At 39.2% G+C, this 72,089-nt stretch overlaps 2 protein-coding genes across 3 annotated transcripts in view; both read left to right on the plus strand.

Annotated features, from left to right (window-relative positions):
- Positions 1 to 8,884: 8,884 nt before the first annotated feature.
- On the plus strand, positions 8,885 to 49,126 carry LOC139720050 (uncharacterized). Of its 2 annotated transcripts, none has more exons than XM_071631424.1 (6): positions 8,885 to 8,978; positions 39,784 to 39,984; positions 40,581 to 40,810; positions 47,351 to 47,472; positions 48,005 to 48,179; positions 48,725 to 49,126. In XM_071631424.1, exons 1-6 carry the CDS (start codon positions 8,935 to 8,937, stop codon positions 49,009 to 49,011), a joined length of 1,059 nt encoding a protein of 352 aa, XP_071487525.1. In that variant the 5' UTR covers positions 8,885 to 8,934; the 3' UTR covers positions 49,012 to 49,126. The 2 variants fall into 2 exon arrangements, with proteins under 2 accessions (XP_071487525.1, XP_071487526.1); XM_071631425.1 differs by lacking the exon at positions 8,885 to 8,978 and adding an exon at positions 31,114 to 31,244.
- Positions 49,127 to 69,644: 20,518 nt separating this feature from the next.
- Positions 69,645 to 72,089, plus strand: part of LOC139720084 (uncharacterized) — a 10,530-nt gene continuing 8,085 nt past the window's right edge. Inside the window, exon 1 of the mRNA XM_071631454.1 lies at positions 69,645 to 69,659. Coding sequence (XP_071487555.1) covers positions 69,645 to 69,659 — 15 coding nt within the window. The remainder of the gene's footprint in view (positions 69,660 to 72,089) is intronic.

The following is a 72,089-nucleotide window of genomic DNA, read 5'->3' on the forward strand; positions in this document are numbered from 1 at the left end:
GATAATAGGCCTGCCTGACCAAACTTCACAGGTATAATATCTACGATTTTTAATCGATTGAGAGCCATCCCAAACAAAGAATCGAAGATAGACCAGCATAGTGTCGGATTTTTAGCCCAAACACTAATATACACTGTAACAAAATTTAATGAAATGGTACGTCAACATTTTAAATATTGTCACTCCTCCAAGCTTACATATGTTTAATGTTAGAATTAACATAGAAAACATAGAAAATGTTAAACTTATCTCTCAAAATATTGAGCTAAATAATCAGAAATTGTAAATATACCATTTTGAGTGTTAAGTTTAACATTTACAGAAAGGTTGGAGGAGTAATATTTAAAGTGTTGATTTACCACTTCATTTTTCAAAGAGTATTTTCAAGTGATCATTGCACAAACAGATGCAAGAATGTATTATTGTTTTCATTCCATAGTTTTTTTTTTCTTTAAAAAATGAAAATTCCGGCAGCTAATGAAAACCGCGGCAACTTTGTAGGATAAGATGGTCATCACATGGTAGCAAACTTTGCTTTATGCCACAAAATAACTTTTTTTATGTAAAGTGAGCCTATATATTCCTTGAAATTAGCCATTACTTATTAACCAATTGCCGGCATAGATTATTTCAACTGCCTTTTAGAGAAAAATGAGTCAAATTGCATTTTCATAATGCTAAATAGAGACATTACAATCTGTGGAATTCCTTTATCACAAACTATTGAAACTTTCTTATCCAGGAATGGCAATACATGCATGGGATTAACCAGAGCTCAAGAAATTCTGAACTTCACTGACGTGTGATATATCTGCAGCTTCTATAAACCCACCACTTACTTGGGGTGAATTCCCCTTGAAAAGTGTAACTGCTCGAATTTATGTCCTAATTTTACATCTCCTCTCCTTTTTTTTTTCTTTTAAAGACACACACACACACACACACACAAGTATTAAATTCACTGTCCCGTGGTAGTAAGTTTTGACACAGTGTGTATTAGATGGTTCACTCAGGTGTATTAAGCGACGTCGGAGTCAGCTAGTGTAGAGAGTCTTTTGTTGAAAAAATCCGCACAATTTTGCAATTAAGCTTTTGTGTTTAATAAGCGTGGGTGTGTCGGATTGCTAGGGACACTCTCTCCAGTGTACTGGACAATAACATTAGGCTGTCGACCACCCGCAAAAATGATCAAGAGTTCTCGATGACTAGAAGAGGAGTTCGCTTCCCGTCGTTACAATTTCGACAAAAGAATGTTTCTTTTCCTTTTCATGTCATTTTGTTTTGTATAGCAGAGGGCAGTAAAATGCACAGATGCAGCAAATCGGTGAAGGATGCGTCACAATTCACTCCGAGGTTACACCCCTATAATGACAAAGTTTCTCTCGAATCGCAGAACTGTCCAAGGAATGCCTCGAACTGGGTTGTGTACTGGTTTCGCTGCACGGATGGTGCGTGCGAATCGGCTTGGAAACCCCCGAATTGTTATTACCGCTGCTCCGGACTACCACTAGTATAATATGATCGCTAAGTGAGTATTGTGTGCGAGGTTGATTGAACAAAAATGGCGTAAATTCCGCTCTCTCACTTAGCCATGACTATTGATTACCCTCCCCCCACTTATTGCATCATAATTAAGGGATGGAATTTATGTCAATGAGGGGAAATGACCATTTGACCTCCCTCTTAGATAAATGGTAGAAAATTTGTTCTCAGTAAACAAGGGTATATGTATCTCCCGGGCGGACTCCCATTAAGAGCTCACAGAAAACAACTCTTTCAAAGGAACAGCATCCGCTTGTTACAATGGTTCCATTGATAAGACAGGCTCTGCGTTGCCATCTTTTCCTCAACAGATATTAGTCCTGGTAAATCGAAGCTTCCGTAAAATCACCAAAAAGGGGGAAGGAATCAAAAAAGGGAGATCCTCTTCAACAGTGATTTTCTGTGACCATCATCAATTCACAATCTTTCTTTACATACCTATTTGTAAAACCCCTCATCTTTAGCGAACCCTTACCTTTGCCTGTTTACTGATAGAGTGATAGGGCTTCCATTCAATGGTGCATTTGTTAGCTGCTGTTAGCAGTTTTGGGCTGTTGTTGCTTTGATGATATAAAGTCATTGTCCAACCCAGCCATTTTCAAACGAAATGCTGTAATCATTCTGAATCTTTCTTCCTAATTCTACAGTTCAACGAAAATTTAAAGTAGGCCGTCGTTTGTGTGATTATATCCAGATATGCCAGAATAAAATAGGTAGTTCTTGTGGTTGATTCATTATTTCTTTGTGTCAACTATTAAATTCAGATATTTCTTTCCCTAATTTTCTTGGCTATACTGATTTTCTCTTATTTGCTCAGTCTTGAATCCGGTCCTTGCAAATCTGTATTTATTAAATAATTTCATTAAATAAAATGACACGGACCCCGTAAATTGCCATGTAGAGCTTTTTCAATATGAACCTTCCGTCTATTTCACCACCAACATGTTTATATCAGTCAAAGTTTAGAAGTTCTGTTTAATGTCACAAGAGATGAATTGTACGCATAGGCTGGTGATGTCCTTTAACCTTGTTACAATTTCTAGGTTTAACATTGATGCCACTGAAATCATTGGTTCTTCTCTATAGTTTTATTGTTTTGGTATTACAGAATTGACGTATTTATGTCTTGTTACATGTGTTTTTGAGTGATATCGTAATGATTTTTTTGTTGGTTATCTCTTAGTTAAATGTTGACCGGGTGCTAAGTTAACTATAAGCATTATACGTATTTTGTGAATCTTAGACTCTTTACCCGCTGCAGAACGTTTTCCTAATTATGTTTTTTTTTTTCGAAATAGTCAGGATAAGACTAAAAGTCGAAACTGTTGTAAACGTGTTTGTGTGGGACTGTGTGTCTGAAGTTATATGTGGTATTTCGTATGTAGTAAGGTGTGAGAAGATTACTCGAATATGAATTGATATCAATTAGTGGTTTGAATATCATATAAAACATTCCATGAGGATATCAATAAGGATGGTGCAAGAGATAACGTATAGGTAGGACGATGACACCAAGTAAAGTGAAGAAAATAAAAAGAAAAGGTTCGCTAAGGTTCATAGACATGGCTTAGGTTATGTTGGAGCATTGGACAAAGGGAAAAAGAAGAGAGATATTCGAGAGGTAGCATGTTATACTTGGTAGAATAAAGAAATAGAAAAGAAAGGAGGGCGCTAGGAATTCGTGTTTGAGGAAGATGAGCGGTGTTTAACGAAAATATTTTTGTTGCAGGATTGAATTTATGACTTATAGTTAATGGGGAAAGTAAAATCGCTTGTATTACAATTAGGTCTTACTTCATAAACATGAAAGAGGTAAAGGGAGCATCATGATTATGTGTGCGGGAATAGGTGAGCTAGGCAGGTGCGAGGGCTGGATGTGGATAGTGAAGAGAGCAGAATTGAATACTACAGCGTGGTATAGACATTGGACGAAAGGGGATAGAGAAATTGAGGTGTATTGCATGTACCAACGCGAATTGGTGGCAACCGCTGTCCCCATCTACTTGGAGTACCCACATAATTATCATATAAAATCATACATATCCGTATACTACTATACCAATTATATTCATGTCTACTTAACAGTAATTTTCTTTCATTGATTTATATTTTGTATTGCTAGATATGCTGCCATATATGTCCTGGAGCTGTTATGTCGAAATAATGTTCAACTTATTATGTCCATTTATTTCATATGGCTTATTTCATTTTATGCTCAAACCTTCTATTCCACCCATGTTTGTGTACACACAATAAAGCTGAAGAAGACCGTCGATAGCTCCCATATCCAGCTGGAATCCTGTGACATCCCTTGTCTTCATTTGCCACTATTATGTATAACTATATATATAATCATATATATATATATATATTCAAACATACATATTATGTCAGATATGAAGAAAGAGAGTATGGTGCATATAGCTTGGAATTATTATTCCTCTTACTGTTACTCTTCTTTTTTTCTTTTGAAATAAGAGCACGAGTTGAAAAATTGGTCTCCGTTGGGAATCGAATATATACGTATATAATTATATCAGTGTGTTACAGGGCAAGTGGGTGTTCCCGTAGAGTGTTCTAAGCAGTGAGGTGATGTACCAGAAGACCTGTCTGATGGTGAACAAAATAGATCAAGGGTTACATAGTCTCAGGAATTATACCAGGCGCTCCTAACGGAAGTATTTCAACGATTGATATTATCGGCGACTGAAAAGACACGCGACCCGCAAATATAGGGACACCGTGGGTCGCCGGGTTTACATTTCAAGCGAAGCGATAACCATCAGGAATTCTACGGCGAACTAGTCTTACCCCCTACTGAGTATATTTGACGTAGGCATTACATTCTTACACCAGCCGCATTCTTCTGCTTAGCACATTTCTGTTTTTAATCCTGCCATTTCTGAGATGTGATTCGATTAAGGAGGTACTATATTAGCTCGCCTATAATGGTAAACTTCCTTGATTTGATTACACCTCTGGCATGTGATAGACATGCGTAGGTTTCTTTTCTTATCTTTAACATTCAGTTACATTATTGTCGCAAAATTGTTACCGATGAGTCAACAGCTTTGTAGGTTTACTTCGAATGTATCATAGCAGGTATATAAATGAACACATGAAAATGCATAATAGGTAATCACCTGAATAAGTGTTTTTATCATAATATGGGATACATATTCTGTTATGTTCCTTGATCAATTCTAATATTAAGTTTATTAAAACGAATATTGCGGTTTTTAAAGTCTGTCAACATGCATATACGTTTACAATTTATACGTTAAAAGGGAAAAAGAAATAGGAGATATTATCATGATTATTATGTACTATTTCTTGAGTGTGTGTACTTCATTGTGTGTGTGTGTGTGTGTGTGTGTGTGTGTGTGTGTGTGTGTGTACGTAGGCCTACATATGTGCCTAGCTTGGGTTGTATAGTTTTTCCCTGGAATTTGAAAAAAAAAAGAAGTTTTAAGAATAATGTTATGTCATTAATACTGATAACATTGTCATGGTAAACTTGTACAATGAATAGGCGTCGTAAGTCTTATTTGAAACTATTTTGACAAATGCCACAAACAAATAAAAGAAAGGTACATGAATTGAATTGAATTGAATTGAATTGAATTGAACGGAATTGAATTGAACTGATAGGAATTGATCATTGTGAGAGGATCTATCTCTTTGTTATTGCGACTTACGTTGTCATTTACAAACTGTCATTCTGCAATGCAATTAAATGCATGATGATTTTCTCGGATGCTTTTGGTCGATAATGTCGATTTGATTATCAGGATAATCGTAAGGCGCTAGGAAAGAATCGAACGTTATCTACATGGTTGCATTGCTTACTGGTATAGGTACTGTAGTCACCGGTAGTGTATCAATCGGGATAACAACAATTCCTTTTTATTGTATGGGTTTTCCCTTCTACATGTATTTGATATCAAAAATTGCACTACTGCTACATTATAGCAAAGATTGATATAAACTTGGACAGAGCTAATCACGGTTGACCCAAATTCTTGAAGCTGCTTTAAGTGCGCCAGTCAAGTCCTTTAGCTCGTAGGTCAGAGTGTAAATCTTAATCTCAGTTTTGTTCACTTGATATTGGCTCATGAGCACTCCCGACGATATGGTATAGTCAAAACATAGATCTATACGTACTTGAGAAGCAATCTTAGAGCAGAGAGGTGTAATTGACTGACTTATGATGAAAAGAAAATCCAGCCGATATGATAACAAAAAAACAACCAAATAACGCTGCAGATATACACCAGGATGTCTGATATGACCAAACCACAACCTCATCTTCATTCGATTGTTCCGAAGACAGTGATTTTCTGTTCGATGTATATCAATACCTCCACTTAGTAATACGCGTGATATGCTGTGTATGTGAAGAACGTTCAGAACTAAAGGGAGAGAGCATCGAGCACTTTCTTCAAGATATGGTTTTTAAAAACGTCTTTGCTGCTTTTTTACGCTGCCAGTAAAGACACAGTTGACGTTTTTACTCGGCCCAACCCACGATGAATCATCTCTGACGGTGTGAATTTCTGAACTGAAGCAAAGGCTTAAAAAATAACTTTGAAGAGGCATTTCTGGCTTATGACATACACCAATCACGTTAACACAGCGAAACCTATATATTAGAAGCTGTAGGACCCCCCTTTTTTTTTCATTGCGAAGGATAAAGACAAAATGTGCTTGGAAAGATGACCCATGAAGTCGAACCGGTATTACATAACTTAGCATAGATGTAATGTGTTTCGATTACATCAACTCGTAGCATACTGATCTCTCGTTAAAATCTAATTGGATTGAACTGAATTTTGGAGAAATCTCTCTGAGTTTGAACAAATTGAAATGAGAAATCGGGAGAGAGAGCAAGACCCGAAACTGGAAATGACTCTACTAGAGTTGAATTATATATGTAATCATATCAATTTTTCATAATACTCTTGTTAATATAAACTTCATGTGAAATTGGTGATTTTGTCGTAATGATTTCATTTGTACAAGTGGAGAAATAAAACAAACTGAACCTAAACTGAAATTGAAACCTGTGCTTATCTGACGTCTTTTGACTATCCATGTAATGTGGACGCTAGCAGGACGCTAGAAAGAAATAATTCTCGCTGCCTGTATCTCATGTTTAATGAATTCCAGTTCTGCTGGAACAACACACTCTACATTCCAGGGTTTCGGGTTTGCTTTGGTTTGTTTGTTCATTTCAAATACCGTTATTTTCTAAAAACATCTTCATTTTCTGTTTACATCATTTCAAATCAAATCTGCTCAGGTAGCGGGTGTACTTGAGGTCATTGACATCAGCACTCGTGATTTAGACTTGCCCTACTGTATCATGGCTGAGAGGACTAAGTTGTCTTCCTGTCAGCTCCTTAAGGTGCCAACTTTTCCAGGGAAGAGAGAATAAGGGAGAGAGAGAGAGAGGGGGGGGGGGGAGAAAAAAAATCTTTCACAATATTTTTCAGGCACGCTTTTTTCTTTCGGGCTCATTTCACGCGCTCTTGCGCGCACGGTTCCGCCTGGCCCTCGTTATTCTCGCTTCATGACCATGATGACTAAAAAACTACGGGCTGTTTTGGAGTAGAGAAAAAAAAAAAACATCATTGTTACTTCCCCACTGGAGACTTCGTGAGTGAAGCAGGTTAACCCATTGAAGACGAGTTCTGAGTATACTTGGGGAGGTGTCTATGGGAAATGCATGTTATAGTAAAATCAGCTCGTCCTCGATGGGTTAAAAGAAGACAGGGCTTCGTGTGACTCACTACCATAGTACTCTATCCCCCTCAATATAGTTATGAGGTGTCACTCCGATTGTGCTGCATAGAAGGACTGCATGTACATGTAAGGTTGTCTCGATGAATGCAAGTTGATATCAAACAGCCAAGATCCACTAGTATTTAACAGTTAAACAGGACTGTTGCTATGATGCTTGTGAATGAAACGATCAGACTGCTAAGTCTTAAAGGACCTTAAGGGACGGACCTTAGATGCTCTCAAGAGGGATGTGTCGTGGAAACGTATTGATTCACTGAGCGCGGCTGATAGGAGTGGCGAGAGAGAGGGAGAGAGAGAGAGCGGCGGACGCTACCGCTCTGCTTGCCGGGAGAAGTCCGCCAGTTTCCGAAGGAGAACACGCGTGGGGATGCCAGTTCTTCTCCACCGAGTGGGGGAGCGGACAAACTTTATCAGTTTACGGAAGCGCCGATCTGCGTTTTGATTGGTCCGTGACTTCGCACACAGTAGACCAGTAAGAAGGCCTTGTTTTTCTCTCTTCACCCTACCGGCACGGTGTAATTGTTAACTATTGTGCGCCGCTTACCAAGGTGGAAATAAGCGGCCGCCACGCATTATTGGTTCCCCAACAGGCCGTAAATACAGCCGTTTCCGGTAAACGGGTATACCCATCTGGTTTCCCCCCTTTTCGCTGAATACTTTTCAGTTCAGGTGTGCGACTGGAAAGAGCTCATTCTGCTGCGAAATCGTCGTCAGTTCAGTCGTCCCCAAATCATCGCTCCTACACTTAGTGTGCTGATTCTATAAGGCGATCTCGAGAGAGGAGGTGGCTTGTATTATCATACTCCGATTTGACGCCAAGTTTAGCAATTCCGACTCCTGTCGGTCTTATCACTCTGCCTTCACCCCTCTGCATAAACCCGACTGACACCGACACTTCAATGACAGAGCTTTTTGATGACACCATATTTGCCTCTGAACGCATGTTTTGATCGGGATAGAGAAGGCATCATCCTCGAGTCAACTCCACTTCGTCAAGAAATGCTGCTACATCTCCGCTAGATGCTACACGTGCCTCTTGCCCTATTTATACCTGCAAGTGTGAATCGTGTTTTATTCTGGCGGGAACACAGGCGCTGAATGAGATTCAACAGGCGAACTGTCATAATATACAGCAGCAGCTGCATTGTTACACATAACTGGATAAGTGGAGCTTTCTTCAGCTGTCTCTGCTGAGAGATACCAAACGTGTTGAGTTAAACATCGCGGCCAACGTGATAGGCAGACACATAGTTGAATGCGATACCACTTGAGCAATCTCCAGTCTTCAATCGACAATTAAAAGTCAGTAAACCTCGATCCAGTGGTAAAAACGGTTGATTGTGATCATTTCGACGGTGCAGCCCCACTTCACAAAAATTTTTTGCTCAAAACTTTTGGAACATTCTTCAGAGAGAAAAGAAGAACATCAAATCCTTCTTATCCGCAAAAGGAGCGAGATATAGTTCCCCACGAGACACCGCTCACTGAAGATCCTAAAACAATATTCATCCCAGACCGGTGCGTCTTTCTACTTTGGACAAGTTCTACCGACCTGAGGAATTAGTGCATAGCGGCTGGCCCGTTGATATGAGGCTTTTTTTCACAAGTGGATTCCAAATCATCTTAAACAGGTAAAGAAACATTATTTTTTTTTTTTTTGCTCATCACCTTCCTAATAGAAAGATGTTAGGAAGCATGGTGTTGATTTATCAAATTTTGGGGTGGTTTAGCCCGCACCGTTGTAGCTCCTATCTTGTAAACAAAAAAACAGATGAATAGATTAAAAAAAAAGGGGAATTCCCTTCCCACTACACAAGCGGAACGAATTTTCTCAGACAATAATGCGTCAGAATCAGCGATAATAATGTAGCTAAGAAGGTATCTACAATGACTGCAAAGTTTTTAGTGTCCCCCCCCCACACACACACACACTCATTGTTGTGTATATAGTCTGAGACAAAATAAACGGAGTAATAGTACGACGAGAGAATCTGGTGTGTAGAGACGTTAACCGATGAAGTAATGGTGTTTAGTAGATTTAATCGTGCCCCCATGGATTAACTAAGACCATGGAGCTACTTCATGCTAAGACTACACGTGGTACGTCCGTAACTTAGATTTGATCCTTAATCTGTGTTATATCATTTGCTATGTCATTATTTACGGATATATGGAATGTTCCAGCTCAGACAGGTCTTTCAAGTCTGTTTTTCCTTAAAAAAAAAATGATAGAATAAATATTGAGGTGGGGGTAGGTGGCATAATCATAATGATTCTACCACGTGGAGTTATCGCAAAGTTCACTTCGAGATTGGGTCAACTCAATGCTTGTAACAACCAATTGGCTTGCGTTACAAATTTCCATTACTCTCTTCAACTCTGAACTTCCATGCTTTGCCGAAGTATTAGTTTTCTGTATTTTTTTTTGTCCAGGCCGGTACAGTTTTATTGATTCGATTGGTCACAGGTTACTTGAAATTAAGTGCCCCTTAACTGGAGCATATCAGCATTGTCTTATGGGATGCGTGGTATAGTTATTTCGCCCTTTCATCTCTAGCCGCTCGCCCTGCAATGACTTCTAGGTCACCGGAGGTTGAAAAGACAAGTTTACTGCGCGGCTTAAATTCCTGACTTTCAGTCGTTCTTCTAGTCTCCAGTACTTGTAATCAAGCAGAAGTAAATGGTTCAACACACCTGTTCGACAATTCACTGAAAGGACTTTCGTTGTTGTTATTGAGTTTTTCTTGGATGCCTGCATGAATTCTGCACGACCCTTATTCCGATTGGCCTTGTCGACCACCACTGATATCGGAAAAAGCGTCGAATCCCCCACCCCCCCCCCCCAAAAAAAAAAAAACACCCCGCAACAACAACAACAACAACAACTGAAAACACCATCATGGTAAAATTGAAAATTGTCAATTTCTTCGCTAAGGCTGTACGCTGACATCTCCTCTCTTTGTATGTCAAACGTGAAATGATTAATGGCACCCTCTACTCCTTGTTGGTGCTGGTAGCACCACCGTACACTGTCGATACAGATATTGTGTTGTATAATGCTTCCGACTGTGTAAAGATGTTCCATCTTGTAAGCACGTGAAATTGTGTTATCACATCACAGCCGTAACGAAATGAATTAATGTAACTGCCGAATCCGACCAAAGACAACTTTCCCCAATGCTATAGGACGCTCCCCTTGGCAATAATTAAGGCAAAAGGCTTTACCTCCTACAAGAACAGTTTTCATTTGTGTGGTCGGTATACACCACGGCATCCTTGGTCTCGCCTTATACCGTATACCCCTTTTTTTCTGCCAAAATTTATTTTCACCCCTCCTCCTTCCCAGTTTGCACTTTCTTGCTGTTAACCCTGGGTTTCTTCGCTCCCGCCTGTCTCCCATTTCACAAGCGACTGTAGGCCAAGGATTTTTGGGTCAAGTTAATCCGATTTAGAGTTGAAAATGATTTATGATTACACAGGATTAGAGCAAGCACTTGAAAGAGAATGAGAAGTTGTTTCCGGAAATTTAAGACAGGTCTCTCCTTCTCTCTCTCCCTCCCTCTCCCTCTCACCCCTTCTCTTCCCCCCCCCGACGCCTTCTCCTTCTTACTTTCCTCCCCCTTCTCTCTCTCCACCCCCTCCCCCTCTCTCTGTTCATTTATTATTCTCAAGCCGGTCTTGGGCTCCGCAAGGTATAAGCTGGATGTTTCGCGTTGTTGACGATCTTTTTTTTCGCTTTTTTTAATCGTTACGGAGTTCGCCTTCCCCCACCCCTTTCTCTCTCTCCCCCTCTTTCTCTCGTTCTGTCTCTCTTCTTCCGATCACCTTACATTCAGAGAATGTGTTGCGAGCATGTTTTCCGTTCGGTCGGTCCATTCACCAACACATACTGTAACATGCGTCAAAGCAGTTCAAAAGCCTGTAGGCAGCAGGTTGGCTGTGTGACGAACTTCTACTACAATAGATATTTCGTGGGGCACTGGATGCGTGTTTGTTTATACTCTGAGATTTGCCCGTGCAGAAATCCTTTTAACGATTCGGTACGATCCATACACGTATGAGTGACGAGACCCTTATTTTACCTTGAATGACACTTCATTTTGCGATGCAAACACAAGTACACAACACTGCTGTCGCTCTTCCAACTAGAGCTTGTATTACTGAAGCCTAATGATAATTGGGGGCGCTGTTGAAAGCAAAATCGTTGGACACCGCATCCCAAGTATTGCGTCTTGGAACGCCGCAAGTATAGTTATTGAGTGCCCATAAGATGGATCAGTTCGTATGTTCATCCTGAATAATTTATCAGTCAATCAATAATCAAGTCAACCATACTGTGTTTAAAAGCACTGAAACAAATCGGCACGTCGTGAAGAGCTTAGCTATATCCGATAGATATCAGAAAACTTGCGGTAAATGTGAATGTCACCGCGTTATAAAACATAGTTTCATGTGAGAAACATAAAAGAGATGTCTCGAGTACAAAGATGTGTGGCATTGCTTGACGAGGTGTCTCTGTTTTCCATTTTTACCATATAGGAAGAAAATAGTCACTATTCTCTTCGAGTTGTGTTAGGAATGAGAGCATATAGTCCGTATCTATATATATATATATATATATATATATATATATCAATTAAAATCGATGTAGATCAGAGCTTTAAACAAAATGTCACGATTTTTTTTTTGGAGGGGGGGGGGTGGTATTCTGCTTCAAGGAACTTCAATTTTCCTATGTCATACCTCAAGGGTGACGTTACTTGGAGGAATAGCTACTCGAAAAACATCAAGATGGGAATAACTGATATTGTTTCTTCATAAATTGATTAGAATATTAATAATCAATCATTTTTTCATATGACGATCGAAAAGGTGTTTCAATTCAAATGAAACAAGATAGCTAGCCATGTTTAGTCTATAATCTGGGAAACATGAACCTGTTTTATTATCTTGACTAATCATGAAATGCCTGCAACGATGACGCATGCAATACATTTAGTGTGAAATGCCACGTGGCTCTGAAAGATCTCTTATATTTAATGTCAAATTTCCACAGGATATTCGAGTTGCACATAATATCATTTTTCCCCCATGAATTATCACAATGACAACTATAGGCGTCAGAGTTTGTTTCTATCGGACTCCATTCTGATAACTTGCATCTTTCTGAGCTATTTTTACCCCTAATGTGGACACATTATTTACATAGATCTGCCAGAGGAATAACCATTGTTTTATGTGTCATGCCTACTGAGCGTTAAGACACAGTAACGACGCGTCGTTAGGATTCTGACCGTCGCGACGGTCAGAATCGTCTTGTTGACCACCGGGTTCACACATTCACAATTTGTTGATTTACCTTACACGCAGAGACAGTCAAAACAATAAGGTGTAATACCTTCGTTTCTCGACTTGGGGCTATACCAAAAAGTGGTAGTATATAACCGCCAAACCTTCACAGGAGTATGTATCTAATGCTAATTATAATGGTGACTGATAATTATTTAGCGCTCTTACCATGCATATTCCTGGTAATTGTTATTTTGCTGACGACGATGGCTCCACAATAATCCAACACAACACAGCATTGTGTTTGTACAGATGGTCACGCGCGACTTCGCGTTTTGTGATCGTCCGTCACGCTAGCGCCCCCTTGTTTTCAAGGTGTGTGAGCGCGTGACAATTCAGACTAATAAATTTCATAGTGTTTGGCGCGGTGACGAACTCCTCGCGATTCACTCGCGTGTCAAGTCAAACTTGTTTACGAGTACGCTCTGAGGTTGTTGTTATTGCCAAAAACAGACAACACACTGACGACTGTGTATTCTACAAGTCTCTCCTTTTTTTGCGCGAAGGAAGAAAATTTACGTGCAAGGTAAGTTCGTCAGAGAAAATCTGAATCATACCTTAAGTGTGATATGAGTAACTGTGATATATTGTGACACTAATTGTTTGATGTTTATTGTTGAAGTTCTCGGTTACGAACAGTGACGATCATTTTCTTCCTGATCGGAGATACCATAGCACTCGGAGGCATATATTGTGGCTGGTGACATTGTAGTTTGATGACCTTGGATAATTAGACACAATAATACATTGGTTTCTCCTCAAAGAGGAGTGCGGTTTTCTGGGTCTGTCCGCAAAAAGGTGCATTACGTACGCCCAAGGGAAACGGTCTGTCATTTTACCAACCTGGATGGCGAATATCTATGTAATGGTCACTCTACACTTTGTTTTCACCGGATGTGTGCACGCACCGTCAAATCTAACTCCAGTAAATAGATTGGTAGATTGCGAGGCACTATACTGAAAATGTTGAATGATCAACTTCTGAACCATTGTTTGTGGTTTCATTTTTATTCTTTTTTTTTCCGCATTTTGCTTTCGCACAGCCCGAGTTACTTCAATATCTATCCAAATGGTCATGTAATGCGTGACCTCACATGGATTGTTTGTCTCACAGACATTTAGAGAAAGGTTTGATCATACAATTATGCAGGAACCACCGCTATGCATGCAAAAGTGTAGGTATGAGAAGTGAAGGTTCAATAAGCCAGTTCGAAGTTCCACTTTGCGCATGTGCAGAAAAAGGTCATTTGTTTTAGCAGGCATGTTTGTTTTTAAATTCACAAAGATATTGTGCTTGCCCGTACATCCATCTGACAGCAAGCCTGGTATTTGGCAATATCAATAGAAAAAAGTTTGGTACTACATTCCGATGCAAAATCTTGAAATGGATGCTTCCCTAGGTGAAAATTGACGGAACGATAAACCTGGTCACAAATAGACTACGCAAGTTCATGTTTTCTTAGAACAGGATTACTGAATGTCATAAATATTGTTAGCTGATGTTAGTGCCTAACCAATTCTAAGGGGGGAAAGAGAGAGAATTTGTACCATTGTGCTAACTCCGAACTATGGCTTACGTTGGTCCTAGCAATCTGGATGACTAATTTCAGTTCCCATCCAGTCCATCGTTTGAGTCAGAAACTAATGTAGCAGAGATCATGACGAAATGACACCACAAGAGGTCAAGCGAGGATTCAAATCGTATACATCATTTAGGCCCTATATCTTATATGAACACACAAATGAAATCCTTGCGAGAAAAAAAAAAACCCACTTGTTTCCACGCGTTTAGAAAACATTGACGCCTGATGAAATCATGGAGACGGTGACACAGCCACGAGAAAAAGTCATGGTCTCCAGAAATCGTTAGCACGCATCGAAGTTATATAGGGCACTGCACTATAGCCATTCCAGAAAGGTCATGCCACATGTAATGCAAAGCGCGGGAATAGATGTTAAAAAAGAGAGTGAAATCAAAAATAGTTTGTGAGCAAGGGGACATAAAGAGGATGAGAGAGGGAGGAGAGGAGATAAATAGAGAGAGAGAGAGAGAGAGAGGGGGGGGGGGGTGAGGAGTTGATTTACTGGTTTAACCAGTTGTCCGAGGTGTTAACTTATCACAGTTCTCTGCTTCGCGATGTCCCTCGTATCTTTCAGTTTATTCTTACAATAAGTCAAGAGTTATAAATGAACAAAGGGGCAGAAACGAACCAATGTTATAATTGCTGCACGAAATCACTGGTAGACTGACTGTATAGGCAGGAGGAAAGTTGACCGTAAGAGAGCACAAACGGTTGCTCTACTCACGATATGGACATCAGCTCAATTTTCTTGAATTATAAGAAAGACGCATGCGCACAAATCTGCATAGACGAGAAGACTTTGTCGTGCACACCACTTTGGGTCTATGAATAACACAAACGGTCAAGATCGAGATGCAGTACACTCACACACACACACACACACACAAGTCTAGCCCCTCTTCAGCGAAGTCATCCTTGTATCCGTAAGTCATAAACCATCTTCGTTGCCATGGCTACGCATCCGCATTCTCTACCCTCATCAACCACACTGGGAGAAAGTACAGTGACCTAGCCAATAGCGAACAGCCACAAGAGGAGAGAAAAAATTTCATTTCAGCAAAGCGCACGTATGATCTACGGAAGATAGCCGCATTCTCGTGCATGAGCCAGAATTATGACCACCGCAAGGAGAGCGCTAGCCGATGTCCCCGTTGCCTGTGTACTGCGGTTTTTGTGTGGACTCGCGCGAGGAAAGAAGCCAATGTACTTTTTCGCCAGCAGTTGAAAAGGCGCCGACGTACGTATTTATCATGCGACCACTGTTTGGAGTAGTCAAGCAGAGATGCTGTGCACGATTTCATTATCGAATTTGTTCGGTTTTTGTTTGTTTGTTTGTTTTAAAGGATATGGCTTCGGAACGCTTTCGCTTGTCGGACTTTTAATTTGTCAAGGAGGTTCATATGACCGAAGTTAATCAGTTTACTGCAAGTGAGCTGTGACCTGGGGCGAAGCAAATAGATAGAAAAAGAGAGAGAACAAGAGAAAAAAAACATTGGGCGTTACAAAAACTTTTCATAAGTGCATCTTCATACCAAAATCAATGGAACGTAATTCACGAATCACAACTTCAGGAGCGCCTTTTTTGGTGATGGAAAAGAAAATATCAACATGATGATTTTATCGCGAAGGGAGAAAGGGTTTTATGGAATCTAATGGCTATAAAGAATGAAAAGGCATCCTCCTGACATCACATGCCCGTGATAATATGTTGGTTCTTCTGATCATCACATTCTGTTCTTATCCAATACGCATGGACAATATCCTTGTGAGCACTATTTAGCATATTGAATGTGGGTGTTTGGGCGTGTGTGTGTGTGTGTGTGTGTGTGCGTGTGTGTGAGAGTGTGTGTATGTGTGTTCGTGTGTCACTGCAACGTGAAACTTAATGTGTTGGTGTTAAACGGAAGCTTGAGCTTAAGCAACGTTAAGATTCGGGATCACACTAAAGACTAAAGATTTGATATGAATTTCAAAATCGACAATGATATTTGTAAAGATTATCTTCTAATTGAATTGTGATGTGAACAAACTGAAGAAATTAAAGGAGCACCTGGCGTAGAGTAAGACTTCAAAACTTAGCAGAACAGGAGAATTAATATCTACAGACACGGAAATGTGTATATGTATCTGCATCTGTATCTATCTGTATTATTCCGTCAGCAATATGTCGAATCCTGACACATCTTGCTAACTTAGAGAACGCTTTCAAAAATTGTGTGGAGTAGAACGATGCTATGGTATACTAATCAAGCTTAAACTTTATTTTCGAATAAATCCAAAGATGGAGAATTCGCTACTTCTCCCGGCAGATTATTGCAGTCTACAACGTAGTTACAGATATAGGAGTCCTGGGAAGTTTTTGCCTTGTGGCTGATCTGTCTAAATGTCTTGTAGTTGAATCTGATCGATCTTTAATTGATACTAAACGACAGAAAAAATTGAAATAATCTTTTTTTACCATTCAGTCACGCCTTCTCCCCTCTCTATCGGATATGTCACCTCTATCCTCGAACTCTTTCTGGGGCTGGGTTATTATCATAAAAATTCCGTCATGTGGCGTTAGGATTTTACTCCTAAACTGAGTGGCAAACAATTAATAAGATCAGAACTGGCACTTTAAATCTAAGACTGTTTGGTACTATATGTTATAATACGTCGATAGTTTCGCACCTGGCCAACTCAACCAAATTAAACAGCATCAAAAGGCACCATCCATTCATAAACACCGTCAAACACACATTTATACACAACCACGCACAGACACACAGACACAGACACACACACACACACACACACACACAATGGCGCACACACATACACGCATAACAGGAACGATACACATCAAACCTTGGAACTCCGGCTTTTATTCGTAGGTTTCAAAGGTTAAGCTGTAACTTCCGAATTGTTCTCCTCACCCCCCCCCCTCTCTCTCTCTCTCTTCATTCTCCTGTTTGTACACACACACACACACACACACACACACACACACACACACACACACACACAAAGAAAACATGAAGAAAAAAATCAGGTAGCTAACATGGAGCCCCAAAACAAAATGTATCTTGCTCCCGTAGTAAGTCGCGTGACATGTAGCGATCAGAATGCTTGTACAAGCGGTGACTATTTGCTCTCCCTCTTTCCTTCTCTACCTCCATTTCTGCTCTATCCCTCTCCCTCTCCCTGTCTTTCTGTCCTTCCTTCTGTCTTTCTCTCTCTCTCTCTGTTGTCAATTAAGCTCCATAAAAATCTCTGTGGCGTCTGCTTAACTTCCGCTCACCAATCAAATAAATAAAAAAAAATTCAGCGTAGGGCCTATATATTCAAAATTTACATGTAGCAAGATATATTTCATCATGACAAATTAAGAACAGCTATTAATTATGTTATGGTGCCAACTAACTACTTTATCATACTCATTTCAGTTTATCATTTTTTTTTCAAATCTTACTTTGAGACAAGATCCTTAAATTTGCAGTCTCTAAGTTCAGTTTCAAAATAGGTAGCCAAGAAATGTACATGGGGTAATTAAGATATTCACCTCAATGAAGAACACATCAGTTTTGGGTCAGATAGTTTTCCACAATATCAAAGTATCGGATGATGCTATTTCTTTTTAAAGAATAAAGAAAGATGTAATCACGCGAGAGGATCATTTCTTTGTCTCCCTGGACAAGAGAGTAAGGTTCCCTTTTAAGTAGCATTTGCAGACCATTTTCAAAAGTTCACGTCATGTTTATAGTATACTATATGAATCGATAACGCCATGTATAGATTTGTGGAATTCATTGAGTTCCATGAGATTAACGAATACTCTTTAAAATCCCAAAACCAATACACTGAGCAATGATGATGACATAGGAAGGACTCATATAATATACTATTTCAGTAATCTAGCATTACCATACCAATTGCTTATAACTTAATAACCTGTACACAATTTATGCATGCTATCTTCTTTTGTTCTGCTCCCTTGAGCACCAAACCATGCATTCTTATGTGAAACTGCTATGTAATCATCCTTGTCGTCGTGATTTATTGTGAATATTGAAAACAGTCGCATTCCTCATCCAAAACTCTATACATTCTGAAACTCTGAACCCACTATAACCAATTCATAGATGTTCAGATTCAAAAGTCTTATAAAGATCGTTTTGGAGGTCTCCTTTAAGTGATGGATTCCTTTGGCCCACTCTTATGATTCCGCCGGTATAACCCGTTGTGATATTCAAACAGGTGCTCGAAGGTATGTGGGTCATGGGAGGATGAAAATCTGCATTGATTTTTCCTTCTTGGTACTTTTCCCTCTCCTTCCTCGAGTGCACCCATGTGACTACCCTCTTTTGTATCCGTGCCATATATTACTGATGGAGGGGAATGCATGACGTTATACTCTCTTGTGGTCGAGGTGGAGCATCTATACAACCAATTGGAGCGCCACGGAAAGCGCTAGACCTAACGACGTCTGAACACAAATTCTCTTGATTAGAGTGCTACAATATATCGTTGTTGTTGCTTTGTTTTTAAACGAAGCAGACGCCGTGGAGAAATATTTCATTTTTCAAACACTGAGCAACTACTAGTACATGTATATGCAGAAGAGTCGCTCTAAACTTGAGCAGCCTTACGCCGGAAGAAACGTGGACACCTGTTCTCATCGAAGCGGTTATACGCGACCGCGCAACAGGTAAGTCGCCTAACTTTAAGTCGCGTCGGCGCCGTCGACCCGGCTGAGGGCGGGGTGTGAATTTGCAGAAGGAGGGGCGAGGCTGGGGGTATAATCTTAGCGTTGAATAATAAATCTCGGCATGGTTTTCAGTATTCAAGTTTAAATCTCGCAAAGAATGTTGTTCACAATAACATTTCATTTTAATTCACAGTTACAATCTGAACATGTTCAGAAAAGGATCATTGCACAGACCTTGTCTTGAAATTGCTTCGTAATTCGTCGGCGTTTTCACGAACCGACGCTATTTCGATTTTGGTCAAAATTTTCAAAATCGAGATATTGGTACCAAATGAAAGTGCTTTCAAAACTCTACCAAATCCCAAAATTTTAGATCACAAAATTAATTATTCTTAATTTTATCAAAGAAAGAAAAAAACGACGGTACTCGAAATATCGAGAAATTGAGAAAAAGGGGTTTCACGAACCGACGCAGTAAAGATACGCCGGTTCGTGAAACCCGAATTGCTAGGGTGAAGAGCAATGCGGGTTTTACGAACCGTCGCAGTTGCATTATTTTGAGCTTTGTTCAACTTACTGGCCTAGAATTAGGTTTTGGCCCTAATCCAGATCTCAGAGTGAGAACCAAACCATCTGAAAGATGAATGACGACCTAAGCCAGCCCACTGTCCACGAGTGAAGTGAATGGTAAGCTATAATCCTATTAAAATCATGCTCAAAATAACAGTTTCAGTTGGACTACCATAACCATTAATTGCGGTAGAGTGTAGTCCCATGTATTCAATCGCGTGATGCTTATGAAGCCTAGTCTGTAAACGCCATCCAATTTCAAATTAGATCCCAAATCATATTATTTATAGTTTGTTTTCAACTTATGTCGTTACTTCTGAGACTACTGAGTACTGTAGTCGTAACGTCTGTGTGCAAGACATGCAAGATGTCAAAGTCTCGAAGACACTCATGGCTCTGCCTTGACTTGAGTTGAAAATGAAATCATGAGATTGACAAAGTAGGCCTACTAAACGAAAAAAAAAGAAGTAAAAAGTCTAAAAGTAAAACTCAAAGGAAGAGTAAAGAATAAAGTTAGACATGTTAGACTTTAACTTTCAAGTTTAACTATTAAGTCTAAGTTAAGACTTTACTTGTAATGCCAGTTACTAAAACTAAGATCAGCTGAAGTCTAAGACCAAGTCAAATTAACACAGAGTCTATAGTCTAGCTCTAGATCTACATCTAGACTAGTGGTAATAGTAGGTAGAGTCCACCCATTTTTTCCCCCAATTTTTACTTGTCCATTCCTGAAAAAGTTACTGGTCAGTGTCCAACAGTGATTTTTCCTGGTCAGGGATCGTCGGACCAGTGCCAGTGTGCAGCGTTGGTGTAGATGTCATCTATGACAGTATGTGGTCTAGTGATACTACCTAAACACTACGAGTAGTACCGGTACTCTACAGGTTAGGTGGCTTTCCTGTACAGTGCAGTGTTATAGTATACTTGTGAATTCAGCCCTCTTACCGTACTGTGTGTAGATATGTGACATTATGTCTAACGTTAGTTCGAGTGGAGTACCTTTGAAGCACAGCGGTGGGGCTTTTTTTCCCTAAAACTTGTGAATGCGGCCCAACCAAATGGCGTTTACATATTCATGCGTGATTGATAGTGATACAGTAGCGCTGTCGATTTCCACAGCATCCATACATAATCTTTTGTCCTTTCTTCTTTCCTTTTTTCCCTTTGTTCTTTCACCCTTTTTATTCTTGGAATCGAAGGACTTCTAAGAAATGTCCCTCGACTGATTTAACCAGGACTCTTGAGTCCTGGTAAACCTAACCTAACCGAGTAACCGTTAACATTTGTTAGGCCTAACATAACAGTAACACTGACTTAGCCCTGTATTGACTTTGTCTTTGGCCGACTTACTGAGATGGCGAGTCTAACTCTTTAACGTTAGTCTAAACGTAGTCGTTAGATCTGTCAGTGTCAGTGTCACCGGTTATTGTATATGGTGCCATCTCTAACGTACGTTAACAAGTTGATGTTAGTTATCTATGTCAACTTACTGAGTCAGTAATAGTGGTACTGTCATCCTGTTGGATATCGCCGCAATATCACCCGTGACGTGTTAATTTCGTGTCACAAAGACAAAAGTTGCCAAGATCTAATAGTATTAGATGTCTAGATCTAGATGTAGTCTAGATCTATAATATAAATTTTGTGAACCACTGGTAACTTAAAAGTGAAAGGTCTAGACTTCACTTAGTCTATAATTAGACGAAACATTCATGAGGCAAAGGCCTATTTAGTAGATCTATTCTTATTCTATTTTAACGTCAATTCCTACTAACTCGCCACGTGTTATTCCTAAGGCCAAGGACTTCCGGGTTAGTGATTTTTTTTTCTCATAAATACCAAACAGCAGACGTGTTTCATTGGCATTCTTGTGCAGACTTCATGAAAATATGTGCAGTATCAAAGAAATATGATGCACATGACAATGCCAGTGTTTTATAGGTGAATGGTTAATACCTTTAAAAGCTGAATGATAATGTAGAGTCTAGGTCTAATTAAGGTGTTACAGTCTCTGATAAGAAACAGGTTTGATTGTCATAGACTGTTTCCCAAATGCAGGTACATGTAGTAATATTCAGCTATTTCAATGCAATGCCTTGTTTACAAATACATGTAGATTTATATTCATGTGAATGATAATTCAATTTCTACATGAGACATACCAAGTGCTAAACACAGTGGCGTATCTAGGGGGGGGCAAGGGGGGCACGTGCCCCGGGCGCCACTCCTTGGGGGCGCAAAAAACGAAAAAAAAAAAGCGAAGAAAAGAAGAAAAAAAACGAAAAAAAAAAACGAAGAAGAAGAAAAAAAAAAACTCGCCCGGAAGGGGGGGGGGAGGTAGAATGGTGGGGGAGGGGCAGAAAACCAAATCAAACAAGATAAAAACAAAACATGATGATGACGCGGACAAAATGACAATGTTTATTGTGTTCACACAAGAATTCCATGTTCCGTAAGCTGAAATACAAAAATTTTCGGCGCGCTCGCTGCGCTCGCTCGCCAAATATATATAAAAAAGAAGGTAAGAACAAAACTTGATGACGACGCGGACAAAATGTCAATGTCTATTGTGTTCACACATGTTATTTAATATTTAGCAGGCAAAATGTTTCACTGAGCAGCGGCTGCAATTTCTTTCGTTCTGAAGCGATCGCCAATTGGATCAAAAGGCGCCAACTGTTTCGAACATACGGGGGGGGGGGGCGCAAAAAAACCCCCCAAATCAAACAAGATAAGAACAAAACGCAATGATGACGCAGAAATATAAAAATTTCGGCTCACTCGCTCGTACTATTAGAGTGTTTTTTCAAGTCCTCAGTTTGGTGGTATAAATCGTTATCTATAAGGCCGTCACTATATCATATCTTGATTAGAATTGTAAGATTTAATGAGCAAAATATGAGAAGAGTTCCATGTTTAGTAAGCTGAAATATAAACATTTTCGGCTCGCTCGCTGCGCTCACTCGCCAAAATTTATCAAAAAAAGGAAGAAAAAGATAAGAACAAAACGTGACGATGACGCGGACAAAATGACAATGTCTATTGTGCTCACACATGTCATTTAATATTTAGCAGGCAAAATGTTTCACTGAGCAGCGGCTGCAATTTCTTTCGTTCTGAAGGCGATCGCCGATTGGATCAAAAGAGGACGCCAACGGTTTCGAACATACGGGGGGGGGGGCGCAAAAAAAAACAAATCAAAAAAGATAAGAACAAAACGTAATGATGACGCGGAAATATACAAATTTCGGCTTCAGTTTGTTGGTATAAATCGTTATCTATAAGGTCGTCACTATATATCTTGATTAGAATTGATTAATAAGCAAAAAATGACAAGAATTCCATGTTTTGTAAGCTGAAATACAAAAATTTTCGGCTCGCTCGCTGCGCTCGCTCGCCAAAATTTATATATATATATATATATATAAAGAGAGATAAGAACAAAACGTGATGATGACGCAGAAATATACAAATTTCGGCTCACTCGCGCGCACTAATTCAGAGTATTTTTTTAAAGTCCTCAGTTTGTTGGTATAAATCGTTATCTATAAGGCCGTCACTATATCTTGATTAGAATTGTAAGATTTAATAAGCAAAACATGACAAGAATTCCATGTTTTGTAAGCTGAAATACAAAAATTTTCGGCTCGCTCGCTGCGCTCGCTCGCCAAAATTTATCAAAAGAGAGATAAGAACAAAACGTGATGATGACGCAGAAATATACAAATTTCGGCTCACTCGCGCGCACTAATTTAGAGTGTTTTTTTAAAGTCCTCAGTTTGTTGGTATAAATCGTTATCTATAAGGCCGTCACTATATCTTGATTAGAATTGTAAGATTTGATAAGCAAAAAATGGCAAGAATTCCATGTTTTGTAAGCTGAAATACAAAAATTTTCGGCTCGCTCGCCAAAATTTATCAAAATTCGCTACATTTAAATCACCCTCAAAAGACCCCTTTTAAGTGCTTAAAAAAAAAAGCATATCATGTAGACTTTGTTTAAAGTCCCTACCGGGATGGGGTTGGGGTTGAACACTTTTTCAGAAATTTCGCGCTTGCCCCGGGCGCCGTTTCCCCTAGATACGCCACTGGCTAAACATAATATCTTGCATCAGTAAAATGTGTAAATGAAGAGACAATTTGAATATGCATCAAATACGAACAGCAGCATTTTTTTGACATTCTTTGATCCTGCATAGGCCTACCATTTTGTTTTATGTTTAATATAAATAGAGCAAAATAATTTCAACTTCAGTTTTGTTGGCTGATTTTTTTTTTCTTCTCAAAATTAAAGTTGTATCTTGTGCCATGATGTTTGATTTTAATCAAAAGTTCTTAATTTCTTTCTTTTCTTTCAGATGACTGGTGCCATGTAGTAGCGAAGAACTGGACTGTCTCAGAAAAGAAAAGGAAAAGTACAGGGTCGTGTACATCACCAACGGATGTGAATACAATGGTAATGTAGAGTCTAGGTCTAATTAAGATGTTAAAGTCTCTGATAATAAACAAGTTTGATTGTCGTAGACTCTTTCCCAAATGCAATTAGTAATATTCAGCTTTTTCAAAGCAATGCCTTGTTTACAAGGACATGCAGATTTATTCATTTGAATAATAATTTAAATTCTACATGAGACTTACTAAGTGCTAGACATAAGATCTTGCATCATTAAAATATGTAAAAGGCGAGACAATTTGAATATGCATCAAAAACAGCAGTATTTTTTTGACATTCTTTGATCCTGTATACCGTTTTGTTTTATGTTTAATATAAATAGAGCAAAATAATTTCAACTACAGTTTAGTTGGCTGATTTCTTTTTCTCAAAATGAAAGTTGTATCTTGTATCATGATGTTTGATTTTAATTGAAAGTTCTTAATTTCTGTCTTTTCTTTCAGATGACTGATGCCATGCAGTAGCGAAGAGCTGGACTGTTTCAGAGAAGAAGAAAAAAGTACAGCATCGTGCTGATCATCAAGGAATGTGAATACAATGGCTTAGGAAAGAAGACAATCTACAGATAGGATAGAAGGGAGAAATTGGGATGAAGGGCGACAACATAAGGACGGTATATCTACAGTGAAATGTGATTGTAAAGTGGAAACATGAAAGGAGATCCTAAGATTGAAGGTGAAAACAAGGCATTCCATTCTGTGATGTCGTAATTACAATTTTGCTACACTTTAATAACACTACAGAGAGACATTTATATCAAGGAAAGCTTCATGTGGATATGGAATGTTAGATTTTTTTAAGTGTTCATTGGTATGTATTTCATGATAATAAATCTTGAAGGTTTTGTGTGGTAATCATAACCTTGTGATAAATCTTGATAGATTTCTAAGTGCACATTGGCAATATTTAGATGATGCTGTAATCAGATTAAGTTCTATTCTCCTTTATTCTTTTATTTATTATTTTGTTGTCTTCAACCCACTTTGAATGTGTCACGTATGATTCTTATAAACATGGGAACATGCACTCCATGTAAATGACAGGACTTATAACAAATTGACATAATTATTCAACCATCACTAGACAGTTCTGTTATAAGATGTTCTTTATCTAACTAAAATTGTAAATTATGATACGTGTATGTTCCCATGCAAACTCACAACAAAATACAGAAATTTGATTTCTTTTAATAATAATTCATTATGTCTCTAAATTTACAATTAAAGAAAGTGATTGCAATAAGGATGTCAAACATCGTATATTAAAATAATAGATTATTCATTTGTCTCCATCCGTAGTAACGCACGCAACTGCAGTGTGCAGTTTGTAGGCTGCTGTGAAAAAAAAAATCACAGGCAGCCCAAGCAGGATTCGAACCACGACCTCTGGATTACTAGACCAGCGTCATAACCACTAGACCACCGGAGTGCCCTGGCGCTACCTTTACACATGAATAATTAAGTATAGAAGGGCTTGGGGGCGCTTCGAAGTTTACTGCTCTTATTAAATATGTACATGTCATTTGCAACTCAACTAAAGATGATTAAACACACTGAAATTCTTACTTTAAATGATATTCATAATCTGTTTTTTTTTTCTTTAATAGCTTGGGATGTACACTTTATACACTGTATCGGTCTACATTTCGCCTACAATATGGAATTCTTTACTTCGAGACGTTTGTTTTTAACAAACAAAAAATTAAGAGTCCTTTAAAGGTGCTGTAAAACAGTGGTGTTTGTTTGTTTGTTTGTTTTTTGGTGGGGGGGGGGAGGGGAGTCAAATTAGCCTTGGCCCCTCTCCTCCGTCTTTTTTTTTTCCTTTAGCTGCATATTTTTTAGTCATCACATGAAAATTCGTCTGCATCCACCCCGTAGTTTTGCTGATGACCTTTCTTTTTAATTATTTTAGCCACACACAATTTTGGCTGAATTTCCCCAACCCTCTTGTGAATTTGCTAGTACATGTACTAAAACACATTCTCAGAATGTGTTTATAGTACTGGTGGATTAAGGATTCACAGGGAGGGGGGGGGGGTCGGCCAAAATTTCTCTTTTCTCATATGTAACAAGCCTTCGGGGCGAAAGGCTGATATTATGGGCTTTCTACACACATTTTTAGATGCTAATTATTGGTTAACATGAGCATGATCATTTATGTTGTGATTAATTTGTTTCCTTATATATGTATGACTTCTATTAGAGACTTAATTGGCTTGGCACTCCTTACATCGACCTATTTTAGACACCCATTTCCCTCTCTTGTGCTTTTTCTCTACTGTCCTGTGAATAGTGTAACTACATGTACATGCAGTACCTCTTCTCTTTTGTATGATATACATCAAGTTTTTATCTGAGCATATGGGTGTTGCAGCACTCTCAAGCTTCATGCATATGCAGCAACATCTTTGTGTGGTCATATACATACATGTAGTTATGCTTGATATATTAATTTGAGAATGTTATTCTTTCTCTTGTATATGTTCCGTCCGCACTCTATAGATGTAAATGTACGATGTAAGATTTGGTGTGCATGTTCGAACTGTGTTCCTCTTTTTGTGAACACACAAGAACTGATATAATAATGAACTTGAATTACACATATTCTTGAAGCTTGATTCCATCTCCATTTGCCATTAGATATGTATTGATTTATGGAGCTCTTCCACAATTGTTATCCTTCCCATTGTCATTACTCATCTCTGAATAATTCAAATTTGATATTCTATTGAGGACCTATGTTTCTTCGATTACATAATGTACCTCTTCAATATATTGCTGCAAAAGGCATAATAAAACATGACCATTATTATATATTTAAAATGAAGCTTGAAATTCTGATAGTGTCGATATTCATGTATTTTTAGGAGTTTATCAGTTTCGAAGAGTGCATGCAGGATGAGTTTTATGTTTTTATATGATCAGGTGCAGCTATCATAGAATCTGTTGAGCAGGAAAGAGAAAGATGGAAAATGAGGAATTATGAGTGAATTCGCATGCGAGCCAAATGACAATAATGACACTGATAAAAATTGTGACAAAGTAAATGTCACAAATATGTGGAATAATAAGAAATAAAGAAATTAATATATTATTTCAGAGAAAGAAATAACAGAGTGCATGCATGAGTATGAAAGATGAGTAAATACAAGTAATTATTATTGACTGGCACGTCTTTTTCCCAAGATTTAGCGGTATCCTTCATCTTAGAACAAACATTCATAATTATTATGAAAGAAGTGAACTGAATTTGAATTAAAAATAATGTGAAAAAATGAAAAAGTAAGTTAATTAAGTAAAAAAAAAAACAGTAAAAAGTAAAAAATATGAAACACAGTATACCGAATACATGTACATGTATTACCAAATGATAGATGTCCAAATGCAAAAGTGTTAAATAATAATATATCCACAAAAAAAAGGGGGGGCAAAGAAATCTTTGGAACGAGCAACCACAGCTATAATAACAATACATGCGTGTACTAAATGAAGATGAAAACAATGACAACACTCTTTTTAGAACAATTAAGAGAAACTGGCTTGTATTATCATCTTAATTATCACTAAATATATTGTAATCATCACAACAATCATTACATGACAATTAATTTCAATTAATAAGGTTATTGTTGATAAGCAGGTATAGCCCTAATAGTATTTGTATGTAAACACATACGAAAATGAAATAGCGACGGTTCGTAAATACACGCGTATTGCACGTTACCTATTGTACAGGCCCTACAGCGCGGGTCTCACGAACCGGCGTAACACAACTTACGTCGGTTCGTGAGACCCGCGCTTAAGTACATAACCTATGGTGCGCGCAAGAAACGATGGATTTACGAACCGACGCAGTGAGTTTGAAGACAGAAATATCGTAAATTTTTTGAATTCACACTAAAATTACACTATGGATAGGAAGAACAACTTCCACTCTCATCACCCTGTCAAAATTTTCACACACAAGACAGGAAAAGTCATTGAAAACGTTGTCTAAAACTTGTGAGATCTTTAAACGCGATTTTCTCAGAACTGCATTTTCGCTCAAAAACGAAATAGCGTCGGTTCGTGAAAACGCCGACGAATTAAGGTATTTGGAAGAACTGGACGGGTCTTCGTGAATATTGTGTTATGAATATTCATGAGGATGAACTAGGTGCACATCGGAATGTAAAGGTGAATGTATGTATTTACAAGTTAGTAGGTCTATATTGCCACTTTCTGCTTGGCTGTTTTCAACTGCTCTCCTGGTAAACCAGTTCTCAAATGGCCTTTCTTTTTTTCCAAATTCGCTAGGCACTTCAATCGTTTTCATAGCTTCATAATGTCATAACCTTGCCCGATGAAACAATTCATGGAATTCATGTTCTATAAGATTATTATGAATTTGCGTATGTAGACCAGGTGATCATTGACTGATTGTACTACCGTTAATTAACTTGGGGAACCTGCTATCAATTTATTGTGTGAATTGAATGCATTAAACTTTTTCTTGTTCTATTTCCAAATAGTAGGCTTGAATGTACACGGTGATGCTGTCATGTGGATGTGTATCATGTCAGTCTGTTTTTGTATTTTGTGGGACAGGTATGGGAGGATTGTGTGAACATGTTGAGAGAGGAAAAAAAAAGTCGGAATGTAGCGAGTAATTGATATAAGACGAACCTGTAATGATTTCCTGGTGCTTCTTTCTTTTCCTTACTTTTTTCGGCATAGTTCGTGTTGATAAGGGACGTCCTCACCTGGCCCACACCAGCGCGCGCGCGCACACACACACACACACACACACACACACACAAATGATTGTCATCTGCAAAATAAGCTTTTAACAACTCTATTCTTAATGTTCACGCAGTCATTTCACCATTCATTCCAAATACCAAACAATACGAGTGTCCACCTCATCAATTTCCCTTCAGTGGTTGTGCGATAACTTCCGATCTGCTGACGTTTGTTTTTGGCGGTTCTTTTTTATTGTCATTTTGTTAATCCATTCACCATAATGACTATATCCTTAGCCGTAATCACATTTTTTTCAGGTGATCAATTCAATACATGCATTGTATTTCTCATTACAACTCTATACGCTTCCTCCGTTTTGAAATACTAATTCCATTCTCGCATGAATGTACCATTTCAAACTTATGAATGAGGAAGTCAATCCGACGCGAATCTTTCATTCATAACAGTGACGGTATATAGTAAATAAGATAACCGACTCATCAAGCGATGGAATCGGACGACCGATCGCAAAGATCTGACTGCATGGTGTCGTCTGTAAAACCAGTCATAAAGGCATCCCGCCCTAACTCCAAATTGACCTCCGATGATCACGTGACTGTGACTAAATCTGACTGGTGGTCCCACCTCCTTGTTTTGTCCCCCAAAATACCACTTGCTGGTCAACCATGAAGAGTCTGAGGTTGAATTCTTTCACAGCGTTTACCTCATGATAATTCATCAAAGACATCACAATTTACAAAATTCCTTGAAGACAAAGATTTTTTTTCCCGTCAGTGAAACCCTTTCATCATCCCCTCACCTTTTTTACCTAACTTCCTCTATTCAAGCTTAGGGCACGTATAGGGGCGTTGCTTAGAGGGAATCCTAATTTCTAGGTCAGTTTCACCTTACCAGTCGAAAAGTTTCTCATTCTAGTTGTAAACGAAGTATCGTTTTCATTAAAGACAATTTACGCATGAAGCTCACGCTTAAAGGGATCGTACAGTTCTGGTTGAGACCTAATTTCAGGTTTCTAACATTTTTAGGTGAGATAATGAGAAATCTCATATGAAATATGAAAGAGCATGCAATTTTATGAGGAATTCAATGTTTATTTGATAAAAATTGGTTTTGAAATGGCTGAGATATCCAAAAAAGAACGATTCTAATAAAGTGTGGGACCCACACTTTGTAACGATCGCTTTGTTCTACCTTGTTTTTGGATGTTTCAGTTATTCCAAACCCGATTTTCATCAAATAAACTTTGAATTCCTCTTAAAATGGTATGCTCTGTGCTATATCATAAGTGTTTTCTTGGTATCTTGCAAAAATTTGAAAGCCTATTTCTCACCTCAACCAAAACTGTACTATCCCTTTAAACTGTAAAAAAGCAGATATAATTAACATATCGTCGCGGCTCTCTCTTTCGTAAGAATAACGTGAAGAGAAAATGTTCTGTCAAAAGTAAACACATAACACACACGCACACACACGCACACACACACACACACAATACGTCACAAACAAACGCAAACACACCAACACACTTAGTAGCTTTGGTGAGCATCCTGTTTGTTGCATTCCTTCAGATTGCAATGTGGTTCAACAAAGTAATGGTACGGAGGAAGTTTCGGATCAATTAACACAGAAACACGCTATTACGTGTCATACTGCGATAGAACGAATAGGGAAAAGCACACACAGTAGAACAAAGCATTCCATAATAAAATGTCTAAAATAGAGTGGCAGTCCTTTTTCGTGTTAAACCATTGTTCAATGGAATGAAAAAAGGCCTGTCAATCTGAACCTGAGAAGAAATTGTGTCACTTATCCGCAATACGCTTTTTGTATGATCTGAATGCTTTATCAGCTTAGTTTTACTGTAATCAAAATTATGACTTGATCATAATTGCAGGTTGAAGATTTGGAACGTCTTAGAAAGGTTTGTCCGGCGATGTAAACCACACGCACGCTCACACACATACACACATTTTGTCTCTCCTCCATTCTTCGAGTCATCAAGTTAGTCGAATAAAGTCAGTTTTGAAGTATAGAGTGGTATAAACTATTCCATAAGGCATGTTTAAAAAAAATGGGCGGTGGCAAGAAGAAAATGGATGATCGATAGACGCTGAAGAGCCCGATCAAGGCTTCAATCATATCGGGCGGTAGATAAGACACGGTTCGTCATATTATTCGATCTGAGTGTAAACAAACCAAACCATAATGGTCGCATCGACAGGTTAAAAAAACGCTGTTGGATTTGAACGGGGGTCTGACCCGGGCACACGTTGTGCGAAGGCTATAGACTTTTAGGCGGCGCCCCAACTCACCCTACACGCGTGCCTGTTTAATTTTGGAAACGGCGTGAGGGGGTGATAGAACTGCAGTAGTAATATCCACGTGTTAGCACTGCGATGTGTGAAGAACGCCTTCCAGATATCTTCTCGCTGGGAAGAGGTTCTGAAACGCCGTCAACTTCTTTCTCTGCGTGATCATTGATTACATTCAGATCTACTGTCGTGAGCAGAAAGGTGAGTTGACGCTCAAATAAGAATGCTATTCGGGAGGGATTTAATTTTTTTTTCTCAAAGCAATGTACGCAGGACGCTTTGCTAATTATACTGATCTCTGTGTGGCCTACTACCGTGGGGTTTTGGAAAACAAACATAAACGTAGCCGCGTGTTTTTCAGGGCAGTGTTAATGAGGGGTATAAGGCATAGGTTGTGGGACTTTTAACACTCCCTCATTGCACATACTCGTACACTGCGAAGTTGACACCCCAGAATTCTGTCGGCTCTCGCGCGTTTCGTTTCCTGTGATGACTTGGTATGAATGCTTTACCTTCGACATTTCGATGAATGAATTCAGTGTGCCAACGCAATCATTGGCGTGTTCAGGACAAGAATTCGTTACCATGAATATAGCACGTGATTCTTTTTATCCTCTACCCTCGATCTGTCTCGCTATCTCTCTCTATATCTATCTATCTATCTCATGTTTTGTGTCGTATTACATATTAATACCTGGTAATTTGATTTCCATGTTATTTTGCTCGTTGTATATCACATGAAAAGGTATTATGTATATCCAGGGTCCTGGGCACGTGTCACACGAGCGAGGGGTTGTTAACGGAGCGTACTTTGCAATTGGGGTGTCGTGCCAGTCACGTAAGCTTATTGACAATACTGCGATTGATTTTTAACATGTCATGCCCCCTCGTAAGAAGGTCTGGCGAACGTTTTATGAGCTTTCCTAAACTCATTCAGAAGAAAGAGACCCCTTGGAGCATCAGCTTGCGACAGAGTGAGCTAGGGGGTGGTAAGAGGGGTAGGGGAGGGGAATTCAACTGTTTATGTCGAATCAGACAACTTTTGACTTTTGATAGATGCTTATCTAAACGCTTTATAGATGATGACTTAATCAGCCAGGTAAAATCCCTCGCAGGACTTTGCTTGATATTCTGCCTCAAGTTTGTGCCTTGGGCGTATTGAAGACTTCTTCATGTCATTCACTTTGAGCGATTACCCTGCGGAGACCTAGCAAAGTATTTGGGCGGGAATAGCCCCGTGTCGGCTTTAACGCCTGCTGGAGTGACACGACAGGCCGATGGAGAACGAGTGGGTAAATTAGTGCAAATGAAGAAAGGACTGGGAAAACACAAAAAATGACTTCGGCAAATATGTGCATTGTGTGAGTTTGATTGATAGGTTTTGAGTATAAAATCAAGTCAATCGCGGCGCACAATGTGCGTGTGTGCTCAGGTTTGTTATTCGTGAGATGTGCATTTCATTTTTCTTTTTTTTCTCCCTTTTTTTTCATTGTGCCTACTTGCCCGGCTGCATTCCGCATCACAGTCCGTCAGAAATGTGGCGCCGAGTATAGTGGCGCTCGGAAAGGGTAAAACTTGTTGGCAGGGAGAGGCCGACATCCAACAACCCTCATTTCACTTCATTAGTTGTCTCACTAAATGAGTCGATAAAAATACATAGAAGAAGTGCCAGACGTCACTGTCGTGCAAAGGCGGTGACGAGCGGATTGGCACGAACCTAAATCCAGAAACCAGAAGCAGGTTTTGCAGAGAGGTGAATGAAAGTCCACATGTCGTATGCTGTACCATCGTGAGATAAGATGCTTCGCATTACAGTGTAGAGTTTATCTTCACGATTTGCGCAGGACATATCTTTTGTAGGGAGAGAGATTCGATCTGGCCTCTCTGGTTGATTTCCTTCAGTGATGGGAAGCTGTGGAATTCGATAGACACCCCTCTTCCCGGCGAAGAAGCGAGCTGTAAACATCGAGCATGCACCTGCTGCCGAGAGCTCAGCCTTCTGTATTCGTCGCCACTCACCCTCTCCAAGTTTAAAGTGGTCGTAATCGCAATCCCTACTCGACCTGCCATAGTCCATTGCCTTCTCGCCCAGATTAGAACAAAGGGGTGGAGGGTGGTTGCGACTTGCTTTTGTGTCTCCCTCTTGTTTTCTGTTTTGTCTTTTGCACCTGCGATAGAAGTGAGAGTAGAGGGTGAGAGAAAGGACGATAGAAAGATGAAAGGGACTCGACCCAAACTTCAGCCTTTCCAAGGGCTTCTCCTTCGCCATGACAAACGTGGTTAACACCTGCATCTCCCTGAATTTGCTCAGTGGATCCACAGTTCATAAACCTCTCGCTCAAACAAAAGGACAGGCGTGTCATCTTAGATATTGCCGATGAGTGGTATCGTTACCAACACCAGACACTATTTTGGGCCGTGTCGAGTCATCGAACTTTCTATTCATAACTCCTTCGACGATTCCTCATTTCGCAATCTCTCGAATCCCTTCCCAACCTGGGTGGAATGGTTTTGCTGAATATGGCAGAGAACTGAAGACAAGTAAGTTCGAGAAATTTGAAAGAAACTGGACAATTGTGAGTCATCGAGGAGGACGTTCTATGGCGTCGCGGATGTGCTCATGGGATCTTGATGCGATATTCCATAATGGGAACGTTTCTGAATATGAAAGTCATCGGCACTGATACTGATATTCAAGTGGTCATTATTTCTTGTTATTCCTGTTTTTTACTTATTTTCTATGTATTTTATCATCACAAACAACAGCCCCTTTGGCGTAGATTCTCCTTTAACACAATGTCTGTCAACAATCGATGAATATACGCAGAACATCGGAATGGAAGGCATTTAGAAACTTGAGATATACCGTGACATCTTTCTCCCTTCTGATAGGAAGAACTAGGATGGAAGGTTGATCACGTGCCAAGATGGCGAAAAGACACTCAACTTATTCATGGCACCAGACAAAGGTGTTGATGATCGCTGTCACCATGTGATTGATCGTTCTGCGATTAAGGGCGCGATGCTTTCGGGAAAAGTCTATCTGCAAGATGAGTGGTTTATCTCTTTGATAGACATGGGATTCGCCCGATTTCCAGAGAAGCGGCTCTCGAATCCTTTCACAATGTCAGGGGTGCAGATGGCATATTGCCAAGACACTCTTGCGCCTTGATATCTATTGCATTGTCGTCACGTGTCCGCTGTTTTCGAAGTCGGCAGTAGCCCGCGAAAGGGGAACGATCGCTCTCGTTAGATATGATGCCCTCAATTCGAACCCGGGTATTGTTACTGATGTAGTCACTTTCAGGGCCCCATTTCATTAAAAAAAAAATGTTAGAATAGCAACTCTTGCTGGAATGGCAACTTCCAGTGGCAACAGCCAATCAGGAAGCTGGATTCATGTCGTTGCCATGACAATTGCCATTCCAACAAGAGTTGTTATCCTAACATCTTTTCAAATAAGATTGGGGCCCTGATCGACCACATGCTCCATATTGATATACGCAAAGAATGGTAAATGAAGAAGACAGAAGTGATACACCATCGGGTCTTCAGATTGTATTATCGCTCTTCGCATTGACGGATTCTCTGTCCCAGTTGATATCAACCACATGTCAACCATGATATTGAATTATTGACATGCCATAGAAGGGATATGAAGGTGATCGTAGGGCAAATTTTGAACTTGGAACATAAGGAAGTTACTGTCGTAGTTTACTGTCGTAGTGTATTGACCTACCACACTTGTTCACTATTAAGGCTTGGCGTTGCACTCTGCACGCTATAGTATATGGCTAACCTGATAAATGATTTACGCCACAAAAGAGTTAATTGGTAATATAATTATTTTGATATGTTTTATCTAGTTAATTCACACACACGAGACAAGAAGCAACCTTCAAAGCTCATTAAGATATTGCTCAATTAGTTTGTTATCACTGATTTTGTCATGATATTATAGTTAAATTGTCGTTGATCCATTATGATTTCTTTCATTATGTTCAAGTGGACAAAATAATAAAACAAACTGAATTGAAACTGATTTCAAGAGATCCTCTGTGTGGACGCAATACAAATAAGTGAAAAAAAGTAGATCAGAGAGAACTTGAGGGGGAATAATTTCCTGTCACCTGTCCCTTTTAACTCATAATATTTTCGACGATCAGCTGCTTCAACATCATCAATTTCACTCAGAAACTACTCACCTCCCTGAAGTTCAGGGCCCCGTTTCATAAAACTTGTCATCACTTACAAGTTACGATAGCTGTTATAAGCTACTGAAGTCCTTGCATCTGATTGGCCGAGGGCAAATTTGTCATAGAGATGCGGCAGTTGTTACGGATAACAAGTTTTATGAAACGGGACCATGGTTTCCCCTATAACCCTTTCTGTGTCAGACACTTAAGACAGTTTGTACACCTCTATGGGGTTTTCCGTACCAAGCAGCACTCAAAGTACGTCAAGGGTTAATCATTCCAGACTGATTGCATGTCATGCTTCCAGATTATATGTTCCTCTTTGTTTTAAACAGAACAGTAAGGGTTTTGTTCTTTCTTTCTAAGTGCAAGGGACTTGAAATGTGACATAGAATTCTAACCTCACTGGAAGATATATATCAGTTGTTGTCGACTGTTCTATTCCCACCGTAGGCGTGCTTCTTCAAAACTGCGATTGAAACAACGAAACAAAATTTATATATGGACTGAAGAAAACAACGTAGAGATGTTTGTGATCAGACGGAAAATGAAATTTATGGTTAAAAAAACAACAACAGAAATTTTCAGGTCCATGATCAAGCCTTACAATTAAAAAAAAGCAACAACAACAAACACATTTTAGTGGGTGAAGGGTTTGTGTGCCAAACTGCACGGGCGCAATTATACGTCCCATTGGCCATCCATAACGCCATGTTATCATCTTGTTGAGATTCACGAGGTTTGGCCTTCTTTTCATCGTGCGGATTTGTTCTGACCCGTCAATCAAAAAGTGACATTTGCAAGCTTTGAACAAGACGTCAAAACCCCTCTGTTGACATTATCGACGTTGTTTTTTTGAATCAATCAAACAAAAAATAACTATTGAGGAGCAACGGAGAGTAATTCGAGGCGCATAAGAGTGGTAGCCCCGGGGAGGCGACACGTGCGTGGCGGTCTTAATCGGATCCCTCGCTTTGTGTGCAGGTGTGGAGTGGCGTGCGTGTGTGTATGAAGGGGCCGAAGGCCGTTGTTAATGGCACAATAGAGCCAGGTGTCCGTAAGTTCACTGTGTATGTGTGTGTGTGTGTGTGTGTGTGTGTGCGTGTGTGTGTGCTAGTAACCCTGCAGTCTCTTTGGCTAGTACATGACACATGGGGGGGGGGGGGCAGGGGAGAATGTGTTTGATGGCTACGTGTCTTCCTGTATTATCTCGTATGAATGTGTGTGTAAATATCTAGGATTTGTGCATGCTTATACATGTACATGCTATTTGCGTTTGGCCCTTTTGTGGTGCTTTTTTTTACAAAGTCTTTTTTTTTTTTTTTTGGTATAAAGTGTGTCTGCAAAGCATACGTAATAGAGATTGGCATGTATGTGTCTGTACGTGTGTGTCTGAGCGTGTGTGCGCGCGTGCCCTGTGGATTCTGGCATTACATGAAAAACAACAACGTGTGTAACGGATGTGGCAAACCGATTGGCCTTGACAAGCCAAGGGCCCTGTAGCGTGAAAAGACACAATCAAACATAACTCAGGTATCAGCCAATCAGAACTGAGTATTCGGGTACATATGTTTGATTTCTGTCTTAGGGAGTACATATTACGTTTGATCTCAACTTCCATGCAACAGGACCCTTGAAATGATAGAATCATAAAAGGATGATTATTTGGGTTCATTGTTATTGATCTTTTAGCATCCGGAGGTCTCGGGTTCAAATCCCGATGGAATCACATTTTCTTTGCTAAATTTTCCTCTTTTTCCTTTTTAGTCCAATATCAAGGAGTCAATGGTTTTGAAGCTGTACTTCATGGCCCGAATTCACGAAGGTGGTACAAATGAAACTATGGTTTAAACCATTTACAAAAACCATGGAGCGCCAAGTGTCGCATGGAATATTTCGTTACGAAATCAGTCATTTCGTCAATTAAATGATTATTTTGTAACGAAATGACAACATTTTGTTACTAAATGAACATTTCGTCCACGAAATGATAATTTCGTTAACGAAACGGTCATTTGTCAACGAAATGACCAATTTCGTAACGAAATAGTCCGTGCGACACTTGAAGCTCCATGGTTTTTGTCCATGGTTCAAACCATCGTTTCATATGTACCACCTTAAGGAATTCGGGCCAATCATTCTACCAACGGTAGCGAGGGGAGGGGGCTAAGGGCAAGAAGGACGCTCCTGCGGAGAGAATGAAGATGGGGAAAAAAAGTATATGATGCCAAGGTTAAATCTATTAGTTCACTCTCTAGGCTCCTTCTCCTCCTCCTCCCCTCCTCCCTCCTCTGTTTCTCACTCTCTCTATTTCCCTACCCCTCTAACTCCCTCCTTTTTCATTTTGTCCTTTAGTCTAATTATTGACATGATTGAATTTCAGTTATTCAGGTATTGACAATTTGCTCATCTTTATTTCGTGTTAACATTCATATTCCTTTCATTTTTCCCCGCATATTTGTCCATGCTTTTTTAAACGATGCTGACGCAGCTAACAAGAAATGGTAGAAAATCACTCCTTACTGTATACAGTAATCATAATCAGCAATATTATGTAAAAGTAGCGAATATGCGCCGACCAGGGAGTTGTGAGGATTATTCGCGTTGTTGTCGAGTCGAGAGCAACTCTTCTCTTCCAATGTTCACATTGTTTCTTTGTAAACAAAGTCTACATTTCTCCATCATTAAAATCGGGGGGATCGAGGGGCGTTGGGTGGAGGTGTTAAATCCTGGCAAAAAGTCATCTCTTTTATAGCCCTCACTATTTCAGTGCACTTGCCGGCGACTCTCACACTGCACGACCATTGAACTTGATTGTTTTGACGGGGCGATAATCATCTTCATATATATTCAGTGTTAAGTTTCGTCTGTCAGTTTCACAATCTTTTCTATTTTTTTTTTCCGTTTCTGTTCTTGTCTTTTGTCCTTGTAGACGTGTTGTGTTTGGTTTGTGTCGGCTTTGGTAGCTGTGACTTTGGCCTTAATCAAAGAACACAACATTCTGCTGAACCAAGAATGAAAAAAAAAGAAGAATATCTCAAATAGTGTCATATTATTGTCACCCCCTTAGAAAACTCCCACATGAATTGTGAAAAGCCTTATTACTTTTCAAGCTATATATGGTTCATCGAACAAAAACAAGAGAGTACAAACAACAGATTGATGACAAAGAGAACCTCATACAGTTCTGATGATTTAGTTTTGAGGATTAAAAAAGATCATTTTGTTTACTAAGAAGAAGTAATTGATTCTATTTCGCACAGACATTATTCCTTCGTGTAGTTTAATCAATATCCAATTCCTACCTGTGTTTCCGTCAAAAGTCCCTTGTGTTATGTACTTTTTTCTCCCATTGTCGGCTCCTTTCTTTGCCACCCGTCACATGCACAGAATAATATCATCATGCCAACGCTTTATCGGGTCGGCATCCGTGAGGTCTGCAGTGCGGTCTACGCCGAGCGAATTTTCATTCATCGCGAGATATGATAATGCATATTCATACTATATCCTATTGCTCCGGTGTTCCATGGAAACAGTACATATGAAAAAAAAAAAACAACAAATACAACGAGGAAGGCAAAGTACTTTTTCGACGAAAGTACATTGACCTTCCAGAGTACTTTTCCCGCAGGAGTACCTTGGCGATTTTGTACTTTACGCGAATCGTCTTCATTTGTGTATCTTTTTATTATGTAATCAATATTACGTAGGCAATGTGCGTTTCGTATCTTTTTAAATGACCGCCGTCATCTTAATGCGAGACGACATCTTCTTTTCGAGGCTTTCTTTGTTTTAATTGGTTCTTTCAAGACGGCACACTTTTAAGAGGCCGAGCCGATTCGGGCGGTTCCTTGGTATACCTATATGGTTACTGTACTCTTTTGAGCTTGACAATTTAAAGGTTCGTCCTGTCTTAAACCCATGACATGTTTTAACCATACTCTTGTCCTGCACTTTCTACCCCCATACCCTCCCTCCCCCCATTGATTAGTTAACTTCCACTGAGAAGGGAAAAGTGCAATGATAGCTTATAAGACCAGGCAGAATCGAGAACTTGTCACTTCAGTCTACAGTCTCCCTCCTCGCAACACGTTCTCCACCCAGCGACGGACTTGTGCTCTCACCGTGAAGGATTATACTCTAAGAACCAATATACAGGAGCAAGAAGGTCCGCAAGTCAAATCGGGATGAGTTCTGTTCCACCTAGCTTTGGTTCCAAGAGTGTTTGGCTTTATATTTCGCATTGTGGACTTGCCTTGAAAGATTTTTTATACAGAAATTCGTAGAGGCATAAAATTTTCCTATTCGACACGGGAGTTTACACTGAATGCTGACAAGTTGCATGATAGCTCGTCTTAACCCCCGTAGACAATCATGGTGATGACGAGTGTTAACGCTTTTCCAATCTTGATGCTCAAAGGAAAATGAGCTTGCTTTGTGCTTATTTTCCTTGTTTGGTATTTTATTCGCGATGATCCTGAACTCCATTTCAAATGAATGAGTAATCATTTTTTTCTTCCCCCACTCTCATAATTATCTCCCAGAATGCATTGCCAGATGCGGGTAACCATTTGCTGCCTCCTCCTCGTCGTCTCCATGACAACGGGCAACTCTCTCCCCAAGGACGCCAACGCCTTGAACGTCGGGCGCGTGAAAGAGGCAGAAGATATGGACAAGGTCGAGACGAAACGGGACTTGGGACCACTCTTCGATTTCGCCTCCGTTGACGATGAGTACAGTAACAGGTGAGAAAAGTGGGCGGCGCCCATAGCCCCTCCCCCTCCACGACAGACGAGTGGATATCCCGAAACTACGGGTTCTTCAGGGTTTTGTTTTCTGTCGCAGCTTGAAGAAAATAAAAGCAAATCACGATTTCGTGAAAGTGAGGAAGACAATGGTCACTGATATTTTATCTCTGATTTTTACTTATTCATTTATTTGTGGTTTTTTTTTTTTTTTTTGCGGTTGAGGGAAAATGGTGAATACAAGTATACAAGAAAAGTTCAAGAAAATTCGCTTTCATATTTGAAATATGGATTAACAATCCTTTTTGATGTGGAGCGTCATCTGATGAGGGCATGTGAATATCGTGCAGATGTTTCACCTATTGAGGCTGTTGTCCGAATGTCCCATGCTTTGACACGTTCGCATTACAGCTGAGTGTGTTATATATATATACATATATCTATATGTGTGTGTGTGCGTGTTTGTGTGTACCTCCGTCCGTGTGTCTTTGTATGTGAATGTGCATACTTGTGACAGTTGAATGTTCCTGTTCTGTACAGAGCCCGCGCTTCCTCGTAACTAATATGTCAACCTTGTCCTAACTTTTGTCATATAGCATCACTGACGAGTCGATTCCCAGCTGTCCCGAGATCTTCTTCATGACCGACGTCGACGGCGACGGGTGCGTGACGGAGGCTGAATACCGCCACGTCAACCCGAACATGACGGACGAGGAGGTCGAAATCATCTTCCAGACGTACGATCCCGACGCCGACGGCATCTACATCGAAGACATCTGCAACCTCTCCGACGTCACGACGGGGCAGCTACCGGAACCGATCAAAGGTAATCACCTGGTGATGACCCCGGTCGTGTTTCCCTTGACGATATCCAAGAGATGATTACATTTTTTCGACTTTGTTTCAAGTGCTTAGTGCGTTGATAATCCCGTTACTATAGCTTTCTGTATCAAAATATAATCATTATCATTTTTGCATACATGTAATTACTTCATTCAATTCTGTGTCGCTTAAGTCAGCTGTAGTTAGTGAATGCGAAAAGTCCGATATGTAAATCTGACATAGATTTAATCTGTATCGCGATGCAATATGATAAAATTGACATGAATAGGTAGTACACAGTGGAACTTGTAGTTGTATATACCGCTTGGATAGAGGGAGAGAGAGACGTATAGACGAGAATGCATTATCAGAGCGGCTCTACGCGACTCCATTTATTGCGACAGGTGACTTCAGTTTGGAAACGATTTGTAACCTTAGGTGATCGATAAAGATATGTCCTCGAAACGACAGCAAGGGTCACTACACTCTGTCGTTACTCGTGACTGAATTGTTACGCTATATACAACCATATACAACTGATCACTCTCAGTAAGCCTGTAGCGTAGTTCTGTGTGCCACTCCTGTTAAAAGGGTGGATTAGTTTCGGTTAAGATGGGGCTTCAGGTTTTCAACATTTTTGATGATAATTTTTTGAGATACTGATGAGAAACCTCTTATGAAATAAGGAAGAGCGTTCAAAGTATATTTGATGAAAACTGGTTTAGAAATGGCTGAGATATCCAACACAAAGCTATCCTAATAAAAGGTGAGGCCCATATTTTATTATAGCCTGGGATTGCTTTGTCCTACTTTGATTTTTGGATATCTCAGCCATTGCAAAACCGCTATTCATCAAATATACTTTGAATTCCTCTTAGAATTGTATGCTCCGTAATATTTCATAAAGTGGTTTCTAAGTATCTCGCAAAAAGTTAAAAGCTGAATCTTGATCTCAATTAATACCATACCATTCCTTTAATATCTGGTCTGGAGGTGAGGGGGAAAAAGTTCAGTGTGAAGATGGCGGGCAGGTGGTAGTTTGGCATCTCGCGTACAACTGGTCATTAAAAAGCAGACGTGACGGCTGCGAAACGAAATCTCAATCAAAAAAGACGTTTGACAGGAAATGAGATACAATGGCACAATGATATTGAAAAGGAAAAAAATGATTCCAAGGAAAAAGAGAAAGATATATAAGGGGGAGGTGGTAGAGAGGAGAAAAGCGACGAGCTTTTGGCAAACGTTGGCGAGAAAACGTCTCTTTCTCAACATCACGTTCCGGTTCAACATGGTGTGTGCCTTCTTCAAATCTTCGGCTACCCCGTATCCCCGTATCTGTGACACCCTCGATTCACGTCGACGACAAACGCCTCTCTCACACCGAGTGGATCAAGCCAGTACTAGTAGATGCACAGAAACGCAAAGTGAACCCAGTACAGTCATATCTGTCATTTCTACTTTCGAACTGGAAAGCCCAGCGAGACAAACGAACAAAAATGTTAAATTAGCTCTTAATCCGCCCTTTTGCAATCAAACAAATTCCACGAGTCATTGGAAGTCATAAGTACCCAGATAAAACTTTAAGGACGATCGAGAGAGAGAGAGAGAGTGGACGCATGCCGTAAATTTGTCGCGTTCAGATTTCAAACTTTGAAAGCCACAACTTCATATACAACCTGCGTAAGTTACTATATAGGAGAAAATGATTATCTTTGTTGGTCCCACGCAAGGATTCTTGAGGATTCTTGCCACATTAATAGTATCAGCAGAGTTAGTACTGTGGCGCCAATAACTCCTCATATAGGCTTTTATTTTTGTTTGCAACATTCCTGGAGATAAAAGAAAAAAATATGATCTCTGTTTGTTTGGAGGAATGTCTTATAACTGTGACACTTTCCTGTAGGCTACTCCTTATGTGGTGGTATAAGCTGATTTAAAAGTGCACGATTATAATTGCACCCGATAGCTTTTTCCCTGGCTGTGATTGGATTGAAAATTGCGATATGTTGTCTTGCATACAATTTTCTTCAATTCATCTGTTATTTGTAAGCCAAATCTCCCTCTAACGTGTAACAGTTAGATTGAGTTAATTAACTTTTGTTTTCGATGATGAAATAAAAAACAACAACAATCCAGTCCCTATAGTTTGATTCTTTAGGTGGCTTGTTGTGTGGGAACAAAAGGGCCCGTGTTGTTCCGATGAGACCAGTCCGTAAACACTGAAGCCGAAGGCGAGTTCTTATAGGAGGCTCACTGACACACATTATTTTGCCCACCAAAAGTACGTAAGCAAAGTACGCACGACCCCTAACTCCCAGCGGCCTCTTAAATACTTCCGATTCCATTGTTGGTAGGAAAATAAAGACCGGTCTGTTGAGGTGCTACAATAGTTTCAAACGGGGCGACACAATGGGCGCGAATGTAAACTTTAATTGTAAGTGGCTTAGGAGAGAGAGAGAGTAAAGGAAATTGGTTAAGGAAATCGTAAAAGGGAGACAGGAGGTTTTACGAAGGCTGAAAGGCGGCAACTTTCATCCGATGAAAACGTAGGGTTAGGGAATGGTTCGTGACAATATGGGGGATAAAGCGCTTTCACTCTCATTCTCTGTCAATTGTTGCTGGTGACTCGAGCGCATGCGCATGTGAGATCCTCGTGTGTAGTGCTGAGGAAGGAAAGAATGGCCCTGTGTTTGTTAACAAACGCTATTTACGCAAAGGGGTTTTCATTTTGTGAAAACCACGTGAAATTTTTTAGTCTTCCTAAAAAAAAAAGAGGGGATTAATCAATTCCGTTTGAAAGAATCCATCAAGTCCTCGAGTGGAATTGACGAAGCGTCGTTCATGCTTGCTTAATCACGTGGATTAAGTAAAAAGCAGGATGCAAGGGAAACCAAAGATATCAGCCAGTCTCCGTAAGCTGTGATTTAAAAGGCGTTGTGTTATGTCAACACAGTGTGTTCGTAGTATAACGCATTTCACACCCATTGGTGTCACGTGCGTTATACACGTAAGGATTATTACAGAAGGCATTTCCTGTCCGTTCCAATACGATAAGACTAACAAAAAGAAAAAAAGAAAACATCAACGTTATTATTATGTACTGTTCATTACTGTATGAATACAATGCGACGGAAATATAGAGCATTAGCTAGGTTGACAATAACAAATTGTGTAGATACAAACTGAGTATTTCAGTCATTCTTGCACTTGGAGCAGCTGTCCAGTTTGATTATCGCATTTGCCCAGAGGACATGGGTTAAGTGACTACACTAGCAATCGAAGTCTTGCTGAAGGAATTGACTGCAGCCACGTAGTATATAAACAATACCATTGGTATAATGGGGTCACATTCGCTGCAGTATAGTAACCCCGGCCATCAAACAACAATATGTACGTCTTTATAGGTGGTATGACGTAAATTTTCTTTAAAAATATGGAAGCATGTAACATTAGAAGACAAATCCTTTCTAGTTGATTTCGCCCTCCCCCTTTGTGAAATAGAACTCGAACAAAACATTACGAAAAGGGAAGATATGTGTGTATTAAATGATGTGAGATAGAATACAACCATGAAGCATTCCTTTACACGTGCAAGTGGATGAACATTTCGAAATTGTCAGAGTCAAGCAAGTTCTGAGGTTCTTTTCTTATTACGGTAATGATCATCATGTTAGAAAATAGAATAAAACGTAAAAATAGCACTGAAATGCATACTGATAATAGCAACCAATGTTAATAATAAATGTTTTTCTGGAAAAAAAATACTGAGTCAGAGCCTCTTACAATGAAACCCGCTTGCACTGACGTCTTTGAGGTATGATATAACCCTGCTGCAAACCCACAACGACTGAGGGGGAAAATCACAAACAAAAAATATTTGCTCCTCGTCACAGCCTGCTAGTGATTACCATGGCAACACTTGGCTCGCAGAAGGAAAACATGTTCCGGTCCCATGCACAGAACGCTAAATTAAACTGAAAGGTCGCGACATCAGTATTATTATTGTCGTCACCTGAAAATTGATAATGATAGAGAAGTAGAACGCCTCCATTAACTCAATGCGTTTCTTCTCGCTTTTATCAATCAATTCTTGGGACACCTGCAGGTTCTACATGGGCACATCAACGATGACCATTAAAGGGATGGTATAGTTTTAGTTGAGATGGGGCTTCAGGTTTCCAACTCTTTTTGTGTGAGTTAATGAGAAATCTCTTATGAAATATGAAAGAGCATGTAATTCTAAGAGGGATTCAAAGTTTATTTGATGAAGATTGGTTTTGAAAATAGCATGGCGGCGGTATCCAAAACAAAGAGATCGTGAAATGCGGGACCCACTTTTATGAGGATCGCTTTGTTTTACTTTGGTTTTTTTTTTTATATCTCGACCATTTCAATACCGATTTTCATCAAATAAACTTTGAATTCCTCTTAGAATCACATGTTCCTTAACATTCCATTGAGTGGTTTCTAAGTATCTCTCAAAAAAGTTAAATGCTGAAAGCTCACCTACACCAATACTATTACTATACAAGCCATTTAAGATAGAGGAAATTCAGTTTGATATACCCTGTGAAATCACCCCCTCCCTTTAACTGCAAAATAAGTCATTTTTTCAGTTAATCTGACATGGACAAATCTTAGTTCATTTTTGTAAGCTCTCGGTGGTCTATCAGAGCCACACCGTAATGTATAGAGACTAATTCGCAAACAACCAAGATCGTGACACCGATACAGAATGGTATTGGAATGATATTAAAACTCTAGAAATTCCGCTTGGAGATTCTAGCCAGTGGATTTCCGGGACTTTAGTTCACAGTTTCTTTCACCTCTATAGAACCAAGCTGCCACATCTTATTTGATGATGAATCCAATCGTGTTTGTTCTCGTTGACATATTGCACGTCACCGGGGCAAAATATCGTATTTTTCCCCTTCCGATTTTGCGCGCAGAAACCGCGATCAAAGCAGCAGCGGTTGTAATTATTCATTTTTTGTTGACTTTCCTTTCTATTGCTATGCGCTTGCTTATTCTGACCTTCCCTTTCGCATCATTGTCTGTTTTGTTTGGCTAACAATACCTTGGTCTTTGCACTATCCTTACGTAAATTTGCACTGATATCTGGTTCCGTGCCAGCACAACAATATCTCATCTTTTTTCTCTTTCACTCACTCTATGAGACTCACCCCGCTACACCAGGTAACCCATTTGCCCTCAAGAAGTGATATTTAGGAATAGAATTTATACACCGCACATCTGGTTTCGATGGGCAATGGCTTAATATTTTCATGCAATCCAGAGCTATCGAGAGGAGGGGGTGATGTGGCCCCTCTGCAATCAAATTTCAAAGGCTAGGTCAAGGGTGAACTAATCGGGACATTTTTGCAAGCAATAAAGTATATGAATCATGCTCGTCCATACACTACTTTTACGTCTACTTACACTACCTCATGTCGTGGCCGTAATATTTTAGATGTGACTCGATTATCCTCCAAGTGTTATCTCTAGACAGGGATTTTTTAAATGAACAAAACAATGTATATGACTGAATGTCAAGCAGACATCTATATGTTATACAGGCAAAAATGAACAGTATATATGCAAAACGTCGCGCCGATACCACACCATGGCCAAGTTGTCGTCCGTAATACTATGTATGGGGGGGGGGGGGATGACAGTGATGCCCCATCCTCCTCTCTCTCTCTCTCTCTCTCTCTCTCTCCCTCTTCCTCTTTGATAAATCTAATATTACAAACAGTATTCTGCAAGGCATGACTTATTGTACATCCAGTTTCAGATCAAATTGAATCATGAAAAGGCAGAACTTAGGTATTTCAGATGCTATGGGTGGCAATGTAAGTGTATAAAAGAACATTCCGCAAGATTTTCCATGTACAAACCCACATCATATAGGGTAGAATTGATTGTTGAGTGCGCTATAGGCGATGAAAATTTGTTTGGAACCTGAAATGTAATACAGTATGTCACAAACACCGCAAGAATGTTTACTATATGCGATACTGACATAGTGTGCAGCTGAACCAAGTGGGAGTGGTTTCCTACTTTTATGACTGCGAAACTCCAATCGCAATATCATAAACGTAGAGGGCGTAATCACCATGTCTCGAACAGAGCCTTGTAGAAGGCTCTGGTCTTGAACAATGCTGTACGGCACCACTGGTCTCGACGTACCAGGGCAATTGATATCATTATTGTTATTATGTAAAACCTACAGTTTTACAAACGTTATACGTAGGCCCCATCATATTTCTATTATTTCCTTTTGGCACTCTCATATCATGATATGACCATACTAGTATACATTTGTATTCAGTATGTTTTGTTTTCTTCAATCAAAAGACATGGTTGTATATATTTTATATTCTTACTTGTTGTATTTCTGTCAATCATTTTAAAATTTTGAAAATTTGAAAGTGGAAATATGGAATAAATTTGAACTGAACTGAAATGAACTGATTTATTAAAATTATCTTTATCACTGTCATAATTTTTACTGTTATCTTTATCACTTTTTGTGTTCCTACAGTAGACTGCAAAGCCCCGGCGATAAAGGTGTGCGACCAAGAATTCTACCTGGTGGTTGACAAGGAGGTTGAGGCGGAGGACGAGGAAGAGGAGACAGGAGACAAGTTCTGCCAGGCCTTGGAAGTAAGTCACAACATCACCGTAGTCTCATCATTCGTTTGCCCCGCCCTTGCCCTCTAGTGATGGAGCGAGCCCTATTAAGAAATACTGCCTGTGAATCGTTTGCTTCATGTTTCCCCAAAGTAGTGCGCCCTCTACTCAATACCTTTTTTATCGTAATTTGATGACACTTGCTTCCATCTGTGTGGCCTGCTAGATAATGAATCTACAGAACGATATCAATGGCATGTAAGAGTGGAGCTAGTTAGTCGTGTCGGATTCAAGTTCTGCTGTTGTTTGAATTAAACAAGCAATAAACCAATATTCTATGAACAATAACAATAAATGTTTTGCACATGATGCTTCATAATGTTATTTAATAAATTTGGATTAAATAATGAGCTGTGCTATTCTTATACGTCGTCACCTCCTCCTAAAACATGCACCATCCCTCCCCCGGCCTCTTCCCACACACTCACTTTCCGATACTTTCACAAGCGCTCTTCAATAAACTACTTAGTAATCCTCTTTCAACTTCTCCCGTTCTCTGCTGCAGGCCCACATTGAGTGCGTACAGAGAAAGATCAGGGGCTGCGACCTGGATAGCTACCTCAAGAATCTGACGGAGATGCGATCGGGTCTCTGCCCGGACATGGACCCCGAGAGTAGCGTGGAAACGTTCACCGGAATCCCATCGACTGGCGTGAGGCAGGTTCGCTCCGCAAGACACGGTAAGTACCTCCCTGAGAATTTCTTCTGCTTGGTAGGCGGAGATAGTGTACAAGAATGCCAAGATTGTTCAAAAACAAAATCCTTTACACTGTGGAGTTATGGTTTACAACTCGTTTTCCCTTTGTGTAACGGAATTGATGATTATCATCCATCCTTGGATGAGACGCGACAGTCCACACGTGAGATCAGGAGAAGGTTTTTATAATATCACACAACCGCTATAGTAACAGTAATGTGCGTGCAATTATCGTCCACAAGTATGACCTGTCATCTTTTCAACTAATGATTAATGTCCCTCTGTAATAACAAAATATAGTAAGTGACACAAATTCTCTGATGCGAGTTATCTTGACATGTCATGGCAAAAATCCTACAAGAGAGATGAACGCTGATCAGAAAATATTCTACAGAAATACTATGTGTTTTTAAAATAGTGTAATGATAAACAGATGTCTTTGAGTGAGCTACTATAGTAGGCCTACTTTCCTCGAGATCCACTTGGCATACATCATAAATGATGCACGGCTGTTCCTTTTTTCACCAGGTCACCGATCACGACTCGGCAACAGCCTGCGAGACGCCAACGTCGATGCGAGCACCCTGGCGCGGTCGTCGCACTCCTGCCTGAGGTCGAGAATGCACCCGTGCAACACGAACTTTATTTCGTCGCTGCGGGAGGGGAACTTGGACCCCTGCGAGACGCTGATCAGCTACAGGCGGTGCGCGCGGAAGTCGACGCGCAAGTGTCCGGACAAGACCACGGCCATCCGAATCAAAGACGGCATTAAATCTATCACGAGAGCGCACAGACGCGCCAAGCTGTGCCAGTAAAGAGCTTCGCACGCTCACATCACACAGACGACAAGGGACTCCGAGCATTGATTGAAAAGAGCGTGAAAACTGTTGTCGTTTTCTTTGTTTTTCCTCCCTTCAAGACTTTTGAGGGAGAAATGATTGACGGTCTGGACCAAAAAAAAAAAGAAGAAGCGAAACCCATTTTGGAGTTTGTCAGACGGCTTTTGAAGAAAAAATATGAGAGGAAGAAACATTCTGTTTGAAAAGAACGTCATCCAACTTTGTCGGCATGAGGTAGACGAACGAATAATGAGACTGTTACTGATACTGCCCAACGATGCTGAAACATAAAAAAGAGTGCTTATTTTAGGAGCATTCGTGACGAAAATGATCTTGATCGTGAGGCGGCACTGATCACAAACTAACGACGAGTCATAGACGGGAGCACGTGTTACCTCAGACGTAGCATTTAGCCACTTAGCAACAGTATTCACCATGATCCGCACACGGCTGATGATGCATGATCTGACGCAGAATTCACCGAGTTAACGCAGTTTTTAGAACAGCTTGTATGTAGTCTTCGGTCAAGTCTCTTGGGAGGCGGATTTCTTAACAAAATATCAAACATCATCTGGAGTATCATCTAGAGATGAATGATGCTTTTTGCCGAGGAAGGTTTTTGCTGATTTTTGTTTGTTTGCTCGATTGTTTGTATTCATTCCAGAATTGAGTAAGGTTCAACGTTTGTTAGAAGTTTTACCAGACAGCGATCTTGAAGATAAGATATATCAATCAGAGATTTTTGGGAAAAAATGCCCTGAATTACGGTTTGGGCGTGAAGTGATAACCAGTGGCAAGTTTCATGACAACTACTTCACCATTTGCTGTTAACCTACCTCAAGGATTGTTTTCTTGTCATTATTTCTTTTGTGTTCAACTCCAGTACTTCTGGCGATATCAATCTGGCAGAGATCTTGCTCCTTTGCCAATTGTTTTAGGGAAAAAAATGTTTGGAAAATGAGGATTATACCAACATGTTATTGTCAGATTTGTTTTTTGTTTCCGTTACGTTTTTCTCCGGCTCACAAGCTAGCTGCCAGTTCTGATACCGAGAAACCAATATCAGATAACAGCGATAACGCATCATCTAAATTTCGTCTCTTTGGGACAATACATCTTAAAAGTCGAGATAAGAACGAAAAACCTTCATCAAATTTGTAAATCCAACGCTCAAAATGCAGGGTGCCCTCAACGACAAGGCACTTTTTTGTGGATGATCCATATTATGCCATCCAGCTACTCTTAAAAACTATTCCGTCACTGATCGTATGCCACACTACACACTAAACAAACTTTCACAGTAATACGGGAATGCAGGTAACTCGACTGAACCCTGACGTTTGACCTTTTGATCAGCAGCGAATATTCAATTGTGTTGCAGGTGATACACATTATTAGTGTTAACTGTAGATGCGAGAATGACAGTGTGTATTTTGTATACACTAGACAACCTTGCAGGAAAAAAAAAAGTCCGTCAAATCGATGGAATATTGGAAGTAATTCAATACGGTCATTGTATTTATTGATATATATTGATATCACGATGTGTCCGGGATTGATTCATCTGTGTATATAATGTAATTATATCAATTTTGTCAGTATATTCAAATACAGATCGATTTACTCCATAGGAATGTATTATGCTATCATGTAGCGGAGAACTGCGTTCACACAAGTCTTACTGGAGTATTCAGAGGAATGCAGATGGTGTTTTATAACATTGTAAATATATTTATATGTTAAGTATGAGTTTATCATGTAAGTTTACCAGTTCTCTACTGCCATTCCCTGCACGTGTGATATACTAACGTTTCGGGAGAAATTAAACGAAAGAGCCATTGTCGATCGAAGCGGCTAGACGATTAGAGATTGCCAATAACAAACTGCACCATTTTTCTCATTCTGTTCTGTTTTCTTCTTTTATTTTCCAACGAATATCACTGCCAACGTAAGTCATTCAATTTGGTGCTAAGACTAAGTCAAAGTCCATGTTATAAAATCGGAAAAGTATACTTCGTCACAGAGTTATTTGATCCCAAGATACAAAGTTCTGTTTTAAAGGGAATTTTGTTTTAACTTTGTTGATACTATGAAGAAGACTGCAATGAGTAACTTTTGTAAGCGGGTATTGTCAAAAAAGTTAAACACTGTTCCCAAATGTATTGTTTCGTTCATATTGTGCTATTCATTTGCTTTTTGATACAGCAAATAAATTTCGGTCTTTGTAAAATATGAGAGTTTATCAGAACCAAAGGAAATGCCAAGAGATTTTTATTTAAAGGTATAGCTTTTTTTTTCTTGAGCGACAGATCTGGACTGGCGGTGTTAAACATTTGTTATCAGAATTATGAACCTTCTAAAATGACTTGATTCCAAGCATCTGATCTTATTCCGGCCATTTTACGCTTTATAAAACTTCTCTATCAACATCAACTTCAGTCACAAACACACACACACACACACACACACACACACACACACACACACATATTTCAGGAGGAGATGACAATTTGCTCCGCTCTCGTCAAAATGTGCTCCGGTTGATGAGCCAATTTCGACACAACCATCGAGCTGTTTCACAAAAAAAAAGAAGTTAAATCTCCAAAAAGTTCTGGTTGAATGATCGTCCCACACTGTTCGAATCTTTCGAGTTTCCCCGAGTCTTCTCCATTGTATTATGCTATACCTTGTCCAGGCACGGAAATAACTTAAAAGTGTAGTCCAAGTATGTATTGAATCGTTTCTGAAAGAACCCGATTTCCATTCCTACTGCCAGCTGTATATATTGAAGCGGGTTTACGTTAATGTACATACTATATGAAAATAGACCCATTTTGATATCATCTCGCCGTGAAATTCTCCTTCCCCTTGTAATCTCCCCTAATGATGCGTGCCATGGCATCAAATAGAAACACACGATTTGAGCAAATGTATTCTGAAAATGATACTAGTACAAGATATATTGGGATCAATGGGAAGGTGCTGCCCCCAAGCGTCAGTGGTGTATTTCCAAAAGTACGTAGATGTATTACCATTCGTTGGTCTGGCTACGACGATTTTCTTCACAGCATCTGACTGTCGGAAAGAAGATCAATGCAAAGTTAATAACATTATAGTGCCTTGTATAATATTGTGTTATAGATTGAAGACGAATCATAATAATGAATATCTGTATTATCTGTGTTTTGTATTCATAGCCAATTAAAATATGAACTATATGAATATACCTAACAAGTCGAACTGATTTCCATTGTCCTATTTTTCTGTATCATTGAGGTGATATTGCTATTTGAATTCAGATTTTGATCGTATCATGCTCTTGAAATATCTTAATCATAGATATAATAATTATAGTAATGATAAATATAATGACATCATTATCATAATTCTTGTTATTACTATTACTTTCATCATCTTGGTCATGTAATATCATCGCGATCATTGTCAAAAAAGTACATTAAGGGGAAATGCATTCACACTTTACTTACACTCACAAAACGAAGATAGATAAGAATGATACTGCAATTGCATACTAACCGATGAAATATCTATCTTTTTGACACCGATGTTAACGTTGGCCAATCCAATTTACAACGAATAAATATCAAATCATAATGACACACGAGAGAAACCTAGCATTCCAAACTTAATCAAGAATACGACTTGGTAACTATATTACATTAAGCTCAATAATTAACGATATTTGTACAAATTGAAAATTGTACCGTGATTACAGGTTTTGGAAGACAGGTTGCTTCATATCCGGGAGCGGGTGTATGAAGCATCTTAAAAAGAATGAAATGAAAAGATAAAAACTAATGAAGTTTCATTATTCTTCCCGCAAAAAAGGAGAAAATCTGTCAATCTATCTGTCCATCTGCATATCTATCTATCTATTATCTATCTATCTACCTATCTATCTATCTATCTATCTATCTATCCATCTACTAGAGTATCTATCTACCTTATATCTATCTATCTATCTATCTATCTATCTATCAATCTATCAGTCTGTCTATCTATCTATCTATCTATCTATTTATATATCTATCTTTTATCTATTCATCTGTCTCAATTTCTCCACTCACAAACAGAAAAGGCTATATCGCCATACAGCGAGCGTATCTATTATAGGAGAACTCGGTTATTGTATATATGGACCCTCCGGTCATCAGCCAATCAACGGCTGTGTCAGCTTTGAACGTTACTTTTAATTGTTGCCACAAAGTGCATTTACTGTGAATCTCAACAGTGGCAAAGTGTTTTACGAAATGGGTACCTAGATCTCAAATCAATTTGCTTCTTCTTCTGAAATTGCTGAAAGATATATGGATCAACAAATCAAAATATCAGGCAAAGTTGACAGGGATGTTAAAGAATTGTCATAGGGTTGTTTCTTTCTTTCTTTCTTTGCATGATGTTTTATTTCAATACGATTTAAAACTACCACTATCAGCCTCAGAGTTATTTTTAGTAAGACCTTCTATCGGTTTACAAAATAAAACAACACATGATACGGTGCAAAGATAACATTCACAACGAGAGAAAGAACAGCTGAAGAACACAATAAAAGAAGGAACAGCAGAGGTCAACTTGAAATAAAAAATAGGGCATACTGACGGGGAGAGAAAGGGGAAAAAAGATGAAAAGAGGAACATAATTTTTTTTTTGCAAAATCCTTAGATCGTGTCAGGTGAAATCATATTATGAATGAACAAAAAAAAATACTGTAACTGGTGAAATGTAATCAAGACCCTTAAATTTTGTCCAGGTTTTATCTCATAAATATGAAGACGTTATAACATCACTCACATGTCAATAAGCCAGTTCGGGGTTCCACTTCGAGCATGAGTAGAAAAGGGTCATTTGTACCAGCTGCAGAGCATGTTGGTTTTGAAATTCACTGAGATAAGCATCTGTGATGCAATGATTATTCAAGTAATCCTTGTATAAAAGTGGTGCTTGCCATCACATCCACCTGGAAGCAAAAGCAGTACTTGGCAATATCAATAGAAGAAGATTGTCATTACATTCAATGCAAAATAAATGGATGTTTTCCGAAGTGTCAATTGATGGATCATTCTGATCACCTGGTCTATGCGAGTACATCCTTTGTCTGAACATGACTGATGAATTCCATGAATTGTTCGTCGGGCAAGCTAATGCATTCTGTTGCTTGAAGACTAGTGGAGTGCCTAATCAACTGAGAAAGAAAAAAGGTTATTACCCATCTGTACATGAGCTAACCCCAAACTGGCTTATATTGCGTTGTATTGTCAACGTCGATGACCCTCAGACTCAAGAACTGTTCACTTTTTTTTCTAGGGCCGGAACTTTCCATGTTTGGCAGGTGTCTAGCTGACAGCAAGCAGCAGCATTAAAATTCGCACAACGTTTCCAACCGGTTCGATACAAATACATTTATGGCGGGGTGTTTTATTTTTTCTTCTATAATTTCTTTCAACTATCTAGAAACAGATTAGAGTTCGTCAACATGCATGATCTTTTCTCCCATTTATTCTATTCATATAAGGAGTACCATTTTAACGAGCATCTGAAATAGCTGTTGTTGTTTCTTCTCAACCTGTTCCATACTGAATTCTGAAATCCCCGTAGACTTAATACATAGGCAATCAGGTTCCCGTAGGGAATGGGTAAAAAGAACTTTTAGTGATGATCTGTTTCCTTTAAAAAAATCCACTCTGATGGGCAAAAACGATCCAAACATCATGACATTCAGCATTTGCATTTTTCCACCCTTGCCCCTCCTCCACCCCATCACAATTTTCATGACATTAACTCTCATGTGATTAATAAATTCCAAACTAAATTCTTAAGCCGCCCATAGGATTCTCACGAGAAATTCAAGACGAAATTCATTATATCCATATATATCGAGGGTAATGAGTTACCTGAGACAAATGAGATAAACTATATCAATCTCGATGACCACAGTTATGAAGGAGAAATTCAATTATAAAATAGGTTCAAGAATGTAGCCAATTGGAAGCGCTGAAATGAGTCACGTGTGCGTGCATCAATTTCTCACTAACATGCTCGGCCTGACGTCACAATATTTACACTAGCAGTGCGCACTCAATCAGTTGTTACAAGTGCGTCGCGCGCTACTATACGCGCTGTCAATCCTGTAAACAACTTCTAGTTCGGCCGGCCTTTCTTGTGTGCATAACATGTGTGGCGTACGTATACTCTTATACGTACAGTACTTATATGTGCGGGATTTCCGAGTGCGACGTGCGTAGATGTTTGGGACGAACATCGACGAGTGCTACATGTAGCTGACTAGTATTGACCCACAAAGGTACGTGAAAAATGCTGTTATAGTGTTAGTTTTCGACCCATTTAATAAAACAAATGATGCACAGGATTATTTCGTGGCGTTTTTCGCCTCGTGCATGTTTCACAATTGTAAATACCCTCGAGTGCGTTACATCTCCACTAACGCACTCTATCCTGTGCATCATTTGCATATTATAAAATGGGTTCAAGAATGTAGCCAATTGGAAGCGCTGAAATGAGTCACGTGTGCGTGCATTATTTTCTTCAGGTATGCACTAAGAAGAGTCTCTCATCCACCTCCCTGGCCTGACGTACGTCACAATGTTTTACACTAGCAGTGCGCACTCAATCAGTTGTTACAAGTGCGTCACGCGCTACTATACGCGCTGTCAATCCTGTAAACAACTTCTAGTTCGGGCCGCGGGCTGCCACAACAGCCGACGGCCTTTCTTGTGCATAACAGTACGTGGCGTACGTATACTCTTATACGTACGTACAGTGCTTATGTGCGGGATTTCCGAGTGCGACGTGCGTAAATGTTTGGGACGAACATCTTCGGACATCTTGACTTTTGAGCGAGTGCTACATGTAGCTGACTGGTATTGACCCACAAAGGTACGTGAATAATGCTGTTAGGTTTCGACCCATTTTATAAAACAAATGATGCACAGGATTATTTCGTGGCGTTAGTGAAGGTACGGCTCACTCTCGAGTATTGACAACGGTTGCAAACATGCACTCGGCTGCGCCTCGTGCATGTCGCACCATTGTCAATACTCGAGAGCGCGCCGCACCTTCACTAACACACTCTATCCTGTGCATCATTAGTATAATATCACGCTTTTTAGTCCAAGAGTATTAGTTTTAACCTGGACATTTTTGGTAACAAGCTGATTTTTTCAGGATAAGTCCAGAAAAATGTCTAGAATAACATACTAAAAGTCCTCATAAATCCTCCGTGAGCGTTTTCCGCAATCCAAGATGGCGTCCAAAATGGCCGCCATTTCCAGAAATTCTTGTAACTTTTCAACCAGAGAACCCAAATACAAAATTTAAATGTCTAAATATATGTTTTAAAGCATGAAGAACTCAATAAAATACATATTAAGAGATGTTGATGCACGCAAGTACCGAAATCCAAGATGGCGTCCAAAATGGCCACCATTTTCTGAAATTCTTATAGCTTTTCAGTCAGGTAACCCAAATACGAAATTTAAATGTCTAAATATATGTTTTGAAGCATGAAGAACTCATTGAAACACATATCAAGAGATTTTGATGCATGCACGCAAGTACCGTAATCCAAGATGGCGTCCAAAATGGCTGCCATTTTCTGAAATTCTTATAACTTTTCAGCCAGGTAGCCTAAATACAAAATTTAAATGTCTACATATATGTTCTGAAGGATGAAGAACTCAATAAAGTACGTATTAAGAGTTGTTGAAGCTCACAAGTACCGTAATCCAAGATGGCGTCCAAAATGGCCGCCATTTCCTGATTTTTTTTTTCATAATTTTGCAAGTAGATGTCAACTGTACACACTTGGAATGTCGAAATATACGTTTTGAGTCTCAAGGAACCAAATACTTATTCAGAGATTTTGAAACACAAATAAAGCACTTGAGCACTTCCAGAAATCCAAAGTGGTGTCCAAAATGGCGGCCATTTCCTGTTTTTCTCATAACCCTGCAACTACGTAATTGCGATACGCACTTGAATGTATAAATATATATTTTAAGACATAAGGAACCCAACGAAATACTTATTTAGAGATCATGAAGCACATAAGTACAAATAAAATCACGTGAGTTCTTCCCGAAAACCAAATGTTGCCCAAAATGGCCGCCATTTGTTCATCAAAATTTGCTGTTTTTAGCCTGTTTCAAGAGACAAAGAAATTCAACATAATGTTCGAGATTCAACAACTCAGAAGGTCCAGTGGAATCTTTCCTGTAAATGTGCACAAAACGGGTATAGGTTGGGTTGGATGCATCCCTCCCCCTCCTCCTTGGGGAAGGTGGTGGCCTGTACAATCATTATTTTCCAAATATTCAACCTGAAGTATTTGCACTTTGTCATTCAGTTGCAATCATAAAAATGCTAAATGTCCCTCGCTCGGCCCCCTTTTATAGACTTTGTACACTTTTGAGATTAACAAATTTCCGAATCTGTCATCAAAAAGTGTGCACCAGATCTTTCACTTACAAAATGCAAAAGTTAGTTCCCTCATATTGAAGGGTAATTTGCCCTAACTCTTCAACCGCTCACTTCTCCCAATATATATTAAATTTCCCTTTTGATTAACAATTCCGAAATATTCCATCAAATGTGTGTAAATGATATAATTATTTCATTTCTATTCAAGTGTAAAAGCTCCTTCTTTTCTATAGGGGATGGGGATAATGAGACTATTATTATCTACTCTTCGAGAATGGATAATTTTCTCCATATAACACCAAGGGTGCATTAGGCCGTTTAATGATGATCATCGAAATGCAAAACTCCCTCCAGTCGAAAGTGACCCCCCCCCCCCATCATCTACTAGCTCATTGCCTTGAATATACTAGTCTTTATTCTACTTACACTTTTTATTAGAAACAAAAATCTAGTGTTTCATCAACAGAGCGCACCATAAAACTCGTAACCTGAAAAAAAAAAACAAATCTCCATTTTGTGGGAAGGTGCATCACCTCATACGCCTCCCCCGCATATTTCCATAAGTATTAATTTCTTACTTTTAGGACAAAAGCAAATCTCAGATATTTCACCAAAGAGTCCGCTAAATCTCTGAATTTCAAATTGGAAAATACAAAAATTTCTGGGGTATGGGAAGGAGTATTCTCCTTTCACACTTCTCCCTCCCAGACACTTTTCTGAATATATATTTTTCCTCACGTTTTCAAATAGAAAACAAATATCGGGTATTTCATCAAATGGATGCAACAGCTCTGTGAAAATACGAAATTTTCCCTCGTGTGGGAGCAGGCAACCCTGTAACCGCGCACTTCCATGATTGTATATCTTTTTTTTTTCCTTTTTTGATGGAAACAAAAATCTAATATTTCACCAATAGGGTGCATCAGGATGTCTGAATATCAGGTCTGAAAATGCAAAATCTCCCTCATGTTGGGGGGGGGGGGGGGGGAGGGGGAGGGGGAGGGGGAGGGGGAGGGGGAGGGGACCCCCCCCCCACACCCTTCCATGATCATATTGCCCATTTCCCTGAATACTACTTTATATCCAATTTCCTACTCTTTGATGGAAATAATTCAATATCTTACCAAACGCTTGCACTATGTATTTCACTTTCGAGTAAAAAAAAGAAAGAAAAAAGGTCCCTCGTATGGTGGAGGAGTATCCCCCCTCCATGCACAAATAACTTTACTTTTCAAAGAATTGTTTTTATTTCTCAAGTGATAACTGACAGTTTCAACTGGAACTCACCTCATGGTAGACATCAAATGCATTGGTAATAAAAAGGGGCTAGCACTAAATTTTCATCTCATGTGCTTAAGGTGACGAAAATAGACCATGTGGTAAACGGATATTGCCTTCTAGTATAGGCTTCATGTTTAGCAACAAATCTGTTGGTGAAATATTTCTCTCGTAACATGGACACACTCCTTGACGTTAACATGCAAATGCTTTTATTTGTATACGTTACACATAAGAACTATATTTTAAATAAAAAGTTTCTTATAAAATATATTGACATTTATTTACATAATTGTGAGATAAAATTGGTTGCACCCCATTTTCCATATAAGGAAGAGCTCGAGCGTTAAAATCAGCACATTCGTGCGTCTAAATATCTTAATATGTATTTTATTGAATTATTCATGTTTCGAAACGTGTAAAGACACTTAAACTGTGTATTGGGTTCTCTAGTTGAAAGGTTATAAAAATTTCAGGAAATGGCGGCCATTTTGGTTGCCATATTGGATTACGGTACTTGTGTGCGTCAACATCTCTTAAAATGTATTTTATTGAGTTCTTCATCCTTCAAAACATATATCCAGACACTTAAATTTTGTATTTAGGTTACCTGGCTGAAAAGCTATAACAATTTCAGAAAATGGCAGCCATTTTGGACGCCATCTTGGATTTCGGTACTTGCGTGCATCAAAATCTCTTGATATGTGTTTCAATGAGTTCTTCATGCTTCAAAACATATATTTAGACATATAAATTTCGTATTTGGGTTACCTGACTGAAAAGCTATAAGAATTTCAAAAAATGGCGGCCATTTTGGACGCCATCTTGGATTTCGGTACTTGCGTGCATCAACATCTCTTGATATGTGTTTTATTGAGTTCTTCATGCGTCAAAACATATATTTAGACATTTTAATTTTGTATTTGGGTTCTCTGGTTGAAAAGTTATAAGAAATTCTGGAAATGGCGGCCATTTTGGACGCCATCTTGGATTGCGGAAAACGCTCAAGGAGGATTCATGAGGACTTTTAGTATGTTATTCTAGACATTTTTCTGGACCTATCCTGAAAAAATCAGCTTGTTACCAAAAATGTCCAGGTTAAGGCCTTTTTTGACCTAATGCTCTTGGACTATTTACGGAACTTTGTGATTGATCATACACATCAAATCATTGACTTGGGTGAAATATTTGCTGATCAAACGGAACGGTAAACAATGAGCAAAGCATCATCCTGATTCGGATATAGATTTTCTCGGTCAATTTCACACTTTTGTCATTCAAGTTCCTATATTCCGAGCATGCAATTTAGCGCATTCCACACTCGCAGCACTGAATCAGCAATCAAATTCATAATCCGGTCATTCACTATAGGAGCAATCAGTTATTCATTTACGTCATTCATATTCAGAATAATTTGGATGGGGCGTGCATTTCAGCAATGAGCATTTAAATTCATTTCAAGCCGGCGACGGAATCTCGTCGGTCATTCAAATTCGTGAATAGGCAACCATTATCCAAATAAGTGCATTCAATTTATCTAAAAGAAGTCTTGCATTTAGTTAGCATGGGGTCGTGCGTGTTTATCTTTTTCGCTTAGCTTTGAATAGATTGGGCTTCATGATGAAGATTATTTATTTTGCCGTGTAGGTCCACCTGTTCATTCTAACATTAATTCTAACTTCACGAGCATGACAAGAATAAAATGGCAGCCATATAACGGTACATCTGGCGTTGCTTACAAATGAGCATAACAGGGAGGTTGCTTGACACCTTCGAAAATAAAAACAGTTGCGACTACATTGAAACTCAAAACACGAACATTGTATACGTCTTGTTTGTTGTGTATTGATATCTTATTGGTTTACTTTTGAGAATCTTTGTGAGATCATAATTGTGCGTCAGTTTGTCTTTATAGTGATCAATGTGTGGATATTGTAGTGTTGTCCTTTTTTAGTTCATGCAGTGTCATTAAGGACTTTGTTTAAACTGTCGTGTTGTTTGGATTCATTGCTGATTGAATCTTATAATCAAACATTTCTTGACATGAAAAATCAAGAGTACATGAACATAGAACAATACAGAAGCATTAAACATAATTGAATGCATATAACCCTGGGTTGTATAAACCTCTTTGCTTGTTTTATGACATACATCGCCCCTATCTACCCCCATCCTCACCCCATTACCCTATTCTTTAAAAAATCTATTTAAAAAAAATCTATTTTATATCCTTTATTAAATTAATTGTACGAAGTAGGAAGTTGATCGTTTGAAAATGAAACTGAACGCCCCATAAAACAAGCTCATCGGGACTACCGCGTGAATTTGAATGCACGAGTAGGAAATGCAGTGCTCGCATTTGAAAACTGAACGCACATACGTGAATTTGATTCGTGGAAAATGAAATAGAGCTCCCACAGATGAAGCTGATAGCTCGGATTCTGAATATGAATGCCCGAATATTTTAGCGTGCGTGCGCTATGTGAATTTGAATGCTCATTCATGAATTGGATTCAGAATGACAAAGTATGAAATTGACCAGGAAAACCTATACTATAGAGAAGGTAACACGTTTTCTTGTTGGACGAAAGCGTTAGACTTTCATTTACTTGTTATTAGTCTAAGAGGCAATCACATCCCCCGTCCCCCTCCCCCACCCCCTCCTCTTCCCTGTTTGGTTACAGGTGTGCGAATGTGTGTTGACGATGGTATGCATTCGAGTGCGTATAAAGACAAAAATAACAACCGCCAATTCAGGTGCAACAAAAATTCTTGGCATTCCGCAAGCGCTCCGGATGTTTACCGCCCCTCGAACGTTTTGTTTGTGGCCTTATCCTTTGATTCAACTCGAGGTGCTCTTATTTAATCACCCTAATCGTGGTTAATCGTTTGAGGATTGTGATTTAAGCTCGAAGAGGTGTTGCAGAGATCCTCTTTTTATGACCACCTAGTCCATCGTTTTGTTAGAGCTGTTTTTTTTTCCACTCTCCGACTCTCCATTTTTGAGCACCTGCGAAAAGAAAATAGGTTGTGTTTGAAAATGTCAAGACTGATCTCTTCGTACAGTATTAAAACGCCATGCAAGGATGTGGTGAATTGTCGACCGGGCGATCTGCATGCAGTTAATACCTTTGTTCAGTAAATACCTTCCGTTATTTCGCTTTTCCGACTGTCAAAGAACCGTGGACTTCAAGAACGACAGACTTTAATACCCGGACGCCCGAATTTCGTCGTGACAAAAGTCCTCGCGTAATGGGTGGTGCATATAGGTATTAGGAATGGACTGGCGACAATTGCAAGAATTCTCGAAAGTCCATGCCATGGCCGACTTATCCAGATCAATAATTGCGTTAAAATTCTAACCATTCATGAATTACCCTGTGCGTTGTTTTTGATCTGTTCAATACATTTTTGTTTCTCAGGTTTTTAATATGATAAAATTCAAAAGAGAAAGTTCACTGACGACATCTTATAGGTAGTCCGTGTTTTCTTTGAGATACATTTTTTCATCAATCGTGAAAACGAAGATCTTCAAAAGAAGCAAAATAAGACAGTAGATCTTGTAGAGGAAAATGGCTTATCTAGAAATAACTTGCTGCCTCGGATTGGATGCTTACTCGATCTCGTTGACATCATTTTGGAATGACTCTCTCCCTTTCATCCCTTGTCGATCTCTCATCTTCTCTCATAATCGCACCCCGCTTTGAAAGTTTTAATCCTCGTGATCCAGTGACATAACATCACGATAATAGTCACCGATTTCTCAGAGTTAAATGCCTTTTGATGAACGTTTAGTTTCACATAGCATGTACGTCTCCTGTGATTCCATCTTCGATTCTTTGTGTTATTGTTAATGCGTCGGATTTAATAATGCAGAGTTTATAGCTCTCATGGATAACCTTTGCGGAGTATCATTCTAACATGTATGATTTTGAATAACCTTTGTAAAATCTGATTGATTACCGCTCCTTAAGTTGTCATAAATGAAAGAATGAATAAATGAATGAATGAGTGAGTGAATGAATGAATGAATTGAAAATCACATTTCCTTTCCCAAATCTATGCAAAGGATTAGGCCTATTTGCATCAATACTGTTGATTATTCATCTATTTATCTATCTATTCATTTATCTATTTGTGTGTTTATGGTTATTTGTCAACTTACATTTATCATTTCGTATGCGAGTTTATCAATTCCTGCATTTAAGGAAAGATTTTATAATATAGGTTGTGTGTGTGTGTGTGTGCGCGCGCGCCTGTGTGCGTGCGTGTCGTCGCGGTATTGAATGAGAGAAATTGATTTGATACATTAAAAAGTTGCTATTGTGTAACGGAGGTACGTTGGCGATGTCTACACAACATTAGTGATGATATTTTGTGATCCTTGCAACGAAACAATTCCATCAACATCAGAAAAAAAAATTATTCGTCTTCGATTTTCGTTTTTTACACATAAACATTTGAAATAAATGGATAATTCAACATTTCAATGGTAAATTGCACTTATTGTCTGTAAGCCATTCTGTGCCTGTGATCTGAGAACTTCGCCGCAGTTTATGTCATTAAGACCGTGTCACTACCCTCCACTGTACATGCACGGAACCTACCGGTATGGTACGATGAAACTAGGCGAAGGGGGTGGGTTGAAACTTATCTATTACATGCAGTATTAGAATAGGTAGGTTCACATCTATTGTAGATTGGTTCTAACGTATAGCATATAGCCCAGGGCTACGTACAAAAGGTACGAGCTACCGTACGGCCGCCTATGGCTACGACATTACCAGTCAATGTGTCCGTGTCGAAAGTTCATTTTGCCCTAAATAAAACTGACTGTTTAGACCATGTTTCAGGCAATTATTTATATGAGTGTTGTGAATGAGGTGGGTACTCACCGATGAAAACTCCTATGTTTTCCTCCATTCCGCATTCCTCTAGAAAAGTGCACACAAAATTGTCCATCTTGAAGACAAAAAGTTGCAAGACATCTCGTGGCCGCGGCGGATCGTCGAGAAATGACGCTTTTTTTTCGCGGGGGTACTACGTCACATAGGACACATGACATGTTTTGTCCAATTGTAGCGCGCGTATGTCATGTACACCCCGCTGGGTATTTCAGGGGGGGGGGGGGGGGGGGCGTTTCATCAACGAGTTCGTCGGAGGTTTTGACCGACAAATTTGCTATCAGCCAATCAGATGCAAGGATTTCAGTAGCTTTTAACAGTTGTCAGTGTAAATCACTGACAAAAAGTTTCATGAAACGGTCCCCTGATGTGACTCTGCGCAGGTGTAAAAAGTCCGATAACCAAAATGATTACTCGGATTTGGGTCAGAAGTAAACGGTCGGTGTTAAATTTACACGGATCGGAGTGAAATTTTTTGACTCGGATTCAGAGTTGAAATTTTGACTTGGCAGAAATAAGAGTGTGCTCAGTAAAAATGAGAAGAGGATTTCAACAAAGATGAAAGTACCATGGTCTAAGAACATTTCATAGATATTAAAAGCAATAAATGCTCACACATTTTTCCTGCCACGTCAACGGAAACGGACGATGTAAAAATATATCTGCAATAACTTCGAGGTTAAAAAAACAGCCCTTCCTTGTCAGTGAGGACAACAACAAGAAAACAATATTCATATTATGATATATACCTAGTTACATATTTGTACATATCTTTCGGTGTAGGTAGATGCAACGTCTATAAATATGTATTCTGTGTGTCAAACTAGCTAAAGATTTTTTTTAAATCATGATTATGTCAATATCTCTATCTTGTCCATATTAAAGTGTTTGTTTACCGCTATGTATGCATAGATGCATACCTCCAAACACGCCAGCGATCCATGCACTACATTTTCACAGGTAAAGCTTTGAAAGGGAATAATTATAAGGAAATCAACCTGAAGAGTGAAAAAAAAACACTGGTCACATACCTTCAGCTGTGACTTAGCAGGCAGCTTGAACTTTCCAGTCATCATTATTATCATCAGAGACTTATTTTGCACTATTTACACCAGACGGCATTTCCATGGTTTTGATATTGCTATGTACCACAAGATGTCCTTGATTTGTTACTTTGTGTATTTTGAATTAATTGATGTACTTTGTTGTTCTGCGGCAGGGTCCCCAAGATAAACAGTGTATAAGCTACCCTTGGTCAAGAATACCGAATAAATGAAATAATGAATCCAATAGAGTGCGGAACTCCGTCACCTGTGCGCACTATCGACAAAAGAGGGCGCTAATCCTGTACTGCCAGAGCAGCTTGATAGATATCTATCAACCCGCTCTGTGTACTGCCTTCTGAACGTTCTTGGCCAAACTTGGCGGAGATTCGGGCGAAGATTCCACGGAAACAGTGATCTACAAAGATTATAATCTGATGTTGTCTGAACTACTATATGGACCTGTAGATTCTTGATATCTCCGACAGAACAACACATTAGAGTATAAGATATTCCAGTCTCCACCGAAATCGACTCAAACTCAAGTTTCACCAAATGTAAACACTTTCAATTTCATTTACATTTTGCTGTCACGTTAGATTGACTGACATAGATGATTCCACTGCACTGAATGTAATCAGAAGACTGTGGCGAAAAATATTGCCTGAAAATAGGGCGAGCTATTCACATTTATTCAAACGAGGATTTCGCAGTGTCACCAAGGCAACAACAGTCTGGTATACTTCATCTGTTGAATAAGAAAATACGCAATTATAGAAATAGATCAAGAATCACAATTATTATTTGTTTGACGGGGATGCATCAACAACTTGCTGGATAGGATTCGGATGATTGCACACCAGAACTAAACAAAGTTGATTAAAAGTCAACGTCACTGGGTTACCTTGATTGTTCAGATAACTCAAAATGAAAAATCTTCCTCTCTCTCTCTGTATCAACATGTCTAGTAACCTTCTTTTTTTCAGGTGGCCGACTTTATTGACTTTATGGGCATTTTGATTACATGTCCATCATGTCCGTACTCTGATATCATGTGAAACGTAATGTTGGACATCATGCCAACCATTCATTTTTGTTACTACGCAGTCAAGAGTTGGCATAGTCATCCATATACTTTCAGATGAAACAACTGCGAAAGACAGATCAGCTTGCAGATTGCATTGACCTACTATTGTGCTTTCAATGAAATGTGGGATTGCCAACTTGCAAATTTTCTGCTTGCGTACTTGATATGGTTTTGCTGCAAATTGTATTCCTTTGTTTGATTGTTTGATTGCAAGGGGATAAGACACCTTCCTCAAAGGTACAAATCGGCCTGACGAGCCAAACAAGGTCTTTGACTATCGTGTATCTAAGGCCATCGAGATAGAGGGCCAAGGAAAGGGATACACCATCTGCCCATGAATTCTGGGTTTATTGCCGCTTGGTCTAATATCAGATGGTCTACTTCCCAGTTCGTCTACCACCACTACGGCTTAACTCATTTGGTCTATTATCAATTTCGCTAAATGCCCGTTTTGTGTAATCCTCACTTGGCCTAACGTCCAGTTTGGCTAATTATCATTTATTTTCGTCTAATGACCAAATGGTCTAATTGCAATTTTGACTCCTTGATTTTTTTTATTTTTTTTTTTGCATTTTGTCCAATAATCTGTGGGCATTGGACAAAATGGGCATAGCCCATCTGGAAGTAGACCAACTGGTAATGAGGCTGAGTGGCAAATGGACTAAATGGTCATTAGACGAACTGGTTGTAGGCGAAGCAGGATTAGACCATGTGGCTTGAGACTAAATGGCTGTTAGACGAAGTGGGAGTAGACAAAGTGATAGATCACCGAATTCTGTGGGCAACACCATGTATTCTCTCTCTGTCCAGCTTTCAAACTCCGAAAGCTTGGAGAATTTGCATAAATGCTCTTGGAACGTGGAAGCTTTCACAAAGTCCGAGAATAAAGACGGATCAACAAAAGGGAAATGCAGTAGAAAAAAAAATATGGGCCTATAAACATCACTACAAATAGAGTGATTAACAACGAAGTTGAAAATAGGAAGGCTGTAAAAAGCTATAGAAATACAGTAAGATTAACAAACAAATTCCCTACATCTGAAGATTTTCGTAAGACTTTGAAAATAGAAGGGTTAAACGGCCCTTAGAATCTGGAAGTTTTAAAAGTCTGAAGGAAATTATAGGCAGGGTAACAAAAATGGAAGGTTATCGCAAGCCTATAAGAATAGCCAGATAAACAAATAGGCTCTCAGAATCTAAGAGTTCTACAGGCTTACAGAATAGAGGAGTTAACAAAAAGCTGGAAAATCTGGATGCTACAACAGTCTTCGAGAATAGAAGGTTTAACAAACAGACAAAATCGATTCGATGTTATTTTTGACTGTCATTAAAACCAGCCATTGAATTACCACCTGTGAGTGCGTAACCAGAATATGTCAATCGATTGTTAAACAATAGGAAATCAGCATCTAGTTATTCACGAGTCTGGCTTTACGACAAACAATTGTTGTATACGGTATCTAGGGAGATGCCCCGGAGAGGTCCCTCCTACCTCCCTGTTGCATTCATCATCTACTTTCCTTCGAAGAATTAAGGAACTCCTATATACATGCAATTTATCTGCAACTTCTGCAATGCATGAATTGCTTTAGAAGATGACATGTTCGGTCATCGTCAGTAACATCAATCAAGCATTACATTTTTAAACCGTTTTGTTTGCGAATGTTACACAGGTACTGCATATTTGGTTGGAAACTATCACGATTGTGTATTATGTGCTTTGACAGTGGTTTGCGAAACGACTTAAAGAAGGTTAATTTTGAGGAGGAATTTCGATTCCAGATAGATGATATCCATTCTGCTTTTCACTCGGCCCATTATAGAATAGGTGTTGAACAAGCGATCTCACTCTTACGGTGAGTTACAGCTAAAGAAAAACAACCAAACAAAACAACCAAACAAAGAAAGTCAACAAAATAAAAAGTAAACACATGGACCAAAACATTAATATTCACACTAGAACCTTTCAATAGAATACATCATTTTGCAAATGGAAAAGAAAGTATTTTAGATCACGTTTTGCCAGACTTTGATCCCAGTAATGAATTTATTAGATTAAGGTTAAAAAAAAATCGTTATCATCCATATTTTCTTTACTGTAATAATTTCATTCAATGGTAAAAGGAAGCGAACAATTACCATACAACGGTTCTTCAGGAGGATCCTGGAATGTGTTCCTATTTTTTGTTTTAATTCATGTGACAATCATCATCTATACGCCACCATCATCTGTAATATTTCTCGCAATCAAAGCTGTTATTTCACTGTGGATGAAAATGAAATTATTCAGACCCAAATTCTTAGCCGATAATCAGAGTATAGATAGAGATCATTCAGTTCTCTCCACCTTCAGTGTGATAGCCTCTTACAATCAGATGTTTGAAAACATTCATTGCTTGCAACGTCTCCACTGTAATTGATATCTTATAGCTTCGTTGATATGGTTACACTCGACAAGTTGTCAGAATCTGCAAGCTATCAGCACTAATGCGAATTTTAAGATCCCATAATTTTGTTTGCATGTCAGCTTTGCATGTGGTCTGAGTTTCAGATAGTGGAGATAGATAGGGGATACAGCTTAACAACCCGTGTTATCTTCCGTAGACATAATAACAAAGCAAAAGACAGAGTTCAAGTCACAACTACAATACATGTATTTCACTTATATAGACAATTGTGTAAAGGCCCATGATGTCATTTCTGTCATATTTCCTCAATATTTACCTGTCATGCACCGAGTAATGATTATCGTGGAGATAACTGTCTTGTATGTGTGCGTAGGATGTCTTCTGTTGATGTTGTGACCCCTCCAACTTCATTTTGACACTGGAGTAATTAGTCTTGGTTATCGGTAGGAATGACAATTTATCGTAAGACATGTCTGTGTATTCAAACTCCTGTGTATTACGAGTTTTCCGCTGCAAACATATCACCTACGGAAATAGCATCTGAAAGATTTCTTGAAGTCAGAAAAGGACATGATTGACGAAGAATTGCTTTCTGGTTGTGACATTACTTGAGCGAATTTTTTATTAGGTCTGCGAATGCAAGAACTAGGTTAGCACTAGGTCCTAGCTCCCTGAGTGTGCGGGAAAGCCCGTCTCCCTGGCAACGCCACGCACTGAGCGATCAAAACCGCGACACGCGTGGATAGGATATCGAACGCTTGCCTCCCACGAACAATGGCGAATTTCGCCCGGTGTCTCAACAAAGTGCAGCTTCTGACCTATGAGCGAACCAAGTTTATCTAACCATCCTTATTATCTACATGTGCGTGCATACGGGATTGAAGACTTGTCACACTTGTAGTGCTTTTATCGCCAAATTTAACAACTGAACTGGTTAGACAGGACGGTCTTGTCTCATGTTCTAGCAACTTTACAACATTGAGCGGCAAAAAGGCAGCGGTGAGTATCAACGCGTCAGGTATATGTTTTCAGTGACTACCAGTATCTGATTCCAAAACACCTTTGTGTGAATCCATCGTGTCATTCTTTACAACCTCTCGCCCACAACAGGATTACGCCTTAAAGCTTGCCTTGTTATGCAAATCAAACACCCAACAGATAACGCCATGCAATACCGATTCGATTTTATTCCTTTTATTTGGACTCCATAAAGTCGAACCCCCGTGCACTCTGCCCTTTTGTGCCTTTAGGGATTTAGGGTATTAGGTACAAAGAAAGGTTTGGCCCTTCACACGCACGTTGTTCAGACAGCAGACTTGCCTAGAAACGAGTTGAGAGTCTCAGTTGGGGGTGTCTCAGCTTTCTCTCTGAGTACCATACACTATCGAAGTTATCAAACTTGGCGGATATTCTATACCCAAATTTCAATGTTATGGCGGAATTGCAGGTAAGAACAAGTGTAGTTTTCTCTCTTTTTTCGTCTGATAGGAGCATTCCTCAATATTTTGCATGTTTTCTAAAAAAATAAAGTCCTCTGTATGCAAACGTATCCCTAATTTAAAAGAAAAAATCCATACGGCAAAGAGAGTGCTGTGTTGCATATTAACCATTTCGTCACATATCGCCATCACCTAATATAATCATTTGCAGTCTTTGCATTTCGAATCTGCGTAGAGCCTACACATCAATTTGGACTCGTATCTATAGTCCAATAGATCATATGCTTGTACTCTGATCCTGTCCACTTAATTTCAAGCATTTGTTTGCCGAGCAAGATACATATCACCATTATTATGATAGGATATCGGAGATCATAATGAGAATTAAGTAGGCTACAAAGTGAAGCAACATCCAAACTTGAGTGTAATGAGGGTGTAAGCGGTTAATACCTGATGTTATTCTCAAACATTGCAGTTATGGAATCATTAGTGAATGTGTTGTCGGCGAATAATTGATTTTCATCTCCAATACTTCAACTATCACAAACATTCAAAATATACAGTTGTGTTATAATCGTGCACACACGGACGCTGTATGTTAGCCTTTGGAGGCCCCAAGTTGTGTTGTGTATTTTGCCCATCCAAAAGCCTTTCCAAACCAAGTTGCCTTTAGTCTGTACAATACTGTGCAATGCATTCGCCCGGAGTGGTCTCTTGTATAACACTCAACAGTCGCTGTGTAAATTTAATCTCTCAGCAAGTCAATGAGATCAAGCAAAATACAACGAGCAGAAAGTCAAACAAAACGAATGCTTGAAACGAATTTGAGTCTCTGCAGACTGTCTTTACTTTAAATCCCAACGCAGATTATACATGTTATAGGTTCCTCAGGTTGATACGGCAAGTTTTAGTTTCGGGTAAAGTTGAGGAGATTCTCTTTCCATATCCTCGGAAAGAACCTGACATCTTGAGAAAATGGCGCTGATATCATTCAACGCAAATTATGCAATCATAATCATTGCATGATGTAATGATATGCAAATAACAAAAAATGGTGAAATATTGGCATTTAGAATTTTGAGAGATTTATTAAGTGCACTGCAAATCCACAATATTTCATAATAAACCATGCTGGCCAACACGAAAGTAAAAATCTCTGTCACTAGTACTTATAGCTCATTGATTTTGCCTGTATCTCTCAGTCATATTCAGTTCTTTGAAGGTTTACCTGGATCCTGAGAAATTAGTAATAGAATATTTTGACGAATTTGAATGCATAAAAAGATAAACGTCAGTTTAATTTTTTTTAAGTACATGTATATAAGGTCATCATAAACAAAGAGGAAATTCAAATCCTTTCAATGATACCAATACAAGATGTAATTATTTTTGAAGATATTATCCAAATTATCGCATAGGCCCCTATACATGATAATTGTTTTCTCTGTTTAACCTCATTCTCAAATACCTCAAGTTGATAGAAAGGAATATATCGGTTTTCGCATCTAAACTCTGTATTTGCAAGTGTGCACAGCAAATCTCTGTGGTGTAACTTTTCGGCCTTGTTTATAGTTATAGGGCTGACGATAATATTTCCTACAGTTTATATACAAGTTCATCTATCATGTTATTTCATTTTTTATTTCTCATATCTTTAATATGCATATTGTTTTATTCGAATTGTTTACCACTGAAAGACGTCGTATGTATACATTTTGTGACTTCTGAATCGTCTCGGTTACTTTCAATCCATTCCACTATCCCATAACAATTTTCACCCAATTAGCTTACTCTTTATTGTACTTTTTCTTCACCATGCAATGTTTATTTTCATCATTTCTCTTCACCCGTACCATGCAACCTGTAAAGTGTAACGTCAAAGTCTTCTGTAAGAGATATTTGTAAATAAAGTGCAAAATGTATGCAACAAAATCTGAAATCATCTTAAGGGCTTTTTACACTTGTAAATTTTTGCTTAGCCCCGGACCAATAGTGGGGCTAAGGGGGGGGGGGGGGGGGGGGGCCTTAGCCCCACCGTTGGTACGGGACTATCCTTAGCCCATTTTCTGTTTACACTCGTTTTTGCCAAAGTGGGCTAGCCCCACCGATAGTACGGTACTATCTGGTCCTGCAAAATAGCAGGGGTTAGCACCGCAATTGCGGTGCCAAGCAAGTGAGTGTAAACAGAACGAAAAAATAGTCCTGGGCTAAGCGACGGAGACGAAGTCCGACCCTCACTGACCAATCAGAAACGAGGTAATCAAGTGCTGCCGGTGCGTGCGTGTACGTGTACAGTACACAGCGTAATTATGAATATTCATGTGGTTTGGAAAGTCCGGGGCTAAGAAATAAGAGTGTAAAAAGGTCAGTTTTCTCCTTAGCCCCGGACAAGAGATAGTACGGGACTAATTTGCGAGTGCAAAAAGCTGAAAAAATTG

This window comes from Diadema antillarum, unplaced genomic scaffold (genome assembly GCF_040938485.1).
Source record: "Diadema antillarum isolate AM-2024a unplaced genomic scaffold, OU_Dant_1.0 scf00000120, whole genome shotgun sequence".
NCBI lineage: Eukaryota > Metazoa > Echinodermata > Echinoidea > Diadematoida > Diadematidae > Diadema > Diadema antillarum.

Coding starts and splice junctions, on each gene's coding strand:
- LOC139720050 (XM_071631424.1), top strand. CDS start 8,935: ATGAGGCTTTTTTTCACAAGTGGATTCCAAATCATCTTAAACAG. Junction 40,811..47,350: donor GCTACCGGAACCGATCAAAG/GTAATCACCTGG, acceptor GTGTTCCTACAG/TAGACTGCAAAGCCCCGGCG. Junction 48,180..48,724: donor GGTTCGCTCCGCAAGACACG/GTAAGTACCTCC, acceptor TTTTTTCACCAG/GTCACCGATCACGACTCGGC.